Source organism: Eptesicus fuscus, chromosome 2, assembly GCF_027574615.1.
Source record: "Eptesicus fuscus isolate TK198812 chromosome 2, DD_ASM_mEF_20220401, whole genome shotgun sequence".
Lineage (NCBI taxonomy): Eukaryota > Metazoa > Chordata > Mammalia > Chiroptera > Vespertilionidae > Eptesicus > Eptesicus fuscus.
The window spans coordinates 49,634,563-49,706,651 of record NC_072474.1 but is presented as its reverse complement, the minus strand read 5'-3'; the positions used below and the strand labels follow the sequence as shown (position 1 = coordinate 49,706,651).

The 72,089-nt window shown below is 42.7% G+C and overlaps 2 protein-coding genes and 1 pseudogene across 4 annotated transcripts in view; 1 reads left to right on the top strand and 2 right to left on the bottom strand.

Annotated features, from left to right (window-relative positions):
* Positions 1-27,839: 27,839 nt before the first annotated feature.
* Positions 27,840-56,949, top strand: C2H4orf17 (chromosome 2 C4orf17 homolog). Its single transcript, XM_008156659.3, has 9 exons — positions 27,840-28,038; positions 31,470-31,691; positions 33,656-33,871; positions 38,560-38,624; positions 48,552-48,692; positions 51,744-51,825; positions 52,881-53,070; positions 54,678-54,721; positions 56,181-56,949. Exons 2-9 carry the CDS (start codon positions 31,565-31,567, stop codon positions 56,381-56,383), a joined length of 1,068 nt encoding a protein of 355 aa, XP_008154881.1. The 5' UTR covers positions 27,840-28,038; positions 31,470-31,564; the 3' UTR covers positions 56,384-56,949.
* On the bottom strand, positions 44,875-46,504 carry LOC103299802 (U4/U6 small nuclear ribonucleoprotein Prp3-like; annotated as a pseudogene).
* An 8,305-nt stretch (positions 56,950-65,254) lies between the features above and the next one.
* The window catches only part of TRMT10A (tRNA methyltransferase 10A), a 22,025-nt gene continuing 15,190 nt past the window's right edge, over positions 65,255-72,089 (bottom strand). For 2 of the 3 annotated variants that reach the window (XM_008156665.3, XM_054727170.1), the window contains exons 6-8: positions 69,651-69,800; positions 67,705-67,810; positions 65,255-66,517 (exon numbers count right to left, since the gene is read on the bottom strand). In XM_008156665.3, the coding sequence (XP_008154887.3) occupies positions 66,252-66,517; positions 67,705-67,810; positions 69,651-69,800 (522 nt within the window). In that variant the 3' untranslated portion in view covers positions 65,255-66,251. The remainder of the gene's footprint in view (positions 66,518-67,704; positions 67,811-69,650; positions 69,801-72,089) is intronic. The other variant, XM_054727178.1, reaches the window with a different exon arrangement.

Below are 72,089 nucleotides of genomic sequence, written 5' to 3'. Positions count from 1 at the left end.
GTAAATTGGAGGAAGGCTACCATGGCTTAAAGAACATTTGGAAACTATGAATCTAACCTTCTTTTTCGTAATAGTCACAAATCTGGACACCAATTCCCCACATACTCTTAGAAGATTTAAGTGCAAAAATATTTGCCTGGAAGTAAAGTGAATGTTCTACTTTTTTCCAACCCAGTAAATTGTTGGAAGAAGGAATAACAAACACACTGAGAATTTTCCTAAGCAAATATTCCCCGTTTCCCATTTGTTCCTGTATATTACTTCTCATAAAGAATCACTTCTGATTTCGAGGAGAAACCAAGATGGCGCCATAGGTTAAACACCTAACCCGCAGCCGGACACAACAATTTCAAAAATACAACTAGAGGTCAGAACGGTCATCGTCCAGAACCACAGGAAAGCTGGCGGACTGAAATGCCCACAGCTGGGGAGAAGGAGAAGGCCACGGGGACAGTCGGGGGAGCCGCAAAAGCCTGAGGTATGGAGAAAGGGACGGAGACACGAGCACGCGCGCCTGCGGGGAGGATGGCGCCGGAGAGGAAGGGGCGGCTGACGGCCTGGCCGGCGTTCACTGGCAGGAAGGAGATAAAGGCTCCGGATTGCGCTGAGCGCCGGCTCCGACTGCACTGAACCCCGTTCCGGGCGAAACCCTGGGAAGCCAGGCGCAGGCTGGGGGAATGAATCTGGGCTGTGGGGCGCAGGCACAGAGGAGCGGCGGAAGGCAGAGCTCCAGAGGCGCGTGCAGGAAAGGGCGCAAAGGACGGACTGTTGCCTGCGCCACTGAACTGCCCTAGCGGGAAGGAGACAAGGGCTCCGGACCGTGCTGAACCCCAGTTCCGACTGCACTGAACCCCAGTTCCGGGCGAAACCCTGGGAAGCCAGGCACATGCTGGGGGAATGAATTTGGCCTGTGGGGCAGAGGCACAGAGGAGCGGCGGCTCCAGAGGCGCACACGGGAGGACGCGCAGAGGAGGGACTGTTGCCTGCGCCACTGAATGGCCCTGCTGGGAAGGAGACAAAGGCGCCAGACTGCGCTGAGACCCAGTTCCAACTACATTGAAACCCAGTTCCAGGCAGCGGGCGAAACTCCAGGGCGCGTTTCTCTCAGAGGTGTTTGCAAGGAATACAGAGGGACACAGACACAGGAGCCTCATGTCTCCTGCACAGCAACTCTTCCTATATAGACAAAGAGGGTCCTCATGGACAATTGGCCTGGAGGACAATTCCTCCTAGTGACACCAACAACAATCAAGACTTAACTGTAGATACTCACTCAGTTTCGCAACTGCGCCGCCCCCGCAGGCCGCCCGGCCCGGGGCACTGGGGACGCCGCGGCGGCAGCGGCGCCCGGAGCCCGGCGGCCGCCCAGCGCCCATCCCCGCCGCGAGGCCCCCGCGCGCCTGGTTCCGCGGGCCGCGCGCCCCGCACACCGGACGGAGGCCCGGGCGCCCTCTCCGTGCACCTCCCGGCGCCACTAGACCTCAGTAGAGTTGACTGAATTCAAGGGATTAAGAAGAACAAATTGGGGAATTCGAAAAAGATGACGGCGGAGGTGAAGGCTGATGTGTTGCCTCACATGGCAGTTTCGGAAATACAACTGGAACATGGACTAGTGAGGGTGGCGACTGCTGCTCGCGTCTCCCCAGACCGGGCGGCTGCTCCTCTCAGTCAGCACCGCAGCCGGGGCCATGGGCTCGTGGGCGCCGCAGCAGCTGCTGTGGCGGCGGCCGCGGACTCGGCGCAGCGGCTCTCTGTGAAGGAAGAGATCATCTATCTGCAGGAGGGGCGCATCCGCGCCACCGACCTGGCCGAACTGCGCAGTGAGATCCTCGAGGCCCCGGAGGCCGCCAACACCGATTTGGAGGATTCTTAGGAGTTCTCATCTTACATTCAAGCCCTTTAAGCCATTTTGACAGAGGAGAATCAAGAAGGCGGCTAAGTTAAACAAAGGAACTGCGAACTCCACCGCGCACAGCAATTTCAGGGGCACGAATGGAGGACAGAGCCTCTGCCATCCAGAACTACAGGAGAGATGGCTGAATGGTAGATTTATAGCTAAGAGGGAAGAGGAAACCAGCGAAATTGGAGGGGATGAGGTGTGGAGGCGCGTGGGTCTGGTTGGTGGCGGGGGAAAGGGGCTTTTGTTCCAAACCTAGGGGAGATTAGCTCTCCATCACACTGAAATCCAGCTTCTGGGGACCCGTGGGAGACCCAGATGCCTGCGGGGAGAGGCGGGACTCTTGCGGAGGTGCCAAGCGCCCCTGGGTCTGGGGGAGGCCGCGCTCCCCTGGGTCCGAGTGAGGCCAGGGGTCCATAGATCCAGGTGAGGCCTCGCGCATCTAGGCCCGGGTGAGCCCAAGTGGCCCTGGGTCTGGGAGAGGCCAAACATCCCTGGGTCCAGGTGAGACCATGTGTCCCTGGATCGGGTGAGGCCTCGTGAACCTAGGCCCGGGTGAGCCCAAGTGGCCCTGGGTCTGGGAGAGGCCAAGCGTCCCTGGGTCCGGGTGAGACCATGTGTCCCTGGATCCGGGTGAGGCCTCGTGCACCTAGGCCCGGGTGAGCCCAAGTGGCCCTGGGTCTGGGAGAGGCCAAGCATCCCTGTGTCCGGGTGAGACCATGTGTCCCTGGATACGGGTGAGGCCTCGTGCACCTAGGCCCGGGTGAGCCCAAGTGGCCCTGGGTCTGGGAGAGGCCAATCGTCCCTGGGTCCGGGTGAGACCATGTGTCCCTGGATCCAGATGAGGCCTCGTGCACCTAGGCCCGGGTGAGCCCAAGTGGCCCTGGGTCTGGGAGAGGCCAAGCATCCCTGGTTCCGGGTGAGACCATGTGTCCCTGGATCCGGGTGAGGCCTCGAGCACCTAGGCCCGGGTGAGGCCACGTGCCCCTGGGTCTGGAAAAGACCAAGCGCCCCTGGGTCCAGGTGAGACCATGTGTCCCTGGATCCGGGTGAGGCCTCGTGCACCTAGGCCCGGGTGAGCCCAAGTGGCCCTGGGTCTGGGAGAGGCCAAGCGTCCCTGGGTCCGGGTGAGACCATGCGTCCCTGGATCCGGATGAGGCCTCGTGCACCTAGGCCCGGGTGAGCCCAAGTGGCCCTGGATCTGGGAGAGGCCAAACATCCCTGGGTCCAGGTGAGACCATGTGTCCCTGGATCGGGTGAGGCCTCGTGAACCTAGGCCCGGGTGAGCCCAAGTGGCCCTGGGTCTGGGAGAGGCCAAGCGTCCCTGGGTCCGGGTGAGACCATGCGTCCCTGGATCCGGATGAGGCCTCGTGCACCTAGGCCCGGGTGAGCCCAAGTGGCCCTGGGTCTGGGAGAGGCCAAGTGTCCCTGGGTCCGGGTGAGACCATGCGTCCCTGGATCCGGGTGAGGCCTCGTGCACCTAGGCCCGGGTGAGCCCAAGTGGCCCTGGGTCTGGGAGAGGCCAAGCGTCCCTGGGTCCGGGTGAGACCATGCGTCCCTGGATCCGGGTGAGGCCTCGTGCACCTAGGCCCGGGTGAGCCCAAGTGGCCCTGGGTCTGGGAGAGGCCAAGTGTCCCTGGGTCCGGGTGAGACCATGCGTCCCTGGATCCGGGTGAGGCCTCGTGCACCTAGGCCCGGGTGAGCCCAAGTGGCCCTGGGTCTAGGAGAGGCCAAGCGTCCCTGTGTCCTGGTGAGACCATGTGTCCCTGGATCCGGGTGAGGCCTCGTGCACCTAGGCCCGGGTGAGCCCAAGTGGCCCTGGCTCTGGGAGAGGCCAAGCGTCCCTGGGTCCGGGTGAGACCATGTGTCCCTGGATCCAGATGAGGCCTCGTGCACCTCGGCCCGGGTGAGCCCAAGTGGCCCTGGGTCTGGGAGAGGCCAAGCGTCCCTGGGTCCGGGTGCGACCATGTGTCCCTGGATCCGGATGAGGCCTCGTGCACCTAGGTCCGGGTGAGCCCAAGTGGCCCTGGGTCTGGGAGAGGCCAAGCGTCCCTGGGTCCGGGTGCGACCATGTGTCCCTGGATCCAGATGAGGCCTCGTGCACCTAGGTCCGGGTGAGCCCAAGTGGCCCTGGGTCTGGGAGAGGCCAAGCGTCCCTGTGTCCGGGTGAGACCATGTGTCCCTGGATCCAGATGAGGCCTCGTGCACCTAGGTCCGGGTGAGCCCAAGTGGCCCTGGGTCTGGGAGAGGCCAAGCGTCCCTGGGTCCGGGTGCGACCATGTGTACCTGGATCCAGATGAGGCCTCGTGCACCTAGGTCCGAGTGAGCCCAAGTGGCCCTGGGTCTGGGAGAGGCCAAGCGTCCCTGGGTCCGGGTGAGACCATGTGTTCCTGGATCCAGATGAGGCCTCGTGCACCTAGGCCCGGGTGAGCCCAAGTGGCCCTGGGTCTGGGAGAGGCCAAGCGTCCCTGGGTCCGGGTGCGACCATGTGTCCCTAGATCCGGATGAGGCCTCGTGCACCTAGGCCCGGGTGAGCCCAAGTGGCCCTGGGTCTGGGAGAGGCCAAGCGTCCCTGTGTCCGGGTGAGACCATGTGTCCCTGGATCCGGGTGAGGCCTCGTGCACCTAGGCCCGGGTGAGCCCAAGTGGCCCTGGGTCTGGGAGAGGCCAAGCGTCCCTGGGTCCGGGTGCGACCATGTGTCCCTGGATCCGGATGAGGCCTCGTGCACCTAGGTCCGGGTGAGCCCAAGTGGCCCTGGGTCTGGGAGAGGCCAAGCGTCCCTGGGTCCGGGTGCGACCATGTGTCCCTGGATCCAGATGAGGCCTCGTGCACCTAGGTCCGGGTGAGCCCAAGTGGCCCTGGGTCTGGGAGAGGCCAAGCGTCCCTGTGTCCGGGTGAGACCATGTGTCCCTGGATCCAGATGAGGCCTCGTGCACCTAGGTCCGGGTGAGCCCAAGTGGCCCTGGGTCTGGGAGAGGCCAAGCGTCCCTGGGTCCGGGTGCGACCATGTGTACCTGGATCCAGATGAGGCCTCGTGCACCTAGGTCCGGGTGAGCCCAAGTGGCCCTGGGTCTGGGAGAGGCCAAGCGTCCCTGGGTCCGGGTGAGACCATGTGTTCCTGGATCCAGATGAGGCCTCGTGCACCTAGGCCCGGGTGAGCCCAAGTGGCCCTGGGTCTGGGAGAGGCCAAGCGTCCCTGGGTCCGGGTGCGACCATGTGTCCCTGGATCCGGATGAGGCCTCGTGCACCTAGGTCCGGGTGAGCCCAAGTGGCCCTGGGTCTGGGAGAGGCCAAGCGTCCCTGGGTCCGGGTGCGACCATGTGTCCCTGGATCCAGATGAGGCCTCGTGCACCTAGGTCCGGGTGAGCCCAAGTGGCCCTGGGTCTGGGAGAGGCCAAGCGTCCCTGTGTCCGGGTGAGACCATGTGTCCCTGGATCCGGGTGAGGCCTCGTGCACCTAGGCCCGGGTGAGCCCAAGTGGCCCTGGGTCTGGGAGAGGCCAAGCGTCCCTGGGTCCGGGTGCGACCATGTGTCCCTGGATCCGGATGAGGCCTCGTGCACCTAGGTCCGGGTGAGCCCAAGTGGCCCTGGGTCTGGGAGAGGCCAAGCGTCCCTGGGTCCGGGTGCGACCATGTGTCCCTGGATCCAGATGAGGCCTCGTGCACCTAGGTCCGGGTGAGCCCAAGTGGCCCTGGGTCTGGGAGAGGCCAAGCGTCCCTGTGTCCGGGTGAGACCATGTGTCCCTGGATCCAGATGAGGCCTCGTGCACCTAGGTCCGGGTGAGCCCAAGTGGCCCTGGGTCTGGGAGAGGCCAAGCGTCCCTGGGTCCGGGTGCGACCATGTGTACCTGGATCCAGATGAGGCCTCTAGCACCTAGGTCCGGGTGAGCCCAAGTGGCCCTGGGTCTGGGAGAGGCCAAGCGTCCCTGGGTCCGGGTGAGACCATGTGTTCCTGGATCCTGATGAGGCCTCGTGCACCTAGGCCCGGGTGAGCCCAAGTGGCCCTGGGTCTGGGAGAGGCCAAGCGTCCCTGGGTCCGGGTGCGACCATGTGTCCCTAGATCCGGATGAGGCCTTGTGCACCTAGGCCCGGGTGAGCCCAAGTGGCCCTGGGTCTGGGAGAGGCCAAGCGTCCCTGTGTCCGGGTGAGACCATGTGTCCCTGGATCCGGGTGAGGCCTCGTGCACCTAGGCCCGGGTGAGCCCAAGTGGCCCTGGGTCTGGGAGAGGCCAAGCGTCCCTGGGTCCGGGTGCGACCATGTGTCCCTAGATCCGGATGAGGCCTTGTGCACCTAGGCCCGGGTGAGCCCAAGTGGCCCTGGGTCTGGGAGAGGCCAAGCGTCCCTGTGTCCGGGTGAGACCATGTGTCCCTGGATCCGGGTGAGGCCTCGTGCACCTAGGCCCGGGTGAGCCCAAGTGGCCCTGGGTCTGGGAGAGGCCAAGCGTCCCTGGGTCCGGGTGCGACCATGTGTCCCTGGATCCAGATGAGGCCTCGTGCACCTAGGCCCGGGTGAGCCCAAGTGGCCCTGGGTCTGGGAGAGGCCAAGTGTCCCTGGGTCCGGGTGAAGCCAGAGCCTGGGTCCGGGTGAGGCCGTGTGCCCCTGGATCCATCCGGGTGAGGCTGGGTCCCAGGCCCGGGTGAGACCACGCGCCCCTTGGGTATGGGTGAGGCCACGTGCCCCTTAGTCCGGGTGACGCCGTGCCCCTGGGTTCGGCCGAGACCAAACCAGAGGGAGTCGGACCTCCGTTACCGCCATTTGTCCACCATCCAGAGCTGGGGGGTCAGTGCTGACATGTACACATAAGGAACTACTGGACATTGAAATTGAGTCTCAAAAGAACTGTTGGTCCAGGGGGAAGCTCGCTACAGACTGATTCATTTGCCTGTCAGCATAACTATTATTGCTCGTCTCACATTCAGTGCTTATTAGTATATATCTAGTGACATATGATCTCGCTCATCTAGGGGAAATGATGAACAACATAGACTGAGGAACAAGAACAGAACCAGAAGCAAGGAGGCATCGATCGGACTATCGGGCCTCAGAGGGAGGATAGGGGAGGGTAGGGGGAGGGTGGGGGGAGGGGGAGAGTTCAACCAAAGGACCTGTATGCATGCATATAAGCCTATCCAACGGTTAAGTTCAACAGGGGATTGGGGCATGCGTGGGGAGAGGGGTGGGATGGGAATGGGGGGATGAGGACAAATATGTGACACCTTAATCAATAAAGAAATTTAAAAAAAAAAAAAAAAAAGAATCACTTCTTTCAGAGCTGGAAAAATAAAGTGTCAGAGACATGGGAATGTTGGCATGACAGAGAAACAGGAAAGAGGGCAGCCATGGAGTCAAGGACAGTGGATGAGGGAGATGAGGCGCTTCCAGTGACTAGGCTCCGAGAGGTACATGCATTGTTACCAAAAGAAGGAAACCAGTAAATTAGAGCTGTTTGAATGAGCAATCATTCTTCAAGGAGCTGGGACATGAAACGTGATCACTGTCTGATCCTCTTCTCATCCTTTTGCCCTTGTCTGAATACTCTTCACCAGCATCCCTTCATCCCACTCACTCATTCATTCACGTATTCATTCTTTTAACACTGACTCAGCATCAGACTGCATGCAAAATAAAAGACACATTTACAGTGTGGTAAAAACATAAGGTATGGTCACATGAAAGCTTGGTCAGAATATAAGCAGCTAATGTTAAATTAAAGAGCATTGCATTCATCCGGAGGGCGAGGGCACTGGAGTCAGCATGGGCTTGGAGACAAGAAGTGCCACAGATGGCCCTTGCCTGTGCCTAGCTCCGGTATAATCATGTGTATTTAGTCATGGATCTCCTCTGTTTCATCACTCTTTGCTTTGTCTTCCCACTAGATTGACTCATACAGCTCAGGGTCCCAAAAAGTACAGCTTCCTTCTTGAAATGTTTTGCGATCTAGGCCTTTCCTACTTCCACCTCACCAGACTTGTCCCCGTCTTTCTTGTCTGGCTTTGCGCTTTGGGAGGAGAGAGCTCACCAATCTGCCTAACAAGCTAATTTGGGCTCATGGATTAAAATGGCAATGTGCCTAGGAAATGTTCTGGCTCCAGATTTTTTCTACTGCTGGGACTTTCAGAAAGGTATCAAGGCATTTTGGGGTAGCCTGAGGCTCCATGGTCACACTATATTCTGTCTATTCTGTTCCTTTTGGGATCTCGGCTTCAAGAACCCAACCTGAGTTTATGTGCTAAAATACAGCCACTGTGTAAATGCAGATTCGGTTCCTTCCTTCTGTTCATCCACCCTAGTGGAGACGTGAATGTCAACAAAACAAATGAGGAAGAATCTAAAGTTATTCATCAAGATAAGCAAATTATTAATTTTTTCAAGTGCACTATTAGGTTGCAATAATGCCTTTTGAAGAGAAAAAATGAGAGAAGACAACAACAAATGTTTTGTATATTTGAATGATTATGTTATCAAAACTTATTAATAATTCACCTAAAAGCTATTAACCATATTTTTTTCTTCCTATCATTCTAGGTTTGCTCAGTCATTTTCAGTGTTTTATAGTGAAAAAAAAATTTTGCAGTTAAAGAGTCTGCTCCTGGCCAGGTACTTGCCTAAATCTTGAACAAATTCCTACATATTTTAGAGCCTCAGTAAATGAGGCATGTCTTGAAAGGAGTGTTTTAAAGATTAACTAAAATAATGTAATTAAAATACACATTGCAATAAATACTATGTCAGTTTTGTTTATCTGTGATTGCTAATTATTATTTTGGAGTGTAATACTTTTCACTTTTCAACTCAAATGCCTGCAGACATATCTTAAGCTCAAAGTAGTCTTGTTTATGTCACCTCTTTACTCTCCAAGTTCCCCTGTCCAACCTGACATTGAAACAGTGATCTGTCCCCAGGGGAGGCTACCTAGTTAGATTAGTCAATGGGCTCTCTTGCATTCTGGCTGGGTTTTGGCCAAGGTGGGAGGGGTCACAGGCAGGGGATCAGAGGGCAGAAGAATGAGGTCAGGTTGAGTATTTATTTCTAAGGGGCCTCTCTATGGGTCCCCCCACCAAAGGCCACAGCAGATACCATGAGGCTTTCCATGTAGCTCTCTCTTGGTTCTAGTAAATGCTCCCCTCTCCCACCACTTACTAGCTCCAGGGTACTAGACCACTTTTTATTGTCTTTTAAAAATCTCATCCACAACTCTATAAATAACCTATTAAACTCCTCTCAGTAACTCAGCTTGGAGTTAGATGCCATCTATTTCCTGCTACAGCTAGAAATGACACAATAATTATTACACTTTCCAATATTATTGCTTCCAAGTTTAGATTAGGTTTTGTTTCAATGTCAGGTTATATTCATATTTAGTTTAATCAGGTTCTTCCATGAGGCCTTCTATCCTTCTATCATCGTTAATAGAAATGTGTGTTCCTCCTAACGAGAGAATGCAGGAAAGGAGAGGGGACAGGAAAAGAAAAAAGGGTGATTTTATTTTTCATTCCCTAAACAGAAAAGCCAGCAGTCTTGGGACTTGGCAAGATAAAATTGTCAGGTGCTTCTCACAAATTCTGGGAAAGCTACAGAAAGTAAAATGGGGACCTTGAAAATTAATCTATACCAAGATATTCGGCAGAGGAATTTAAAAAATCTATAGACAAAAGGTATATAAGGTAGAAAACCCCCACCCACTGGTTCTTCAGATTAGTTGAGAGTCCATCTGCACTTCATAAACCAGATGATAGATTTGCTTGCTTTGCTTTTTTTTTTAATGAATCTTTATTGCTCAGATTATTACAGGTGTTCCTCTTTTTCCCCCCATATCTCCCCTCCACCTGATTCCCCACCCCACTCCATGCCCTTACCCCCCACCATTGTCTTCATCCATAGGTCAAAGATTTTTGTCCAATCTCTTCCCGCACCCCTCACCCCCCCTAACCCCTGAGAATTGTCAGTCCACTCCCTTTCTATGTCCCTCATTCTATTATATTCATCAGTCCATTCTGTTCATCAGATTTTTTATTTACTTGATTTCTAGATTCACTTGTTGGTAGGTATGTATTTGTTGTCATTTTGTTGTTCATAATTTTTATATTTACCTTTTTCTTCTTCTTCCTCTTCTTAAAGAATACCCATCAGCATTTCATATAATCCTGGTTTGGTGGTGATGAACTCCTTTAGCTTTTTCTTGTCTGTGAAGCTCTTTATCTGACCTTCAATTCTGAATGATAGCTTTGCTGGGTAGAGTAATCTTGGTTGTAGGTTCTTGCTATTCATCACTTTGAATATTTCTTGCCACTCCCTTCTGGCCTGCATAGTTTCTGTTGAGAAATCAGCTGACAGTCGTATCGGTACTCCCTTGTAGGTAACTAACTGTTTTTCTCTTGCTGTTTTCAAGATTCTCTCTTTGTCTTTTGTCCTTGGCATTTTAATTATGATGTGTCTTGGTGTGGTCCTCTTTGGATTCCTCTTGTTTGGGGTTCTGTGTGCTTCCTGGACTTGTAAGTCTATTTCTTTCATCAGGTAGGGAAAGTTTTCTGTCATTATTTCTTCTAATAGGTTTCAATATTTTGCTCTCTCTCTTCTTCTGGCACCCCAATAATTCTGATTTTGGTACGCTTAAAGTTGTCCCATAGGCTCCTTACACTATCTTCATACTTTGGATTCTTTTTTTGTTTGTTTGTTTTTCTGGTTGGGTGTTTTTTGTTTCCTCATATTTCAAATCTTTGGTTTGATTCTTAGGGTCCTTTGATCTACACTTGAATTTCTGTATATTCTTTGTTTCAGACAGTGTATGCTTAATTTCTGACTGGTCCTTTTCCATTTTTTTTGGCATTCTCATTAAGGTCCTTGAAGGTCTCACTAAGCTCCTCAGAGGTCTCATCAAGTTTCTTGGCGGTTTTTAAAAGATTCTTGAGTAACCTTATAAGTGTGGTTTTGAACTCTATGTCCAGTAGTTTGCTTTCCTCCATTTCTTTCATTTGTGACATGTTTCTTTGTTTCCGCATTTTGGCTGCTTCCCTGTGTTGATAGAGTGGCTTTGTGAGGTAGGTGTCCTATAGGGGCCAGTGGCTCAGCCTCCCTAATCACCCGAGGTGGATGCTCTTGGTGCACCCCTTTGTGGGCTGAGTGCAAAGTCTTGGTGTAGTTAAGCCTTCATTGCTGTTGGTACACTGGGAGGAATTAACCTTCAGGCCAATTGGCTGTGGGGACCCTCTGTGTCTATAATGGAAGAACTGCTGCTCTGGAGACATGCTTATGGAGCAGGACTTGCTTCAGAGGGGCTTTGGTGCTCACTGAGTCTACATCTTGAATGTGTCACTTATGGATGTGAGAAGTTGAAATCTAGTGTCGTCTCACACTGACCACTAGGTACACTGGCTTCTGGATCTCCAATGGGTTACAGGTCAGCTACTGCCTGAGGCCACGCAGCAGGAGCTACAGTGAGAACTACAGTTTTCTCCTCTTTACTTGGGGTTTGGAGGTTTTGGAGCTGTCTAACCAGAGCTGCAGTTTGTTAGGTTAAGCTGCGATAGGAGAGGCCATTGATATGCAAAAGCTGCTACGTGGAGCTTGGGTGGGTTTGTAGATTGTGTGGGGCGGGGTCTCAGGGAGTCACTAGGCTAGGGCATGGCAAATAGCAATGGCTGCCAGTCAGCTGTCTCTGCGCCTCCGAGTTTCCACGTCCCTGCGTGTCGTGCCGCAGGTCAGTAAACAATGATTCCTGTGCGCAGCTCTGCAAGCAAGCCACCCTCACTTTCTGACCTGATGGCAGACAGTCCAGCTTCTCCCCGTAGGAGTCTGGGTCCCCAGCGTCTCCCCAGAAACTGGAGTTCAGAGTAATCGGGAGCTTGTCTCCCTTCAGGTTGAAAAAAGCATCGCCCGCCACCAGCCTGATTTGCACGCCTCTGTACCTCAGCTTTTCAGCGCTTGTGCATGTCTCAATGCTCTTTTCTCTTTCCTTCTAGTTGTAGAACTTCCACTCAGCCAGCTTTCCCGTGGTTCTGGGTGATAGACGTTTTGTCTTTTAGTTGTAGTTTTGAAATTGTTGTGCGAGGCAGCAGTTTAGATGTTTACCTATGCTGCCATCTTGGTTCCATCTCCTTGCCTTGCTTCTTTAACAAATTGGAATGTTTTGCTTTTTAAATAAATTACTTACTTAATAAATTCACTTTAACACAATGCAATAACCTGGAGTCACTCATTAGAATTCATTCTTATCAGCATGACAAGAATCGAGGTGGGGACAGTCCTCTGACTCAGGGGACTACCTGCTAATATCTCTCCGGTGTCTGTGAGAGGTACCTGTAACAGAACCACCTGAAATCTAGCTGAACAGAATTTCTATAATTAAGGATATGAAAGAGAAGCCATGTTGAGACTGGTAGAAAGGATGAAGATACTGAATGAGCGTATGGTGTGACAATGAAAAAGTGGAAGGAATATCTTGGCTACATAGGACACCATGAAGAGTGAGGCATCCCAGCCCCACATTGGGCTCCCAAACCTGGGTCATTATTGCCAAAAAGAGGAGTCCCCAAAATATGTGGTTGTGAAAACCAGTGGGGATTGCATCTGAGAAAGATGAAGGGCTGCTAAAAACCAAGGTGCTTGTCTTAAAGGGACCATCACTGATAAGGCTCAAATACATAGAAGGGCACGTACAACCCACACAGGCTCAGATGAGGTTCTACTGGGCCCCACATACATCTTCTACATGGCCACTCTGCCAAGACTAAAAGACATAGGCAAAAAAGAGAGAGAGAGAGAGAGAGAGAGAGAGAGAGAGAAAGAAACTAGACCAATTTCTTTCACCATACACAAAAAGCAACTCAAAATGGATTAAATGTTAAATTGTAAGACCCCAAAATCATATAACTCTTAGAAGAAAACATAAGCAGTAAAGTCTTTGACATCACTCTTATCAATAGTTTTTGATATGTTTCCCTAGGCAAGAGAAACAAAAGAAAAAATAAGCAAATGGAACTATATAAAACTAAAAGTTTTTGCCCAGCAAAGGGTACCATCAACAAAACAAAAAGACAACCTACTAAATGGAAGAATATATTTGCCAATGATATATCAGTTAAGGGGTTCATATAAAAAGTATATAAGGAACCTGTACAACTTAACACCAAACCCCCCCCTCCAAAAAAAACCCCCATTCCATACAATCTGATTAAACACAGCTCCTGCGTTGAGTGTCTTCCCCCTGGTGGTCAGTGTGTGACATAGCAACTGGTCATTCTGCTGTTCAGTCAATTTGCATATTATCCTTTGATTATATAGGATAGCCAAGATAGGGAAGCAACCTAAGTGTCCACCTGTAGACGGATGGATAAAGAAGATGTGGCACATATATACAATGGAATATTACTTGGCTACAAAAAGAATGAAGTCTTACCATTTGCAACAACATGCAGGGACCTAGAGGGTATTATAATCAGTGATATGGCAGACAGAGAAAGAGAAACACCATATGATTTTACTTATGTGTGGAATCTGAAAAACAAAATAAATGAACGAAGAAAACAGAAACAGACTCATAGGTACAGAAAGCAAACTGATGGTTGCCAGATGGGAGGGGGTTGAGGAGATGGGTTAAAAGGGTAAACAGAGGATTAAGCAGTACAAATTGTCAGTTATAAACATAGTCATGTGGATTTAAAGTACAGCATAGAGGATACAGTCAATAATATTGTAAAAACTGTGTATGGTTCTGAGGTCTCAAGGGGGTGGGGCCACATGGTCAGGGCTAAGAGGGAATTTGTACAAAGAGGTGGGGCCACTCGCTCAGCCAGCTGTGGGCATCTGATCAAGGGGCGGGGCCAAGAGTTCCACTGGAATTGGGCTTCTGATGAAGGGGGTGGGGCCACATGATTGGCTAGAAGTGATTAAGTGATCAAGGGGGTGGGGCCATGTGAACAGCCGAAGTGGGCACATGAATAAAGGGTTGGGGCCACGTGAACGGCTGGCAGAGGGCACGTGAACAGGGGGCGGAGCCACATGATGGGCCCTGGATGTGAGCACCTGATCAAGGGGGCAGGGCCATGTGTCAACCCAGAGGGGCGCAGGTGGACAAGGGTGGGACTCCTGATGGTCCAGAGGTGAGCATGTGAATGGGGGGCGGGGAGAGCAGGGCCAAGAGATGAACCTGAGGCTGGCTGGTTTGAAGACCCCAAATCAATTTCTTTTCCAGGAAAAACAAAATCTGCCAAGGAGGCAGGCAGTGGAAGCCAAAAGAATAATAACTGTACTTTGCAATCTGAATCACAGAGGGTGAGGGGACGCTAAGTGTTCTCCACACATGGCCCTGGCCCCAATGCCGGGGGACTCCCCCAAGGTTACCAGGTGGGAGGGACCTTGGGACAAAGAGAGCAGCCGCCCAGAGGCCCTGGGGCAGTGATGGGACTCCTGTCTTGTGGGGCTGGAGGAGGGGTGTGGGTGGAAGGGTCAAGCCCATCAGAGTAAATGGCCACAAAGTGAAGGGCCGCCTACCCAGAGGTCATAGGTGAAAGAGGCACAGTCTGTGGGCAACCCAGGTTTCTATTTTTAGCTCTGCCCATTAACTGCCGTGTGCCCCCCAGGAAGGCGCTCGCCCTTTCTGTGCTGCAGTAGCCTCACCTGTACAATGGGCCACAGTGTCCCCTCCCAGGAGTGTAGGGTGATTGTGTGTGTGCAGCACTTGTCCTGAAGGCATTCCGCTTCCTAGTCATCACCCCTGCCTCACCACCCTTCCCTCCCCCAGCCTTCCACGGACTGCACAGTCCCTTCTGGGCCTCTTGCATGGACTCCAAACAGGCCTCTGCTGTCCTGTCTCCTTTTCAATCCCAGCTGTCACAGTCCCAGCAGGAAAGAGAGAGCACACACACATCATTTTCTGGAAGACCAGGGCCAGACAGCCAACCAGGGAGGTGGCACCCCAGAAACAGACCAACTGAGGTCTCAAGGGGGTGGGGCCACATGGGCAGGGCTAAGAGGGCACTTGTACAAGGGGGTGGGGCCACTCACTCAGCCAGCTGTGGGCATCTGATCAAGGGGGCGGGGCCAGGAGTTCCACTGGAATGGGCTTCTGATGAAGGGGGTGGGGCTGCGTGATTGGCCAGAAGTGGGCAAGTGATCAAGGGGGTGGGGCCATGTGAACAGCCGGAAGTGGACACTTGAAGGGCTGGAAGTGGGGTCGTGTGAACTGCTGGAAGTGGGCAGGTGAACAGGGGGCGGGGCCACATGATGGGCCTGGACGTGGGCACCTGATCAAGGGGGCAGGGCCATGTGTCAATCCAGAGGTGGACAAAGGTAGGGACTCCTGTTGGTCCGGAGGTGGGCATGTGAACAGGGGGACAGGGCCAGGAGATTAACCTGCGGCCAGCTGGTTTGAAGACCCCAAATCAATTTCTTTACCAGGAAAAACAAAATCTGCCAAGGAGGCTGGTAGCGGAAGCCAAAATAGACTTATTGGGGGTGATTCCTTCATAAAGTATATAAATATCTAATCACTGTTGCGTATCTAAAACTAAAATAATATTGTATGCATACTTCAGTTTGTAAGGTCTATTTGTAGGAATTGTTTTACATGTTAATTCTGCTTATACTCAGATGTAATATTATAAGTATATTACAACTGTAATGAAAGGAAAACTGAAGATCATTGTTAGTAAATGGCCATGTCAAGTTGTAGAAAGTCAATCCCACTAGTGAAAGCAGCCTATTGAAGCAATGCTAAAATTTATCAAGAGAATCTAATTGAAAGGGCTCTACATACACTTACATTGATTTTCACCTTCTAAGGGGTTTATGTGTTTAAGAAACTGAAGGGCCACAGGGGTTCATCCAAAGGCTCCTCCTTGCCTTGGCTGAGCTGGGCACAGCAAGTTTGTGTATAGCATGCTGTTGCCACCTAGTGGTAAAGATGACACATAAACCTTGTGACTGGAATAAAAATCTGAGAACAGAAGTGGATTAGCAACATCAATTTGGGGCGGGGGGCAAGAGGAGAGGATAAAGACACATACGTAATACCTTAATAAAGAAAAAAAAATAAAAACAACCTTGCATCCTCGCTCACCTTACACACACACACACACACACACACACACACACACACACACATCCTTTTGACAAGATTAGATATTATATTATGAGCTATTTTTAACATGGGCATACCAAGGCTCCTTTCCCTACGTTTCTCTATTCATATCCTATGATATGTTTTTCTTAACATTTTTTTAAAAAGGAACAGAAACAAACTATCATCCTAACCCCTCAATAACGGAAATATCTAATGTGGATATTCAAATACAGAGAACAATCTTTCAAGTTTTTTTATGAACACTTAAGCATCAAACATATAGCACTTCTCCCAGTGGGCAAAATATCTCTTCTCAGAGCCAAGAGAACAATTCGGAAGCACCCACTTTGAGTTCTAACAGAGATGAATCTCCCTGTTAGAGAGATCACATAGTAGGAATGGAAGGGATTGGTTCCACAAGCTGGGAAAAGGAAACGTGTCCTCTCCCCCTTTCTCTTTGCTGGTTGGTGATCTTGCACATCAAACCAGCTATGGAAATTTTCAAAACAAGTGTCCTCAAGTTTGAATGTGGTTTTGAAATCCTTGTCATTAAGCAAAATAAGCCAATGAGAGAAAGACAAATTCTACTAGTATATGACTTCACTTATATGTGGAATCTAATGAACAAAATAAACAAACAAAATAGAAACAGATTCATAAATGCAGAAAACAGACTGACAGCTGTCAGAGGGGAGGAAAGTTGGGGGGCTGGGTGAAAAAGGTGAAGGGATTAAGCAAAGAAAATAAAAAAACCTCACAAACACAGACAACAGTATAATGATTACCAGAGGGAAAAGGAAAAGGGGGGATAAATGGTGACGGAGAGAGACTTGACTTTGGGTGGTGAACACACACAATACAATATACAGATGATGGATTATAGAATTATACACTTCAAACCTATATAATTTTATTAACCAATGTCACCCCAGTAAGTTCAATAGAATTTTTAAAAATTAAAACTATATCCTGGAGCTATGGTTCAGGAAGATTTACCTGGAAATGAAGACTTTTCTACATTCCAGATTTAATTACCCTCCTTTTTGTTTCTTAGGTGATAAGATAAAGGGAGCAGCTCAAGGTACTAAAGAAGTGAGTGGTTAGAAGAGTACCTAAACATTGTTTATGTAATTTTATGGTGCATGTGGATAATACAAATATATTCACATGAAGAGTTATTAGGATTGGATCCTTGAATTTGAACATTCTGTATTAGAATATTAGGAAATAGGAAAAAAAAAACTTTATTCAGTTATAAAATGGGAAAGAAACAAAAACAAAACACCACCACTCAGTCAACCCACAGAATCATGTAAAATCACACCACACAAACCTGTTGTTGTTTGAAGCCACTAAGTTTTAGGGCTATTTGTTAAACAGCAGTGAATAACCGAAACATGCTATCACACCTGATATTAAGTGCAGGAAGCAGAGTGCATCATATTGATAATATGATTTCCATTTATGGGAAAAGGGCACATTTTTATGTTTCCAGGAGCCAAATGCATAGGAGAAATAGAGAATACAACTATACCACTGAGAGTCATGACATCTGGGTGGAGAGGGCCAGGGTAGCCGGAAGAGTACTGTCTATACCAGTGAGAATCTAATTGAAAGGGCTCTACATACACTTACATTGATTTTCACCTTCTAAGGGGTTTATGTGTTTAAGAAACTGAAGGGCCACAGGGGTTCATCCAAAGGCTCCTCCTTGCCTTGGCTGAGCTGGGCACAGCAAGCTTGTGTATAGCATGCTGTCGCCACCAGCACCACCCAGCAAAAATATCTGAGCCACAAATGCAGCACAAATGGAATCTTTCATTTCCTAGCAGCTGTAAGAAGAAAAGTAAAAAGGAACCGGTGAAATTAATTTTAATAATATGTTTGATCAAATAAGGTATATTCAAAAATATTATTTCAACATATGATTGATATAAAGAACACTATTAATCGGGTATTTTACATTATACTGACAGCTCATCGTATTATAGACTGTTTCAAGTGTTCAATAGCCCCATGGGACTAGTTGCTACCACAGTGGACAGTATGCCTCTCTAAGTTTCTATATTCTCAATAGACATTTTTGGATTTTTTTACAACAAAAGTGCATTCTTATATTACCATTACAAATAAACATGAATAAAAACAGTATATATTGGGGGGGAGTGGTTTATGCTGTTCAATATGAAAATGAATTTTTTAAAAACTACAATATACTCACTGAGGAAAGTTTAGAAAATAAAGACTAGAAGAAAAACAGTCAAGATTGCTTGTCATTTCTATATCCAGAAAAACAAAACAAAACACTTTTAACATTTTGGAGACTTTTCTTACAGAACTTTTCCCATAAGTTATAGATTATATGTAATATCACCTTCATTTTTAAAAATATATTTGTATTGATTTCAGAGAGGAAGGGAGAGGGGGAGAGAAAGATAGAAACATCAATGATGAGAAAGAATCATTGATCGGTTGCCTCCTGCATGCCTCACACTGGGGATTGAGCCCACAACCCGGGCATGTGCCCTTGACTGGCATCGAACCCTTCAGTCTGCAGGCTGACGCTCTATCCACTGAGCCAAATCTGCTAGGGCCGTGGTCGGCAAACTGCAGCTTGTGAGCCACATGCAGCTCTTTGGCCCCTTGAGTGTGGCTCTTCCACAAAATACCACGGCCTGGGTGAGTCTATTCTGAAGAAGTGGCATTAGAAGAAGTTTAAGTTTAAAAAATTTGGCTCTCAAAAGAAATTTCAATCGTTGTACTGTTCATATTTGGCTCTGTTGACTAATGAGTTTGCCGACCACTGGGCTAGGGCAATATCACCTTCATTTTGAGGAGTTTTTATTACTTCCATTTGTAGGGAAGTGCAATATTTGCCTGTGTTAGGTGTCCTTTGTGGCCCTGCCTTTCAAAAATTGGTTACAAAACTGAAGGTTGAAAGAAAATGATGAACTCCAGTCCCTCTGACTAGAAGAGATTTAGAAAGTATGTGTGAAAATTACCCTTTTTTGCTTTTCTCTCTGATTTTTAAGATATCCGAAATTGATTTTTTGTTCCTTTTTGGACTGCTGATTGGTTATTTCCCTCCATAGAATTCTTAGGAGTGTGCTGTTTAATTTTTAGGAGGGTTGTTTAAACCACTGTATTGACAAGTCATGGAGATGGGAGTTGATCAGGAATTCTCTGAACTCTGAGTGCAGCCTGGGGTGAAGGAGTGTGGGACTCAGCCACTGAAACCTCTTCTTCACGTTTCACGGGGTTCTGTGTTTGTATGTTTTGTACTTTTTGTGAGGTAGAACTACAATCTGCTGGAGAGACATTAATTAGGTAGGGCTGGGTTTACATTTATACTGAACATTATTGTCTCCTTACGTTTTTACCCTCCGACCAAAAGGCCTTCCCATTTTTGTCCATAAAGAGCAGCATTGGATGCAAGGAAACACATATTCCAAAGGAACTGCTCTCAGCACCACACATTTGCCATAACTTCTCTTGCAGGATTCAGGGGCAGAGAAGTTACAGGCAGAGAAGGAGAGAGACCTTTTCCTATAAAGACAGAGCATTAAAGGTGCTCAGATTTGCTCCTTCATAGCGAGCTCTGGTAACATCCATCCCCTTTTAAAATGATCTCTTGTCATCGTAATTTCTCCATTAAAGTGATCATTTTCATTAGGAAATTACTTACAAATAGAATAAATGCTCTCTATACCTCTAAAAGATTCCCACAAAATTTCAGTGATTGGGTTCAAGTGTAGAGAAAAGGTACTTTTGTGGTTCCATATAATTTTAAGACTCTTTTTCATGAACATTATTTTCTTTATCCTCATAAAAATCTTATCCAGTAGGTTTTATTATCCTTCTTTATGCAATGAAGATCTAATCAAAAGAGTATTACATAATTTATAAGGTCAAACCTTGAGTACAAGTCAGAGCCAGGATTCAAATTCAAGTTTGTCTGTCTACAAAATCCATGCTCTTAACCACTAAACATGCTTCTCCAACAGCACTTACTCCAGGCTGTAGCTAAGTATGTTGAATTGTATCATCTGCAGCCTTTAATCAAATTCAGCACAACGTATTAACACCTGAATTTGCATATTGCTTTACTATTTGAACAGTCACATCCTTCATGGATTTTGGATGATTCTCTGAACCAATCTTTAGAAATCTGAGCAACATTTAACCCCCACATGGGCCAGAGTCTGAGAATATGGCTGCTAGCTCAATAAGCCTGAATTAGAATGCCAACTTGGACAAGTTCTGTGTGACCTCGTATAATTCCCTGAATCTTTCCGGGTCACAAAGGTCTTGTATATTGTTAGTATATTAAATAATGTATGCATGTTAGGTACTTAGGTCAATTGTTGGCAGTAGTGAGTACTCAGGAAATATTTAAGTGCCCAGATACACTTCTTTTGTCATTTATATTCCAAAGGGCAGGTAAAATATAACTCGATCATGACCATTTTATTATTAGTTATCTACCCAGAGGAATGAAAACATACTGCTACACAAAGACTGGTACACAAATGTTCTTAGCATTTTTGTTCATAATAACAAAATATTGGAAACAGTAATCAGCTGGTGAATGGATAAACAAATTGTGGTACATCCCAACAATAAAATACCTCTCATCAATAAAAAGGAGAGAACTACAATACAAATAGCAACATAGACAAATCTCCAAAATATTGCGCTAAGAAAAAGAAGCAGATCCAAAAGCTACATGCCATTTGTGTAACATTCTCAATGAGGTAAAATCATATAGGGACGGAAAATAGATTAGTGTTTGCAAAGCTATTGGGAGGAGGAGGGAGCCTTCTATGAAGGTTCATGACGAGGGAATTTTTGTGGTGTTTGGCATATTCTATGTCTTGATTGTAGTGTTCACATTTGTCAAAACTCATTGAACTGTATTCTTTTAAAAATATGAATTTTATTGTTCACAAATTCTACCTCAAATAAATAAACAAACAAACAAATAAAATTTAAAGTCACAATTAGATACCACTAATCACCATCCAAAATCTAAAAATGTAAAAAGACATAATATCAAGTGTTTATAAGGATACAGAGCAACCAAAATTCTTATACATCACTGGAAGGAGCACAAATTGACACTATGACATTAAGAAACTTTTGACTTTATCTAGTAAAGATATACAACCTATGACTCAGCATTCTTCATATGTGTTCAATAGAAATTCATGCACAAAAATGTTCATAGAAGCGTTATTCAAAACAGCCAAATGTATATACAACCCAAATGGTCATCAGCTTAAGAATAAGTAAATTATTGCATTTTCGATAATAGGGTACCATACAGAAATGAAATTCAATTGCAATTACTCCAAACAATATGAATGAATTTTGTAAACATAATGCTGAGCTAAAGAAGTCAGATTCAATACAATGACAAGAAGAAGAGAAACATGTAGGGCTAAGAGACCACCCACCATGTCATGCTTGGCCAAAATGTAATTGCAAGAGACACCTCTTTCATACATTAGTTTGCCTTCTTATATGTTAATTAGACTCCAGCGGCACTTTTACAGTAAATACAAAATGAAGATAAGAATGAATAGACCTAATAAGTTTACAGTTCCAAGATCTGGCCACACTGCTTATACATGGGGAAAATGGACCTAACAGTGTCCTGTGTATTTACCCTGGTATTAACCTGCTTGGGCTGCCAAAACAGAATGCCACAGACTGGGTAGCTTAAAATACACACACAAAAAATTGTCACAATTCTGGAGGCTGGAAGTTCAAGATCAGGATGCTGGCAGGGTTGGTTCCTGGCTAGTAGAGGATGCCTCCTTGCTATGTCCTCACAGGACCTTCCTTTTATATTTTAATTTAAAAAAATTTAAATTAGAGTTTACATTCAATATTATTTTTATTCGTTTAAATTGTACAGCATAGTGGTTAGCCAATCATATACTTTACACCAAGCATGTCAAACTTGAGTGCATCATTTAAATAAACAAGGCAGCCCTAGCTGGTTTGGCTCAGTGGATAGAGCGTCAGCCTGTGGACTGAAGGGTCCCGGGTTCGATTCTGGTCAAGGGCACATGCCCGGGTTGCGGGCTCCATCCGCAGTAGGGGGCAGGCAGGATGCAGCCGGTCAATGATTCTCTCTCATCATTGATGTTTCCATTTCTCTCTCCCTCGCCCTTCCTCTCTGAAATCAATAAAAAAATATTTTTTAAATAAATAAATAAATACATAAATACATAAACAAACAAACAAGGCATGTGTCCCGCCGGCACGAGTTTGACATGCTTGCTTTACACAGTGTTCCCGTGATATTCCCTCACCCAATGGGCACCATATATAGTTATTACAATATTAAAGACTATATTCCCTATGCTGTACTTTACATCCCCATGACTATTTTGTAACTTCCAATCTGTACTTCTCAATCTCTTCACCTTTTTCATTCAGCCCCCCCAACCCCCTCCCCTCTGGCAACCATCAGTCTGTTTCTGTTTTGTTTGTTCATTTATGTTGTTCTTTAGAGTCCACATACAAGTGAAATCATGTGGTGTTTGTCTTTCTCTGCCTGACTTATTTCACTGAGCATAATACCCTCTAGGTTCACAGGGCCTTTCTTCTGTGTGTGCATGGAGGGAGAGCGAGCTCTGGTGTCTCTTTCTCTTCTTATAAGGACACCAGTCCTAGCAGATTAGGACCTGTCCTTATGACCTATCACCTGAACTACCTCCTTAGAGGTACTATCTCCAAACACAGTGACATTGGGGGTTATCACTTTAATATATGATTTTTGGAGGACACAGTTCAGTCCATACAATACTCAAAGTGTCTGTGGATGATGAACAACCTGTGGAGTGTCTGCTTATAACTACCACAGTGTTTTAAAAATTGCTAATCACCATTCATGAATTTCTGCACATATTCTAAGAAATTTTTCCATCTATTTTTTATCTTTGATGAAAATAGTAGTGTCTTGGGCTGGTCATCTGTTTGTTACCATGGCAACAAGGATATATGTGCTGCCCTGAGCAGTGTGGCAGTACCTCTGTACCTTGGTTCTGACAGAATGACTGCAAACTCTGCCCAGACAAACCAGTTGTATCATTTTCTTTTTTAGTAACAAGGTGAGAAAGATCCCCATAGGTCTTCATACAGTAAATGTAACAGCCTGGTTACATAGCCAGTAGTGACTCCCTGTAATGGCTTCAGCCCTCTCTAAGTAAAGGTACAACCACATGGAGTGAAGATCATTCTTACCCAGGGGATAGGTACGAACGTCAGGTTCTACAGTAGGGATTTATAACCCAATATATGTTTTCTCCCCCTTTGGTTAGAAACTACCCCTACCCTGTGACCCTGTGAGAAGCTACATTTTCTATCTTTCCCTGCTACTAGAAGTGACTAATGCATTTAGATTATTGTCTGGGACTCCTGGAAATGATATGAAGGGAGCACATAGCCAGCAAGTGTCCTTGTCTGCCTTACCCCTCTTTCCTTTTCCTTTCTGCTTGGATTATGGATTTGATGTCTGGAAATACAGCAGCCATTTGGATGACTAGAACTTTAAGAACCATTGTAGGCAAGCGATAACTTCAAGAAGGGAAGCCATGGGGGGATAACCAAAATGACGACATAGGTAAACACCTATACTTGCTGTCTCTCACAACCACATCAAAATTACAACTAAAAGGCAGAACAACTACCACCCAGAACTGAGGGAAAGCTGGCTGAGTGGAAGTTCCACAACTAGAGAGGTGAAGAAGGTGCACTGAGACTGGTAGGAGGTGTGGAGGCGCGGAAAGTGCTGGCACCTGGATGTGCTGCTCTTTTAATTGGGAGATACAAGCTCCTGCTTGCTGTGAACTCCAGTTCCGGGTGAGACTCCAGGGGACCCAGACACATACAGGGAGAAACTGGACCATCTGGCATCAGGACAGGAACACGAGGGTGGCTTTCTCTCAGAGGTGCTCGCAGTGATCATTGTTCCTGCACAGGGGCACAGGATGTGGAGACCCAGGGACCTCTCTGGTGCAGGGCTGACTGGCAGCCATTGCTGTTTGCTCCTCCCTGGTGATTCCCAGAGACCCCCCCCCACCCAATTTACAACCCACACAAGTTGTGTGCATAGGATTTTGCATATGAATGGCCTGTCCTTTCTCCACCTAAAAACTTGTCAAACTGCAGCTGGGTCAGAGAGCCCCAGAGCTTCCAAAATAAGGCCCAAGGCCTGGCAGCAGCAGCTTGCCTTGCTTCACAGCTGGGCCTCATCTGGGCACTTCCAAACCCCATACAAAGAGAAGGAATCTGCAGATGTCTCTGTAGCTCCTGCTGGGCAGCCCCAGACAGTGGCTGACCTTGCACCTCCTTGGAGATCCAAGAGCCAGTGTACCCAGTGGTCAGAGTGATACCATACCAGATTACAACTCTTCACATCTATAAGAGACACACTCAAGGGGCAGGCTCAGTGAGCACCAAAGCCCCACTGAAGCAATTCCTGCCCCATAAGGGTGTCTCCTGAGCAACAGATCTTCCAGTGTAGACACAGCTGGTCACCACAGCCAATTGGCCTGGAGGTCAATTCCTCCCAGTGATACCAATAGCAATCAAAGGTTAACTACAACAAGACTGTGCAAACATCCCACAAAGGGGTGCACCAAGAGCGTCCACCTCAGGTAACTGGGGAGGCTGAGCCACTGGGCCCTATAAGACACCAACCACACAAGGCCACTCTATCAACTCAAGGATACTTAGCAGCTACCCAGTACATAGAAACAAACACAGGGAAGCAGCCAAAATGCAGAGACAAAGAAACAAGTTACAAATGAAAGAAATGGTTGAAAGCAAAATATTGGATATAGAGTTCAAATCCATGGTTATAAGGTTACTCAAGAATCTTCTAGAAACCTCCAAGAAATTTAGTGAGATCCTCAAGGATATGAAAAAGGAACAATCAGAAATTAAGCACACGCTGACTGAAATAAAGAATAATATATAGAGATTCAACAGCAGACTAGAGGATCACAAGAATCAAGTCAAAGATTTGAAATATGAAGAAGCAAAAAAAGCATCCAAAAATATGAAGATAATGTAAGAAGCCTCTGGGACAACTTCAAGTGTATCAACATCTGAATTATGGGGGTGCCAGAAGAAGAGAGAGAGCAAGATATTGAAAACCTACTTGAAGAAATAATGACAGAAAATTTCCCCTACCTGCTGAAAGAAATAGACTTACAAGTCCAGGAAGCACAGAAAACCCCAAACAAGAGAAATCCAAAGAGGACCACACCAAGACACATCATAATTAAAATGCCAAGGGCAAAAGACAAAGAGAGAATCTTGAAAACAGCAAGAGAAAAACAGTTAGTTACCTAAAAGGGAGTACCCATACGACTATCAGCTGATTTCTCAACAGAAACTATGCAGGCCAGAAGGGAGTGACAAGAAATATACAAAGTGATGAATAGCAAGAACCTACAACCAGGATTACTCTACCAAGCAAAGCTATCATTTAGAATTGAAGGTCAGATAAAGAGCTTCACAGACAAGAAAAAGCTAAAGCAGTTCATCACCAACAAACCATCCTACCTAATAATAGACAAATATGCAAATTGACCGTACCTTCGCTATGCCCGTGATTGGCCAGGAGGCGCAGGGGGGCAGGACTCGGGGTGGCCGGGGTGGCCGATTGGGCCAGCGGGACACTGAGCTCGCGTTGCCAGAGGCGGCTCGAGCTCAGCGTCTGTGCCATGGCTGTGCTGCGGCACAGAAGGGGCCTCTGGGGCAGCGAGCTCATGTCCCACTGCAGACCATCAAGAGCGGGGGAGCTGGGTGCCTGTCAGCTCAGGCACCAGCGGACAGGCACCCAGCTCCCCTGTGATCGAAAGCAAAAGCGTGGGAGCTGGGTGCCTGTCCACTCAGGCACCAGGCCTTTCAGAAGCCTCCACCACGCTGGAGGCTTCTGAAATTTTCGGCCTGGTGCACCAGCGATCAAAAACAAAAGTGTGGGAGCGGACAGGCACCCAGCTCCCCCGTGATCGAAAGTGAAAGCGTGTAGGGGACCCTACACGTGCATGATTCAATCATGCACTGGGCCTCTTGTCTATATAATAAAAGCTTAAGTGACCTTTGTGGTGGAATCACCGGAATGGCCGGTCGCTATGATGAGCACTGACCAACAGGGGACAGACACTTAATGAAGGAGCTGCTCCCTGGTGGCTAGTGCATTCCCACAGGGGGAGCACTGCTCATTCAGAAGCTGGGCTCATTGCTGGCAAGCTCAGTGGCAGTGGTGGGAGCCTCTCCTGCCTCCTCGGCAGCACTAAGGAGCAGCAAGCCTAGAGGTAAGGAGCAGCAAGCAGGCAGGCAGACATCCCCTGAGGGATCCCGGACTGTGAGAGGGTGCAGGCCAGGCTGAGGGACTCCCCCACCCCAGTGCATGAATTTCATGCACCAGGCTTCTAGATATTATAGGAAATGAAGGGTATTCTCTAAGAAGAGGAGGAAGAAGAAAAAGGTAAAAAAAATTATGAACAACAAAGTGACAACAAATACATATCTATCAACAAGTGAACCTAAAAATCAAATGAATAAAAAAACCTGATAAACAGAACAGACTGGTGAATGTAATAGAATCAGAGGCATGGAAAGGGAGCAGACTGATAATTCTCAGGGGGAAAGGGTTGTGGAGGGTTCAGGAAGAGATTGGACAAAGAGCTTACACCTATGGATGAGGTCAGTGGCCGGGGGGAGGCCTAGAGTGGGGTGGGAACCTGGTGGAGGGGAGCTATGGGGGGAAAAAAGAGGAACATCTGTAATAATCTGAACAATGAAGTTTAAAAGAAAAAAAAGAAGAAGGGAAGCCACATATTAAAGAAGATGGACCTAAAACATGGAACAAATCTAGGTCCATAATGACCCCATAGAGTTTCCATACCAACCCTGGATTGTTGAACTCTTTCATATGAGGGAGAAATAAGTCTCTTACTAGCTGTGTAAAGCGAATTCCCACTGATACAGAGTGTAGAACAAAAATCTCAAAATGCCAAAATTCCCTTAGACAATCCCTTAAATCCCCCATAAAATACAGTAAAGTAACTTAGGTCCTGAATAGATTATAGGTATGCAGAGATCTTGAGCCTTTTAATTCTTGGGGACAGTCAAGAAAATAGACGAAGTGAGAGTCTATCCTTACATTGTTGTAAATTAGTATTTGCCCTTCAGAAATGATCTACATTGCTTTCAGAGACTATAATTCAGAAATTAAAAATCATATGTGGTATGAAAAGAAAAACGTTGGGAAGCACCATATAAATAATCCTGAGAGCTGATGGCAACATACGCATACATACTAGATGTGTGTGTATGTGCATATATGGAATTACAATGTATGATTCAATCTTCACTTTTCACAGGCAATGCTATTACTTCAACTGCATTACTTAATGTTTATGACTTTTAATTAAGAGTTCAACTTTTTTCAAGCCTGTTGAACAGCAGCATGGTCATCCTGGCTACTAGAGCAAGATGGCTGGGATATCTTTAAAATCCTTCATACTTTCTTGCCATAGGTTTTAGGTGGCTAAGCTTGAATACATCTGCATGTATGTGTTCTTTAAGCAGAATTGGGGGGAGAATTATCAATACGATTAAAATTGCTTTCTTTTCTTTCTTTTTTTCTTGCATTTGATTCAGTCTATCACACATCTAAAACTAAAGTCATGCTGCCATGTGGTTCTGTCAAGCTGTGGGTAAATGGAGCTCTGAAGAGAATGGCAAATGCAGAAGTTCTGGAACTCAGAGATCTCTAAGGAATGTCACCACGGTGCTAAGCTGTGTAATGTATCTTAACAACCAGGGAGCCACATAGGCTCCTTGGAGCAGGAGTGGGAGGAACTGGAGAGAGATAGCTATAATCTTTTGGAAACATTAGACATTAGACGGTCTCTGCCAATTAAAAACTCCCTGCTCAAGTGCAAACATTTAAGAAAATTAAGGACAATTCAGTATAGACCTATTTTGAGGCTTGAAGGGTATCAACAGCCTTGAGTTCCTGTCGACCAGACTGCCTTCTTTTAAAACTGTCCTCAGGTACAACTTTAAATACACCATTTAAAGATAATCTTTAAAACTTTCAAGTTCATCTTCTCAAGACTGTAAAAGCCAAATAAGTCTGTGTTGAGGAAGTGAAGTATCTTTTAGAGTAGCCACCTATTTTGAGGAGATCATACAAATTAATATGCTAAGTCTGTGAGATAAAGACATTTATTCTGTGGGGAATATTTGAGTTCATTTAATAAATACTTATTGAGCATATACTATGTGATAGGTACTGGGAATACAGAGGTGGAAAATTGGACTAGAGAGAAGCATAAAATAAAGAAATGTAAAAAAAAAATGTCAGGGAGTGAATACTATGAAGACAGCCTAAGGAGGGTCAGAGTAGGGAGTGACTGAGGCTGGGATGGTGGTGGGAACTACTTTAGAGAAGAGTAAGGAAGCCTTGTGGAGAAAGTCTCATTAGAGCAACAGCTACAGGAAGCCATGGGGAGATCTCAGTGTCCTGCACTCTAGGCTAGTGGGCCTGAAAATGTAAAATGGTTCAGCCTTCATCACCTAATTAATAATCTTTGCATCCCTAGGGATTCAGAGTAACTTTCAGCTGTTCATTGAGCAGATATAATATTCTCCTTTAGTAAGCATAAATTTTACATATGTGCTATTTTGGACCTAGAATATTAATATTTAATGCAGATGTGTGGTATTTTTCTAAGTAACAATGGCTAGAGTTAGGACTAGAAGGATTACTAATGCTTTGAAAACCACCTATTTTGAGGATTTTGTAGTTTAAATGAAATTCAATAATTTACTAATAAAAGGGTAATATATAAATTGGTCAGGACGCCCTCACAGTAACAACCAAACAGCAGGCTGCGTGGGGTGACCAGGCCAGCAGGGGGGTTAGTGAGGGACGACCAAACAACCGAACAGCAGGCTGCATGGGGCAACCAGGTCAGCAGTGGGGGAAGAAGTGAGAAGCGAGTAGGCCGGCAGAGGGGAGCAGTTGGGGGCAACCAGGCAGGCCAGCAGGGGGGTTAGTGAGGGCCAACCAAATTACTGAACAGCAGGCTGTATGGGGCAACCAGGCTGGCAGGGGGGTTAGTGAGGGATGATCAAATGTGTGAACAGCAGGCTGCGTGGGGTCACCAGGCCGGCAGGGGGACAGTTGGGGGGCAACCAGGCAGGCCGGCAGGGGGGAAAGATAGGGGGTGGCCAGGCTGGCAGGGAGCACTTTGGGGGCAGCCAGGATGGCAGGGGGGCAGTTGAGGGGCGACCAGGCCAGCAGGGGTGTTAGTGAGGGACAAACAAGCGACTGAACAGCAGGCTGTGTGAGGCTACCAGGCCAGCAGAGTGATAGTTTGGGGGGAGACCAGGCAGGCCGGCGGGGGGAGGGGCAGTTGGGGAGCAACCAGGCCAGCAGGGGATTAGTGAGGGATGACCAAATGACTGAAAAGCAGGCTGCATGGGGCGACCAGGCTGGCAGGGGGGCAGTTGGGACAACCAGGCCAGCAGTGAAGGGTAGTTGGGGGTAAACAGGCTGGTGGGGGGGGGGGACAGTTGGGGGCAACCAGGCCAGCAGAGGGGGGCAGTTGGGAGTGACCAGGCGGACAGGCAGAGGCAGTTAGAGGTGATCAGGCTGGCAGAGGGGGCAGTTAGGGGAGATCAGGCAAGCAGGCAGGTGAGCGGTTAGGAGCCAGCTGTCCCAGATTGTGAAAGGGATATCCGAGGGGTCCCGGATTGGAGAGGATGCAGGCTGGATGAACCCTCCCCATGCATGAATTTCATGCACTGGGCCTCTAGTTATAGTATAGAACAGTCTAGTATAGGTTAGTTTCATGGCCCTAAAAATCCCTGTGCTCCACCAATTCATTGCTCCCCCATTTCCCATGGGGAATCCTGGTATCCAGTGGTCTTTTTACTCACTGCATTGTTTTGTTTTTTCCAAAATGTCACATAATTGAAATCATATAATATGTAGCCTTTTCAAATTGGCTTCTTTCATTTAGCAATAAGCATTTAAGTTTCCTCCATGTCTTTTCATGGCTTGATAGCTCATTTCTTTCTAGCACTGAATAGTACTCCATTGTATGGATGTACCACAGTTTATCCATTCACTGTTGAAGGACACGTTGGTCACTTTCAATTTTGGCAATCCTATATAATAAAAGCCTAGGTGGTGTCATGCCCTCACATGACATCATCACAAGATGGCTGCCATAAGATGGCCACCACAAGATGGCCACCCTCATGTCGTTACAAGATGGCCACCACAAGATGGCTGGCAGGGGAGGGCAGTTATGGGCAATCAGGCTGGCAGGGGAGGGCAGGTGGGGATGACCAGGTCAGCAGGGAAGGGCAGTTCGGGGGGGACCCAGGCCTGCAGGGGAGGGCAGTTGGGGGGACCAGACTGGCAGGGATTTATGAAAATCAGATGTTTTATGGCAACAGGGCTAGTAATTACTATACCATACACTCTGAATATATACCATGAAAAGCTTGAATACAGATTGCTCTAGCCTAGAAAGATAGTCAATGAACTAACAAATTCTTAAAATCAATTTCTAGAATATGGAAATATTTTGACACCACAAATTATTCTGACCAGAATAACTCCCTGCCTTGGTTAAAAATAAAATGTATATTTCCTAATAATGCTGTGATAAATAAGATTTTTATGTAAGATAGAAAACATACAATAAACACACAAAAAACTCCTTCTTAAATTTCAAGACCAGTATACCATCTTTAAGAAAATTTAAATAACTCTTTCTTAGGTTCCTAATCCAGAAATTTTCTTTCCCAAATGATTGTGAATTCCCCAAGAGCCTTAACATTATCTTTTATCCCTTAGGACTATGATACTGTATGTGCCTAATAAATTATTGCTGCGTGATTGAGAGATCATTAAATAGTACTGAATACTGCAAAGAACGACATGCCAAAGGTTCTTCAGTTTGTAACTGTCATATCATTCTTTTGCTATTGGATTTTTTTTCTTCTTCAGATTTTACCATCTTCTCAGAAGATGACACAAATTTAAGATGCAGATTTTATTAAAGTACAATAGGAAAGGTCCTTATTTAAAGTTAATTTAATGTAAAGCACATTCATGGGTATGGTATTTTAAAACTATTATTTTAATTTATTATATTAAAATTGATAACCATGTTATCTATTTTTATGTTGGAAAGTCAACAAAGTGACCTTAAATACAATTAAATATAGAATATACTCTAAGTTTCTCTCAAATGTTTTGATTTTTCCAGGAGGAAATTTTTCTGTTCCACCCATGCCTATATTGATTTCAAAGTTTACAAAAAATGTGGTCCGAAAGTGAATAGCTTCATATTGCTTTAAAACGAGGAATAATTTAGTGCAAACAAAGTAGGTGGGGAAATAATTGCTGTGTAAGAAAATGTCAAGAACCCCTTATCAGAGCAATTGTCATTCTGTGATTTCAGGGTATGAGCACCTTTGGAAGTGGAAGCCAGGCTAAGGTAGACCCCAAGGCATTTTGTGGCAACAGTGGAGAGGGAGAAACCAGCACTCCATCAGCATGAGCCTCAAATCCTCAGCGTCTGCTCCTCAGTTTGAGAGCAAAAGCAGCCATAGTATGACTAGAAATGGAAGTTGTTTTCTAGTCAGGCACACCCCTCATCCCAGAAGGGTCTGCCACATCAAAGGTAAGGTGACTCAGGTCCTAGAATGTGTCTCTCTTCTCTACACGGGCTCCTTGGCGGTTCAGGTGGGTAAACCCAGAGGTGCTGTTCAAAGTATCTAACCCCTGCTGAGGCACAGGCACTGACTATGGCGACCAGATGCCAGGACTGGAGCTAAAGCAGAGGCTGGCGCACGCTCTGTGCCAGGCCTTCATGCTTGGATTACTCCATTGTTAGGAAAGGGGCCACTCAGGGAGTTCAGGGTAGCAATGGCCAAATGATATAAGAGTATTTCAATATTTTAACAACTTACACAGCTGTGCTAGCATCTGAATGCTAAATACCATCCCTGAAGAAGCACATATTTTACCCATCCCCCTTCTCTCTCTCTTCTTCCCTCCCTCCCTTCTTCCTTCCTTCTTTCCTTCCTCCCTTCCTTTCTTCCTCCCTCCCTCCATTCCTTCATCTCTTTCTCCCATCTTTCCCTCTCCTTATATCACATTTTAAGATTTAGTTTCTGTAATACCATTTATTTATTTATTTTAATTCTTTATTGATTAAAGTATTACATACATGTCCTTTTCCCCCCATTGACCTCTCCCCAGCCACTCCCACTCCCCAGCACATGCCCTCACCCCCCCCCCCCACCATCCCCCACACACACCCTAGTGTCTGTGTCCATTGGTTAGGCTTATATGCATGCATACAAGTCCTTTGGTTGATCTCCTACCCTCCCCCCCGCCCCGCCCCTCCCCTCCCCTGCCTTCCCTCTGAGGTTTGAAGGTCTGTTCGATGCTTCTCTGTCTCTGGATCTGTTTTTGTTCATCAGTTTATGTGGTTCATTATATTCCACAAGTGAGTGAGATCATGTGATATTTATCTTTCTCTGACTGGCTTATTTCGCTTAGCATAATGCTCTCCAGTTCCATCCATGCTCTTGCAAATGGTAAGAATTCCTTCCATTTTACCACAGCATTGTATTCCATTGTGTAGATGTACCACAGTTTTTTAATCCACTCATCTGCTGATGGGCACTTAGGCTGTTTCCAAATCTTAGCTATGGTAAATTGTGCTGCTATGAACATAGGGTTGCATATGTCCCTTCTGATTGTTGTTTCTGATTTCTTGGGACACCCTGTATTTTGTCACAAGCTTCCACGGTTACTGTAGTACATGCTATAGTGAACCAACCACCTACCTAGGTCATGGCTTCAGGACCAAGGCACCCAGCTACCCACCTGCCAGGTGTGTCAGCAACTGATGGCTACACTGAGCCCCTCTCTGGGAATTGCTCACAGCTGAAGGGACCTCTCATGCACAATGGGAGTTTGACCAATGAGAGGTTGATGGGGGTTAGAAAGGCCTGACCCCCTTGCCTTGAGTTGAGGCACCTCCCCAGAGCCAACCATTGCTCCTTGTGGAACTGACTGAGGCCTCTATGGTATCTGTATTGTAGTTCAACATTTGCCCAATCCTGCTTCTCTGGCCTCCTTATACATGTTGTTCCCAAGAACACTCCCCAATAAATTTTCTTCACACAAATCTCCATCCCAGCTTCTATTTCCAGGGAACGTGATCCAAGGCAATGTCTCTAAAAGAAAATAGGGTGGTACAAAAACTTGACTCTCTCGAGGGGCAGCTGGTCTTTCTTGGGCCCAAGACTCCACTACCTAATTCTCCTGTATATTCAAGGAAGTAAATGAAACTCCCACCAAAATTGTTGGAATAAAGGCAGACCTACCCCACTTGACTCTCAGACCAAGAGCAAAGATGTGGATCTGGTTTTCAGGCTAACAAGATGGCAGACTATTTTAAGGAAGCATGTATTGCAAATATAATTTGCTACACTGACTTTAAAGACTCGCAGTGGTTCATACAACTTATGCACATTTAAGAACATCTAATTGGGTGGGATATTACTAATCACTCAAAGAAAACCTGCCCCAAACCTAATCTGGTGGCTTGGTCTTCTTGTCCTTACTACCTAGGCTTGAATAACATTCCTATCTGTACTGTGAAGGATGATGAGAACTCCCTGAGATCATTGTGGGATGTTGACCAGTTCAACCACTTAGAGACGACGGACAACATACCATTTGCCCAATGCAGTCACCCACCCAGCACTGCAGCCCTGGAGAGCCCAGTCAGAGGAGTCTCACCAGCCCCGAAAAGTGCCAACGTGCATCCCCCACGGCCTCATTCTGGTGAGTCCCACTCAACTGATGAAATCTTTCCTGAGGCCTCCTGCAAACTATCAGGGAATGGTGGGGGTGAGTGGATGGAAATCTACATGATTGCTAATATAGCTGCAGTGATTTTTAAACAGCCATAAAATCTTCTCACCATGAAATAGGTTATTCATTATAAGAATGTTTCACCCCTCTAATTTCAATTCAGTAGTTCAAAAATGTTAATAAGTATTATAATAATTATTCATTGTACCCAAGACATATTTGTGTGGTTCTAATCTCTAGTTCCTCGAAATTAGTTAAGAGATACCAAAAATGAATCTTTAGCCAGCATAGATGGGAAACTACTTCAGACAAAAAGTGAGCTGGGGAAATGCAATAGGCATGGAATTTCATGTTTACATATTCCCCACTGAATGGCAAAGTCTGTGTTCTTGCCATTGATATCTCCCCAGCTTCCAGCACAGTGCCTGGTCTTTTGTAAACAATTCAATGAATTAATTAATGTTTATTGAATTGAAATGAAGCAAGATCAATAAAAAATATAGCATAATATTCTACCAGTGTGGTTCAGTGGTTGAGCATTGACCCATGAACCAGGAGGTCATGGTTAGATTCCCAATCAGGGCACATGCCCAGGTTGCGAACTCCATACCCAGTAGGGAGCATGTGAGAGGCAGCCATTTAATAATTCTCTCCCATCATGGATGTTGCTATCTCTCCCTCTCCCTTCCTTTCTGAAATAAACAAAAATATATTTTAAAAAGTACAGCATTGCCCCAATCGGTTTGGCTCAGTGGATAGAGCGTCTGCCTGCGGACTCAAGGGTCCCAGGTTCAATTCCGGTCAAGGGCATGTACCTTGGTTGCAGGCGCATCCCCAGTAGGGAGTGTGCAAGAGGCAGCTGATCGATGTTTCTCTCTCATCAATGATTCTAACTCTCTATCCTTCTCCCTTCCTCTCTGTAAAAAATCAATAAAATATATTTAAAAATAAAAAGTACAGCATAATGATTATAGTTAACAATACTGTATTGTATATTTGAAAGTTAAAAGTTAGCTCTTTAAATTTCTCATCAAAAGAAAAAATTGTAACTATGTGAAGTGATGTATATTAACTAAATGTATTATGATAATCATTTTGCTATGAGATCATTATGTTGTACACCTTAAACTAATAAAAAAAAAAGGCACAGTATGGCAAAATCTAAAGATCAAGGTAAAATAAAAGGAATTCTGGATAGTAGAAATTATATCCTGTTCTCTTTCTCCTGCCCTGTACAATTACATGCTATACTAAAATTTTGGGGCACATGAAAATTATCTATATACTAGGGGCCCGGTGCACGAAATTCATGCAATGGGGTTGGGGGTCCCTCAGCCCAACCTGCCCCCTCTCACATTCTGGGTGCCCTCAGGGGATGTCCTACTGATGGCTTAGGCCCGCTCCCCACGCTCCTTTGTGGGAGGCAACCGGGCTGATCAGGGGAAGGCACCAGCCCCATCACCCTGCTGCTGCAGCCACTACCAGTCACCACAGCCACCAAGGTGTTTTCATCAACACGGACTCCAGTCCCTTCACCAAGAAAAAATGACAACTTTCTTTAGGCATTTTCAAGATGTGTCTTTCATAGGATATGCATTTTTTTTTAAATCCTCACCTGAGGGTATGTTCCCATTGATTTTTAGAGTGTGGAAGAGAGAGGGAGAGACAGAGAGAAACATCAATGTGAGAGGGACACTTTGATTGGTTGCCTCCTTTATGAGCCCTGACCATGGGCGCCAGGCTGGGGGGCATGCAGGGACCCCTGGGCCGCACGTAGCGGTGGCCGCCAAGGGTCTCCACACACCCCAGAGGCCAGCATCCAGCCCCCCATCATGTGTGCCAGGCTGGGGGCGTGGACCCAAACTGCCTCTTGGTGCTGGAGCATTCCCAAGCTGCTGGGGGCACTATGGTGACAGGGGATGTTTCTGCCCCGCCCCGCCCCCAGCCCCTTGGCTCCTGCACCTATAAGCTCAAAGTGGCCAGGGGGCGTTCTGGGACCCCTGCCACTCAGGACCTAAGCAAGGGGCCTACAGGCTCGGACTGGCCTGGGTCCTGAGGATGTTTGCAGGACCCAGCCCCTTGGCGCCTGCACCCTTAGGCTCCCAGTGGCCAGAAGGTGTTCTGGGCCCCTGCCTGCTCAGGACCTAAGTGCGGGCCTACAGGCTCTGATCGGCCTGGGTACAGAGGATGTTTATGGGACCCAGGCCGCTCAGGACCTAAGCGCAGGCCTACAGGATCTGAGAGGCTTGGGTCTGAAGGATGTTTCCCAGAACCCAGACTGCTGCAAGTGTTTGGGGGGCAGGAATGTTCCCGCCCCGCCAAGGCTCCCAGTGGCCAGGGGGTGTTCTGGGCCCCTGCCGCTCAGGACCTAAGCACGGGCCTACAGGCTCTGAGCGGCCTGGGTCCGGAGGATGTTTACGGGACCCAGGCTGCTCAGCACCTGCATATGCAAATTAACCACCATCTTGTTCGCTCTGATTGGCTGTGGGCGTAGCGAAGGTGCGGTCAATTTGCATGTTTGTCTATTATTAGGTTAGATATAAAAAGCCAGTACTGGAATGACCAGTCGCTATGACGCCCACTGTGGCTAGAGAACTGACCCAATCAGGGGGTGCGGCCAGCAGGCCAACCTCCCCCAGAATCTCCCCCCTGCCGGCCCACCCCTGATGGGACTCTCCCACCCCAATCAAGTGTGGGGCTGGCCAGCCAAACACCCCACTTTGCCCACCCTTCCCCCCAGCCAGCCTCGTCCCACCATGATAGGCCAGCAGCCCTTCCCTCCAGCTGGCCCAGCCCCTGATCGCACCCCACACCCCAATAGGGGACGGGGCCGGCTAGCCAACCTCCTGCAGTCCCTCCCTCAGCCAACCCTGGACCCATGGGCCCCCATTACCCTGATCGGCCTGCAGCCGCTCCCCCTGCCCGGCCCCACCCAAGATCGCCCCCCCCCCACCCCAATCAGGGGCAGGGCTGGCCAGCCAACCACCCATGGCCCCTCCCCCAAGCTGCTGGCCTCCAATCAGCCCTTCAATCCCAACTGGGGGTGGGGCCCACTGGCCAATCACCCTCTGCCCCTCCCCACAACCAGCCTGGACCTGATCGGGCCGATTGGGGCAGTCCAGCAGCCAACCTCCCACCATCTCCTCCTCCTGACAGGCCCAGCCCCAATCTGCCCTGATTGGGGCCAGACTGGCTGGACCCCACCATGCATGAATTCGTGCACTGGGCCTCTAGTTTTGGTATAATATGGTAAAATATATACCTTTAAAAAGATATTAAGAGGGATCACTAACAGAGTACTTACTATGTGATTCCATTCTAAGGTCTACATGCTTGTAAACTCATTTTATCTTTTATTTAGGAGTTCCTTGTCCCACCTTTCCACCAGCAATGAAGAATCAAAGCCCAATTATTCCACCTTCCTATAGTGTCCCTTTTTATACTGTAAAGTGTAGGAATTTAAAAATTACATTGTAGGAGTCCTATGATGGGAATTGGGTATTGCAATCTGGCAAAATTTATATCAAAATTTACATCAGATGTCGGGCCAATGTCATCTTTTTGGTTTATGTCTGCTATCAAGTATGACTGGAGTCAAAGATTTTTTTGTTTTTTGCTACAACATCTCAGTGTTCAGATTCTGGATTTATAGGCATCAAAAGGCAAAGTCAGCCAATAAGATGGCTTTTGGATTGAAGCAGTGATCCAGTGCCTAATCTTTAGCCTCATGGATGTTGTGATAGCCACTGAAGTGGCCATGACCTCCTGACTTCCCTCCTTTCTACTTGTGATAAAGGCTGTGCCTCCGTGGTAGGCTGGGTGCACGATGTTGTTCTTGAAATGATTTATGAAGAGTCAAGACCAGAGTTCACTGATCCATCCCTTCCAATGATATTAGAAACAACCAACTCCCTGTATTATTTTTGCTTAGAATAACTGGAGTGGTTTCTGTTTCCCACAAGAGTTCTCATAATAGATTCACACCCATGACTTTGTTTTCCATACTGAATTCAGTTACTATTGGGTATATACACAAAATTATTTCCACCTTTAAAAGAATTGCTGTGTTTACTATGGCTTCAGTAAAAAAGATAGCATCACATAAACAGGATATATCTTTAAATTAATTCATGGGAAAATTAATCAAATGTTTAAGTAGTTTTAGGGGAATTTAGCTAGATGACTGTATGAAATGGGTAGGGTTGAGAGACTGATGAAACAAGAAATCAAATAAAGAATCTAATTTGAACTGAGCATACATCTTTACTTTCTGTCTACAGAGCAAACAGCACACATACAATCTCTGTAATTAGAGAAAGTGACAATTACATGAACAGGAACCAGAGAAAAAATTATTTTACACTGAAATATGTACTTTCAAAAACAGTTTACCCAGATCAAGAAAGCTCTTGCAGTGTTTCTTTATATCATCTTCCTGGACATAGAATTCATTTTATAATATAGATATGCTTTTATTATGTTATTGTAGTATAATTCTACCTGTGAATTTTTTAATATTTATAAACAGATCCAGGGGTTGATCTTAACTGAAATTCAGAGATACTTCCATCTATTTCAGCAACTGACATATATGGCATGCGATAGGACAGTTTTTTTTCAGTTTGATCTAAGTATATTTTTCCTCAATATCATTTCAGAGCCCTGTAGAAAAATCAAGGAGTGCTTCAAAACTTCCAATGATAATCCCTTAGTAATTAAAAAGGTAAAGAAACAACTATTTACAGTACCTATTTAGTTTTACTTTTATCATTCCCTCTCCTCTTTCTTCTTCATGTACTTTTCTGAAAAGATACCATGTTTCACAGTATTTTTTACAGCTTTATTTAATCATAATTAAGATGATATAAAGTGTACATACAGAGTGAGGCAGAAGTAGGTTTAAAGTTTTACATATGGAAAACAATACAATAAATAATGTTATTAATAAATAATAATACAAGAATGAACTGTGTACTCACAGTTGTAAACCTACTTTTGCCTCATCTTGTACTTAAAGTACACAATTTGATGAGCTTTGGTAAATATACATCGACACCATGGAAGCCACTATGGCAATCAAAGTTTTCTCATGACCCTGGTCCTCCCATGGGCAAACACTAAAGCTTTAGCATGCAATTTTTAGGATTTTATATAAATTAAATTATATAGTGAGGTTTCTTTTTTTAAAATCTGGTTTCTTTAACTCAACATAATTATTTTAAGATTCATCCTAGTTGTTATTCTATATAATAAAAGCCTAATATGCTAAGTGTGCAGTCATCCAGTTGTCTGTTCAACCAATCAAAGCGTAATATGCTAATGATATGCTAAGGTTGCTCAACTGCTCACTATAACGTGCACTAACCACCAGGTGGCAGACAATCGACTGGTCGGCCAGTCACTATGACATGCACTGACCACCAGGGGGCAGAGCAGATGCTCTGACTGGTAGGTTAGCTTGCTACTAGGGTCCGGACTATTGGGACTGAGCAAGACGGTCCAGGCCGTACATGCCCTGGAGCCCTCCCACAGTCCCTCTCCAGCTGGCCACCCCTATTATTCATATGTTGCTTTGTTTAATGTTGTCCCAAATCTCCCTTAGGCTCTCCTCCTGTCTTTTATTTTTTTCTCCAACTGCAGTTCAGTATGTGTGTGTTTTGCTTCCCTGTCTTCTAATTTGCTAATTTGGTCCTCCGCTTCTAGTCTACTGTTGAAACTTTCTATGGTGTTTTTTATTGCAGCTATATCACTCTTTATTTCTTCTGGATTGTTACATAAATTGTTGATTTTTTCATCCATCTGGTTTATGAACTGTATGACCCTTATTCTGAATTCTTTTTCTGACATATTGCATGCCTCTTTTTCACTTAGCTGCTTTTCTGGCTATTCCTCCTTTTCTTTCCTTTGGGGGTTTCTTTGTCTCCCCATTTTTGCTCTCACCGAAGGATCTAGGTGTTGAGTCATGCAGCAGCTGCTCCTCAGTTGGCGGCAGCTCCTCTGGTGGGTGCTGCTCACAGCAGTGGTAGCTCCTCTGGCTGGCAGGGTTAGGCTGCTCACACAGTTGCTTCTCCTCGGACGGGGGCAGGCTGCTCACGAAGCTACTACTCCTTGGATGGGGGCAGGCTGTGCAGGGCTGCAGCTCCTCAGACATGGGAGGGCCACTCACAGGGCTGCTGCTCCTTGGTCAGGGCAGGCAACATGAGGCTGTTGCTCCTCAGACTGGGGCAGGCTGCTCGAGGGGCTACTGCTCCTCAGACAGGGGCATGTTGCATGATGCTGCTGCTCCTCAGATGGGGGCAGGCTGCTCACGTGGCTGCTGCTAGTGAGATCATGGTGCCCTGGGCTAAAGCGTTGGGCTTGCCAGAGAGGAGTGCGCTTTGGAACTCACAGGAGCCCACACCCGGGGTGGCTGGAGTTTCAGTGACCGTGGGACTGCAGCTGAGGCCTCAGGTCCCTGGTGGGGATGGCTGTTGAGTCCCAGGTGTTATCTGAGGGCATCCTGGGTGGAGGTGAGGCTGGGCTTCCAGTCACAGCAGCTCTCCCTTCCAAAAGGCGAGGCCTCCATGGAAGAGCCGACCACTCTGGGACTGTTTGCAACGGTAACAGAGGCTACCTGGTTAGGTGAGCCTGGTCAGCCTGCCCCCGAAGGTCCTGCGGGATCTAACTGCGACACACACACACACACACACACCACATGTCCACACACTCCCCTTTTGCTCCCTCCCTCACTCACACTCTCTCCCTCATTGCCACCTTCTTCTTGCCTCTGTAGTTGGGTCTGGAGTGTTATTGACCCATTTGTGGATGGAGTCTCCTCTCCGAGTGTCTGGTTATGTGGCTTGCTCTCTACCACATTGGCCAAACAGGATAAAACTCACCTCGACAAGACACAACACAAAGGGAACAAAACACAAATGTACTAATGACATTGATAACCCCAATATAAGTGACCACCAGAAAAAAGAGAATTAGGGGAGAGAGAAGAGAGCACAAATGATATTGAAGAGAGAAAAAATGGTATGAGAGAAAAGGAAAAGAAGAAAAAGGAAGAAAAAAGGGGAAAAATGTATATATGGGGAGAAAACACCAGAGAACAAACATATAAATCAAAACATACAAACACCAAATACCCAGTAAAGAGGGTGGGGGCAGAATCTTATAGACAGAAAGTAAGGTTATGGAATTGGATGAATATGGGGAGGACCTCAGTTCAGTATAGAGGAAGTAGAAAGAGGATGAGTGGATAAGAAGAAAAAGAAAGAGAAGAAAAAAAGTAATAAAAATTTTAAATTTTAATTTAAAAATAGGACAAAATAAAAAAATTAGAATGATGAAATATAATGCAAAAAGAAGTAGAAAATAAAGAAACAAATGATAAAAGGAAAGTAAAGGGGAAAAAAAGAGAGATAACAAAATAATAATAAAAAATAAAATGATGGCTGATTTAAGATCCCACTGTTCTGTACTGTCTGCCGCTTCTCAGTTTCCTGTTGCTGGGACTGAAGGCCCCTCATTAGGCCAGTCCCTGTGGGCTCTCAGGGACTATTCAGGTTTTGTTTTGCTTTGTTTTTTGTATCCTTTGTACCACTCTGGGTGTAGTCTGGGGTGGCTGTATTGGTTGCCTGGAGACTGCAGGAAGGGGCTATCTCTTCAGGAGAAAACGGCTGCCTAGGTCCAGCACATCAGGTATGACTCAGCACCAGACTCTTGGCCACCTCTTCCTGACCCTCTCCTCTTCCCAGCTCTCCAAGTCCGCACCTCCACCTGCACCTCAGCCATGGGTGAGTGTCTGTATTTGAAAGGTCCTATGAACTAGGTTCAGAGAACAAAAGCAAAGACCAAAAAGAGGGGAAAGAGCTGCACCACTGCGAGCCCCTCTACCCCCGGCACGAGTGGATGTTATTCGATTTAGTTGCTCATTCTATCTGCTCCGGGACAAGGCTCGGGACACAACCACCTATTCCACTTCCATTTTGTTCATTCCTTTTTATTGCTGAGGAGTATTCCCACAATTGATCTACCATTCACCTGTTGGTAGACATTTAGCTTGTTTCCAATTTTTGACAAAGATGCAATGAACATTTGTGTATAAGTCTTTGTATGGAAATGCATTTTTTTTCTTGTGTAAATAGCTAGCAGTAGAATGACTGTGTCTTATAGTAGGTATATGTTAAATTTTTTAAGAAATTGCCAAACTGTTTTTCAAAGAGGTTGTACCATTTTATATTCCTGCCAGACTTTTCTCTCCTCTACATCCTTAGTATGGTCAGTATTTTTATTTTAGATATAAATCTTTTGTCACAAATATATTTTGAAAATATTTTCTTTCAGTATGAGGTTTCCTTATTTTTGTAACTATCTTTTGAAGAAGCAAAATTTATTTTGATAAAGCCCAAATTTGAAATTATTCTATTATAGTTTCAAATGCACTTGGTGTTTCTTTCTCTATGCTGCAATGACTAGAACCTCTAGTACAATGTTGAATGGATTTGATGAGATCAGACATCCTTGACCTACCTAAATCACTGGGGGCAAGCATTCAGACTTTCACCACTAAGTATGATGTTAGTTTACTTTATTCATAAATGTCCTTTATATGGCTGAGGATATTCCTTTTCATTCTTACTGTTCTGAGAGTTTTTCTTTTAAATCAGAAACAAGGGGTTGTATTTTGCCAAATGCTTTTTCTGCATCTATTTGAGATGATCCTGTTATTTTTCCTTTTTAGTCTGGTCATAGGGTCATTGGTCATTGGTCAACTTTCAAATGTTAAACTACATAATATCCAAGGTAAAACTAACCTTGCATTCCTGGGGGAAAACCCAAGTTAGTCATGATGTGTTATCCTTTTTATATAATTTTATAATATATTGTTTAGAATTCTTATGTCCATGTTTATAAGGAATATTTGTTTGCAGTTTACTTATAATGTCTTTTCTACTTTTGGTATCAGCATGATACTGCCTTCATAGAATAAGTTGGGAACTCTTTAATATTCTGGGAGATTTTTATGTAGAATTGGTATTCTTTTTTTCCTTAAAAGTTTATAAGAATTCTTCAGTGATGCCATCAGGGCTGGAGTTTTATTTGAGGAAAGATTTTTTAACTACAAATTTAATTTCTTATTTTCATAAATATAGGCTATCCAGGTCATCTATTTTTTCTTTAGTGAGTTTTGATAGATTACATTTTTCAAAAAAATTGTACATTTTCATCTAAGTTGTTGTATTTATTGATATAAAGTCATTCATATAATATCCTTTTAATGATTATATGATATTTTTCTTCTTGATGCCTATAGCCAGAGGTTTATGAGTTTTATTGATCTTAAAGACTCAGCTTTTCATTTCATTGATTATCTCTATTGCTATATTTTTCTGTTTCCATTTAATTGATTTTGGCTTGTATCTATATAAGATGAAAGTTTAGGTCATTGATTTGAGACTTTTTTCTTTCTAATATAATCATGTATTATTACAATTTTTCTATAAATACTGCCTTGGCGGTATCCCCAAAACTTTATTATTTTGAAATTTCCTTTTCATTCTGTTTAAGATACTTCCTTGAAAATTTCCCTTTTCACTTCTTCTTTTACCCATGAGTTACTTAAAATTGTTATTTAATTTCCAAATATTCGGTTAAGATACCTTTATGTCCTTGATTTCCAGTTTAATTCCATTGTGGCCAGAGAATATACTTTTTTTGAAACCTTAAATTCCACAACCATTTCTTATTATAAAGATGAAGCCTGATCCCCATGATAGGCTTATCAGAAAGAATTCTGGCAGTGAGCACCAGGGCTCCCGAGCTTTTCAAATTCACAGTGATGGGGATCAGCTAATAGCAGGGTCTAGTCATATTGTGTTAGGATGTCTTTGATCTCCTTCTTGTAAGCCTCATTCACATATTTCTGGTATGTGAATGAAATCCCACCAGTGGACTTTAGAGAAGAACTGACAGATTGCATAAATATAGGCAATGTGACCAACACCCTTTACAGGGATATGAATGTCTATACCAGCTAATTGCTCTTTGCCCAGAATACTTGGAAAGTTTTGAAATTAATTAAGATTTGTTATATGGCCCAGAATATGGTTGACCTTGATAAATGTTCCAGGTGTCCATGAAAAGGAATGTTCACTCTTCTGCTGTTGTTGGGTAGAATGTAACATAAATATCAATTAGGTCAAATTGGTTGATATTCTCATTCAAGTCTTCAATGGCCTTATTGATTTGCTGTCTACTTTTTCTATTAATTATTGAGAGAGGTGTTGAAATATCTGACTATAATTGTGGATTTCCTTTTTTTCACTTCTATCATTTTTTAAACATGTCATATGAACCTTTTTTTTTTATTAGGAGTATTATTATTTAGATTTGTTATGTCCTCTTGATGAAATAAACCTTTAATCATTACAAAATTACTGTCTTCAACCCTGATAACATTATTTTATTTGAAATTTATTTTGTTATAGAATTGCTCAGGTTTCCTATTTCTTCTTGAATTGATTTTGGTAACATATTCTTTTTCTAAAAATTATTAATTTCATATAAATGTTCAAATTTATCAACAATGTTATACATGATATCCTCATATTCTTTTTAAAATATCTGCAGGATCTGTTATATGTACTCTTTTACATATCAGTTTTGTTAATTTGTGTCTTTTTCTTGATAAGTTTCAATAGTTTATCAACTTTATTACTATATCATAAAATAAATATTTGTGTTTTTATCCTTTATATTATACACTTCTTTTCTATTTTTTAAAAATAATTCTTTAATCATATATACATAAGGGTAGTAAAGGGTAGCACCAGGCTTGCAGGGGAAGAGAGCAATGTATTCTCCCTCTGTCCCAATGTCGGCTTGGCACAGTTCTGAGATCACACACACAAGTGGGCCGGGTTGGAAAGTACAATAAGGGAGAGGACTGAAGAGAGATAGGCGAGAGGGTGGAGGCAAGGGCTTGCAGTAGTCTCAGTCAGTAGACTCCAACACAGATTCACTTAGCGCAAGGTCCCAGTAGTGTTCAGCCCCATGCTTTTTGAAATGCTCCCGAGCCATATTCTCTGTAGGGCACTGTTTGAACTTCATATTCCCAAAGCTCCGGTCTTTGGCTGTACCCTCCCAGACTAGTACAACATTTGTTGGTTTTCTTCACAGCTTCCTCATCGGATTCCTCGTCATCATCTCCCTTTGTGTCTGTTCATCCTATTTTATCCGATGCAGCATATGACGCTTAAATTTATTCTGGGACTTGGGGCCCCCTTCCACTACTACCACGTTAATATCCTTGTGCAGTACCACCGCCCCTGTCAGGTACAGTTGCCCAGCATTGGCCTCAATCTTGAACTTCTTGGCTGGGTTGCTCAAATTTCTAACTCTATATACAGATATGTGTACCCCCTGTGAAATGTCTTCTTTAAGCTTTTTAATTTTCTTAACCTTTCTCTGTTCTGCTGTAAGTTTTCAGGCAGCGTTAGCCTCTTCATGCATTTTTTGTCTTTTTGCCATCTGAGCTCTGACATGGGCTTCTACCTTCATGGGGTCTTGAACAGCTTCTGTTCCTAATACTTGCATCAAATTAGAAATTCTCACTTTGGGTTCTGGAGGAGACATCTGGAGGAGTAACTGGTGTGTCATTGTCGACTGGAGGGTTGAGCTGGGTTGGATGTTCAACAAGATTTGTGATTCCAAAATAATCTTCTCTCTTGGGATTTTGCTGTGTAAGGTCAAAGCCATTGGGGATGATATAAGAATCCCAACACTCAATTTCAGGAATATCTCCTTCCTTTAAGTCCTTCTTAGGAGCAATGAGAGCTAGCCTAGATGAAGTATGGATGCCTGTTTTTCGAGCTGCTTGTGAGATCATCTCTGTCTGCAGCTTTTCCAGTTGAGCCTTTGTCCGTAATCGCTGGGCAACCTTCTCAAATTTGCCCTTGTCATGGAATTTAAAAGTGCGTCTCTGCCGCTGGGAAGGGGCAATTGAAACTCAGGGGTCAAAAAGGGTGTTGGATATCATGTCTTCTGATGGCTTTTCTTTAAGCTGTTGCTTGAATTGTTCCTTCTTCACCACACGAATATTGGCCTTCAGAGTAGGCATTCGGTGTATCAGCTCAATCTCCTTGCCTGTTGCATCTACAGTGCGACCTTGCTCATCGAGAATCAGTGGTGTAGGTTTAGTTTGATCTTTTAATTCAGCCTTTGGGGGAGCACTGCCCATGGCATGAAGATTGGCCAGGCCCACCATATTGGCATTGCCAATGAGCCCTGGCTTCAGTGCCAGCTGGGCTTGGGATGTGGGTTTGTAGTTCAGCTGCTTTCCTTGCCTTCTCAATGGCATCATTCATGAAAGCGGCGGCCTGGGCAAGCTGAATAGTATTGCCAATTGGAAGTCACTTTAGTTGGGTGGAAGAAGGAGTGTTTGGCTGAGGTGTAGGGGGCGCTGATGAAACTCAGTTGTTTTTTCCTCTCCTTGATTTGTCATGTTGCTGCCTCCATCATCTGTTTGATCTGGAGCTTAGTCAGCATGCTAGGGTTCTCTGAAGGAGGCCCAGGGATCACTTCTGGCTCCTCTTCTACCTCCTCAAAACGGGGTATCCATCACTTCTTTACGCCTGATGATTCCTTGGAGATCTCAGAGTCATCACCAAACACTGCCTTTAGCTCTCATTTTCTGCTGCTATCACCGCTAGACCTGGAATGTCTAGAGCTTCAGCCTTCCTCTATAGCCTCAGTTTGTCCACAAATCAGAGAGTAGAATCATCAAGAAAAGGTTTCAGATGGTCAGCTGCCTTTTTCTTGTCCATGCCCTTCCCCACACAGTTCAGTGCTGCTGTGACCACTGTGGGATCTGAGAAACCCAGTACCCTCTTCATTGTCTTCTCTATTCATGGTTTTAGCTCATCCAGCTTCCTCTTAGTGCCATTCTTCAGGAAAAAGAGGATAGCTCAAATGGAGTTCTATACTGCACCTCACAAACTTCAGCCCCTGAGACAGACCCCGAATGTTACCGGAACTGGAAACCCTCTGACTGCCCGACATTCTGCCATCACTACAGCCACAGGGGCCTCCACCCTGCGGTCCTCCAACACGTGTCAGGGGAGGGCTGGGCTGTATTTTGTTGATTACTATTACATTTTTTCTCTTTCCATTCACATACTTATTTTATTGTTCTTTGTCTAGCTTCTTTTATCTTTCTAATGTATATATTTTAAAGCTATGAATTTCCCTCTGAGGATTGCTTTAGCTGCTTTCATAATTTTTGCTATGTAACATTTTCAGTAGTTAAGTTAAATTTTTTTCTAATTTGCATTATATTTCTTCTTGAGTCACAGCTCAATTGCTGGATATTATGTATGAAAAATTATGTGTAGGAATCTGAAGCCCATGGTAAATGAATTTCCTTTGGGAGAGAATTTGTGCTTGCTTCTATAGGAACCCCAAGACCCTATAAGTCTAAATAAATTTAAACCAAGTTTAAACCTTGATCTCAGGCTATATTTCTTTAAGGACTGTTACATTTATAGGTCACCTTCACCTTAAGAGTATAGCCCTTGGGTGGCTCCTGTCTGGGTCCTGAACTTTAAGTCCTATTTTTCAGGACTTTTAGATCAAAAGGAAAGTTCTCATTCTCCAAAATCAATGATTTAAGGGCCAAAATGGCTACTGCACTGGTTAGCTTCACGTTTCTCACTTCCCTTTCACTTTTGACCTATTAATCTCTATTTAATTCACTCCTTGACATTGATTTTGTTGTTGTTTTGTTGTTGTTTTATTTTAGTCTGCCTTTAGTATACTTAGTGGGAGGGTTACTATTCCCCAAAACTAGAAGTCTACATAATAAATTTAAACAAAAGAATGCATCTAAAAACAATACAGATTTATTTTCACTAAACATCAACAGTTAAACATTGTTCAGTCTAGCCCAGTCATCATAGTCCCCAGTTGTTGACACATTCAGCCACTAGTTTCTGTGTGTCTTTGTATATCACTTGCTTCTGAAAGTTAAAAAGCCTTTATTGGAATAGGCACACATATCTATACCTGCTTGGACTTTATGCTCTTACAACCTTTTTTTTTTTTTAATGGCAAACAGAATATTTTACCTCCCAAGTCAAGAAAATAGACTTTCTACTTCCTTTTACAACTAATCAAGGGAAACAATTAAGTTTTCTTCTCTAATCCTCCAGCTTTTAGCTGACATTTAGCAGAGTAAGGAGGCAGCAGTTCACGCTATCTAGTCCCTTCACAGACACACCACAAAACCTCTTGACTATCTTTTTCGATCATAAAAGAGAAATACTCCCAACTCAGCAGAAAATCTTACTATGTGTCATGAGTTTGTTCTTATCTGAAACAGCAATATAAATAAAATTTACACATTAAACGTTTAAAAATTACTATGTTGATGTTCAATCAAGGATTTTAAATGGTTTCACAAAAAGTAAATAATGTATTACTATTTGTTCTGTCTCCAAATGCAAATATTTGAAAATTAGATATTTAAGGGAAGGTTAAAACTAACCCCTTTTTGCTTTTATGTATGTTTCTCATTTAGCTACAATATTTCTGATTCATTTTACATTTAATCTTTAAACAAAATATAAATGGATGAAAATGCATATTTATTATATCTTTGATTTAGGAAAGTAAGGTAAAAAATCCACCCTCACCTCCAAAGGCATGCTCTACTACAGGCTCTTGTTCTTCAGAGGTGATGAATACCAAGACTAACGCCAAGGAGAGTACCATATGCATACCAAACTATCTGGACCAGGAAATCAAAGTAAGGGGCAAGTTTATTTAATCTCTTACTTGGGTACAGCATGAGCAAACAAAAATAATTCACATCACTTAACATCTTTAACACTCTTGGGTTCCCCTTTGACAACTGAATTGATTTAAAACAACTAAGCCTGAAATCCAAGACCTAATGCTATCTTATAATCTCCTTGGAATCCTATCACTCTTAAGAAAACAGTGTTTGACAGCTGTGAGTTTGTTTTCTGTATCTGTGAGTCTGTTCCTACTTTGTTTGTTTAAGGTGAAGGGATTTTAAAAACTTCATAGACATGGACAATAGTATGGATATTACCAGAGGAAAAGGATTAGAAGAGGGTAAAGGGGTGATAATTGGTGATGAGAGGAGACTTGACTTTGGGGGGTGAACACACAATACAATATACAATGATGTATTATAGAATTTTACACCTGAAACCTATATAGTTTTATTAATGAATGGCACTCCAATAAATCCAATAAAAATTAAAAACAAAACAAAACAAACAAAAAACCCCACAGCATTTGGTTTAGACATACTGAAAAGCTTGGCATTTGCTAAACAACCTTGGTCCTACGTTTCCCATGTTTGCCTTCTTTAGATCCTTTTGGTAACTTCCACCTTACCTCACTGTAAGACTCACTATAATGAATTAAGGGTCAAAATATTGTAATAACTCTGACAGAATTTTAAAATAGTATCAGTAGTAGCAATTGCAAATTAACAGGGCATGTTGGAAGGCAAGCATATTAAACTCAAAGGCTAACTCGGGCTAAATAAACAAGGTTTAAGTTTATGTGGGCTGCAAAAAAAAAACAAACACACACACACAAAAGCTTCAATTTTCATAGAAACATAGGTTTATTTCTAAAAGTATAGTATAGAAAAAAAGAACAAGAGCCATGATAAAATTAGTGTTTTCTTTCTGACACTTGGCATTTCTTCTCTGCTACTATCTCTCCTACTTTGGGAGAAATCTTATTCACAGTGATTACTTTCAAAATTGACCCAAGGTGTGTGTCAGAAATTCTGGATCTGACAGGAGACTTATTTCCTTTCATAATTGTAAATAACTGCTCACACCGGTATATTGGCTGGGCTGCAAAAATATTCATTGTGGGCCGTATGCGCTGGGCTGTGAGTTTGACATGCTTGTTCTAAGGGTTGTTATTGAATAATCCTGATAAGGACCTATGTTAACAGTAAAGGATAATGATGTCAGGTTTGGGGGATGCTGAAATAGCTGGAAATTAAGATTCTGAAGAAAAGGGGTCTGTGGAGAGAATGAGCTCCAAAAATCTGCCCAGGGTTGCACGAGTCTTTAGTCTAGTATAAGCTGCGCCTGCAGAGGAGGAGATTCTGAGACCTGGCGGAAGGAGGCTGATGGGAGGCAGCACGTTGCTTAGAGAAGCTGGACTTCTGACCTGCCAGATTGAAGAGACCTTGTTGAACACACCAGAAATTCAGTTGAGACCCCAGAAAGGTCAAACCTCATAAAAACCAATAGAGTATTCTAGCCCCACAGTAGGGGCTACTATGGACCTACACTCCAAGTCCTAAAATCAAATGTCAACAGATGAAACTCACCTGCCAATATATTTACTACCTTCTGGAACAAAATTGAATGAAAAGAAGAGAGGGCATATTCTACTTCCTCTCACTAAAAGGATGCTTATAATTCTCTCAAAGTTGATCAATGGGTAATCTATGAGTTAAAGAAGCTGGGAGTAATACACAATCACCATATTGATGAAAATACCTTTAGAGGCAGAGTGGCCCGGAGGGTACAAAGGGTTCTTCTTCCTATTTTTGCCATAGCTATTGATTTATTGTAAAATTAGGAGCAAATTTAATTTACTGTCTTCAGGATGTGACATTACTGAGGACAAGAATCTTAATAATATAACAAAGCTCAATATAAGGCAATGTATTTTTCTGTCCTTTAATTTCAACTCTGTATCTCCAGTATCTAGATCAATGACAGACACTAATATTAGTTGAATTAATAGCATTTTAAGAAAATATTTCAGGCAGAGAGACTAGGAAAAAAGATGCTGCAGTAGCTCCAGGAAGAATTGATGATGGTTTAGATTGAGAAAAGGCTGTGCTGATAGAGAGAAATGGAGATACCTGAGAATTATTTAGAAGGAAGAATTTACTGAACTTGTTTGGCATTGTTCAGGATGAATCCCAGACTGTGGCTTGGACATACATTCATATATGCTGGTGCTGTGCACTGAGACAGGGGAACCAGGAGGAATAGCGGGTTCAGTGCATGTTTTAGGAAGAGAAAAATGGAGATTTAGTTTTAGATATTTTGTGCAAAGTAACTATAGTACAGCTAAATGGATACACCTAGTAGACTGATGGTTAAATAGGACTGAAGTTAAGGAGAGAGGCATGAATTTCAGATATGTCTAAATTCTAACAGCAGATGGAGTTTAGGGTCAAACTGGAAATATCATGAGTTTAATACTTTGCACTTTAATACTTATTGTAGTTCATTTTATTAGAATTCATTATTTCATATATTAATCTCCTCTATCATACACACTTCAGCTCCTGATAAAAACTGTCAAAGAAGGATTCTGATTTACAAATGGGAATTAGATTCCTATCCCATTGGGCCAATCACTATGTTCAGGGAACTGAAGAACAATGATGAATCCAGCTAGCTTCACCCCTGTAGAGAGGAGCAAGCAGTACAGAGGAGACAGTGCTGTGACTGGAAAGTCCCCATTAGAATCCCATGGTGCAAAGGGAAAGGATCAATTCCCCAAAAGAAGAAAAATAAATGTCTCCTCCAGATAATGGTTGTAATTAACAGACAAAACAAGGGAAACCACATCCTGTAACCTAAACTATTACTACTGGTATTGGAGGTGTTGTTTCTTTAAAGATTCTGCTGGCTCCCAAGCTAAAAATCCCAATTGATTTAATTGAACACTGTGTACATAGTGACATCTGGGAAGATGAGACTGTGGAGAAAGTAAAGGGAACTTTATAAGCCTTGTACCATTTATTTGCTCACGATGTAATTCTAATATTCTGTATCAGATTCTGGCAAAGCTCTGTAACATTTTACATACTGATTCTCTGGCCGAAGTTCTACAGTGGCTGCTTCACGCAAGTTCAAAAGGTGAGATTAACACAGAGCCTGTTTCTTCCTTTGGTATGGATGGCCGTAGCATAGCCTTCCAGGTTCCAGATTCTAACAGCTCTGCCAATTCCCACCCAAACCATCAACTCAGTCATCTCCTAGCCTCCGTTGGGCCCTTCTTGGCCTATTCCATGAAAACACAGGCCAGTCTTAATGGGATAACCATAAATAGCATAGAGCAGCTATCCTCACACTTAGCTGGTCATCAGACTGATGGAGGCCAAACATCTGAGGTCGGTGAAACCTGGGAATTTGCATTTCTAACAAGTACCCCCAGATGATGTCAATAATGCTGGTCTGGGACAACTATTTGAGAACCATTGCACTAATCAAAGTTCAGAAATACCAATGTGCCAAGAACAGAGTCATATTTTAAGTGGGAGCATTTTGAAAATAGTTCCTTACCTCAGGAATTCAAGACTACTTGGCAGGCAATTGAGAAGTATTTTGGGGTAAGAAGTCTTTAGTTATTCTCTATTATATTTCCTTTTTAAGAATATAACAAAAAATTACACAAGAAATAAGTGCTTATTGTTAGGGATCAGGGAGGAACCAGAAAAAATAAAAGAAGACCAATAATAATAAATAAAACTATCACAGACATCATTTCAGTGAATAGTGTATTTCTTTCTAGATATGCATGTAATTATGATTTAACTATCCATCTGTAAGATCATAGTACTTATTATTTTTAGAGGTATACTTTTTTTTATCTTTTCTTTTTTCATGTGGCAGTGGCCTGTAAGGCTGAGTGTTGTACTCAATATTTGAAAACCACCCCACTGCCATTCAAGGACAATCCCTCAGTGAGTTAACCACTCTGGGCACTACAGTACCACAGGCCATCAGAAACTAGGTTGTTGTAAACCAACTTTTCTGCAGAAACATTGATTCACACGTACTAGTCGGTGCCTACCCAGAAAACAGATTAGCAGCCTTTAACACTGGCGTGCTGGATAGGAAAAGTAGTTCAGTGTTTCCAGACAGAGATCATTACAACCTTCATGCCCCTCTCACCCCTTTTGTTAAATCAGAGAAAGAGTGGGTCTCAGCTTTGATTCATGCTGAGCTGTCTGAGATAAACGTGTTGGCTCGCCCTCTGAGAAGAAGCGTCTCCGCAGAACCAGCAGCAGTGTCTGGGAAGCTAACCAAAGTTAAATCTTCAAATTCACCTGTGAAATCAAAAGTGCTGACCAGACCTAGAGAAGAACATCAACTGACCAGGTAAGTAGACACCCTGGCCACGTAGAGGGCATATGTACATAAAGACTTTGAATTCTCTTTTCATTATATTTAGAAACATGCTGAGTTTTTAAGACTCTTCTTTATTCAGTAAATGATATTAATGTGTGTTTAGTTTTGTAGGGTATTTTCATTTTCATAAGTGTAATGAAAACCACTCTAAATACCATATATATATATAATTTATTTTAGAGAGGAAGGGAGAGGGAAAGAGAGATAGAAACATCAATGATGAGAATCATTGATCGGCTGCCTCCTGCACATCCCCTACTGGGGATCGAGCCTGCAACCCAGGCATGTGCCCTGATCAAACCTGGGACCCTTCAGTCTGCAGGCCAACGCTCTATCCATTAAGCCAAACCAGCTAGGGCTAATTACTATTTTTCAGAGCATTTTTGCAGAGGCTAGGTCTTCCTTACCCAATAATCTTTCTTTTTGAGCAAACTTTTCTTTCCTCTAATGCAAGCATGTCAAACTCAAAGGCTAACACGGACCAAATAAAAGAGGCATGCGGCCCACAGGCTGTGAGTTTGACATACTTGCTCTAAGGGCAAGAGTAGCCACCCAGAAACCCAAGAAAACATAGTTTGCTTGTTTTTTAGTTTACTTAAAAATAAAAGCTATAAAGAAAATCTAAATTGTATTGTTATTGTATATCTTGTTGAATGTGTATCATAGAGGCATCACTTTTTTGTATAAACAATGCAAGTTTAAGGTACATTGCTTCACTTGATTATCTTGGACATACTCCTGGGGGTTGTCAAAGGGAAAAAAATAACTATTAAGGGGATTGGGAAATATTTCAATTGAAATTCTTCCTAAATCTTATAATTTCAATGACAAAAGAAAATGCATATTTGTGTATAACATCATGATGAAAGAATGTGGTAAGATGTTATTTAAGCTGGCAGAGAAAATCTTATTGTTTTAAAATTAAAAGTTGAGTAAAACTTAAATTCAGAAACAGTAAATATTCAAAACACATAATAGATCATTTTAAAAAGCATTAAGACAGAGGAGAATTCTGTAGCATTGCAATTTGTCTCCACCTTTACGTTCCCATAAAATTAGAAATTGGAATGCCCTGACCGGTTTTGCTAAATAGTTAGAGCATTGTCCCGGACACTGAAGGCTGGTGGGTTCAACTCCTGGTCAGGGTGTGTACCAGGTTGCGTGTTCACATATAGGAGGCAACTGATTAATAGATGTTTCTCTCTCTCTCTCTCTCTCTCTCTCTCTCTCTCTCTCTCTCTCTCTATCTCTCTCTCTCTCCCTCTCTCTCTCTCTCTCTCTCTCTTTCTCTCTCATCAATGAAAAAAAAGTGAGGACTAAAAGAAAAAAATTAGAAACTGGGAGGTTGTCAGGGTCACTCTCTCTACCTTAGTATGATGTACTAGTTTAGATATTTACTTCAAGTCAGAAGAATTTTTCATTGGAAAATATATTTACTACTATCTACTTTGAAACACAAAGAATTGGAATAGGCTATTTAAGACAACATTATTTAGCTTATATGATGATAATGCAGCCTATAGAAAATACCTATTTGTATCTGTGAATTTCATTTTCTTTTTCTCCAATTGATTTAGAGTGTCAAGTCAAGGATCTGAAGAAAATAAGGTGGTACCAAAAGGTTAAGTACTATAGTTTGTGATAATTACTGAATTGTTGTAAGGAGACCAAGTAAGTATCTAGCTAGTTAGGAAAACAGATATTAAGGATCTATGGTTTTAAATGCAGTAAACTACAATAGTGACTTCCAGCTACTCTAAGGGGCAGCATCTGTTGAATTTCTCATAGAGATAACATTTGACAGATTTGTATTGAAAGGTTAAGTGCCTCAGGGATAGACACTCTTTGAGAAGCAAGACAGAAGGACACAGGGAACTCAGGGTGACAGGAGGAGCCCTGGACTGACTTAACAAAAAGACAATAATCTCAGAGCTTTGGTTCTTCGCAGCTTAACTGTCATTGAGCCAAATGATTTTCACTAGACACAAAGTCAACCAGAGAAAACAGTAAAATGGCAATCAGCCAGCAGATGCCCCAGGAGATAGCTGATATATGAAAGAGAGGAGCAGTTTTGTGTCCTTACCAGAAGCCCAGCCCCAGCCTATGATGTGGACCATGAAAATCAAGAATTGTGGAAAGACCTACATTGATCCAGAATAGCCCAACTGAAATATCCCTGTGGGATTGGTATCTCCCAGCCTTAAAACAAGCACAGTCACAATGACTATAGAGCAATGGCTATACACTATGTCTACTAGACTCAAACAAAAGTCTGCCTTATTATTTCTACAAGTTCCTCTTATACCAGGAATGACATGGTAATTAATTAGAATTCCTGGAGGTCACTCTAGATGCTAGCAGGTTCTGTTGGAGTTAACCAACCCAAAAGGGGCTCTATCTGCTAATAGGTAATGATAAGTGTAATTTAGAAATTAGAAAATATCCCCTTATTCTGACACTCCAAGGATTGTCTATTGTATCTGTCTTCTTCTATAAAACTCTTCACCGCAGGACTACAAAAACCTGATAGTGGTGTTTCTATTATTCAATATTATGTTTTACCTGTTGGTCCCAAGTATATTTTACCCTGTCTAGATATTTGGAAAACTTTTGTATAAGAATCCCTAAAATCATACACCTTTGTGTCCAGTATTGATATTTAGCATCTCCCAAAATCCTTATTCTTCCTCGGATGTAACCATGTAGGCCTGGTGAAGGTCTCACGAGTGCAAGTAACTTGTTTTAACAAACTTGTCTATTTTTTGTCTATCAGGACAATAGATCCTTCTCCTTTTTCTCATTAGCCCCATAATGCCCATCAAAAGCCCTAGTTTATTTTTACCAAAATAATGTTTAATTCTAAGAGCAGAGAACATACCTATGTGCAAAAGAACAAATAACTCATTCAAGATGAGCAGATGATATGAAAGATGAGAATAGATTATTTTATGAATTTGGGGTGTATTTCGTTCACCTAAACTTCATATAGATTTTTTTGTATGCTATTTGCTACTAAAACATGGCAGAAGCTGTGTTCCACATCTCAATTATGATCTTATTTTGATTTTTTTCTATTTCAGAGGCTGAGCACAAACCTGCAATGTTTATAAGAAGAAATAAGATGACAATACCAGTTACAGAATACTTCAGCAAGTCAAACTCTCCTCCCAGGCCTAAAACTCAGGAGAGCATATCAACAAAACCAATGTCAGCACGAAGTATACACCAAGAATACAATCTCTCTCCCCAGAGAACATTTTCTCCTTTAACATACCAAAGGTAGAAAATCTAGACTGGGCTAATTCTCTCATACACATGAGCTTCACTTTGTTACAACATAAAATTATTATTTTTTAAATATTTTGGTCTCAAGGAATCAATAGCTCCTCTAAACTGGTGGCACATGTAAATCTCAAAGCACCAGCAGATAATGCTACTAAACAAATATTACTGGAGACAATATTTCTATTTGTAGTTAATTTTAACACCATATGTAAAAAAATGTTTATTTACATACTATATTTCCAATCTGGCCCTGATATTAGAAAAATCATCCATAATCAAATTTAAATAGTTATAATTCCACACCTGCTGAAAACTCTGACAGAGAGACAAACAGAATTTTAACATCTGAGCTTATTTCCACAACCTACAGTGTTAAAATGTTGTTGGGTTGTTATGAAAAAAATGCTTACCGCCTTCCAAAAAGGAAAAGCTATAAAAATTATCCCTAATTTATGAGCCAGAAAGAAACTAGTTCCCACTCATTTCTAGTTGTGAATATTAACAAATTTCCTAATATTGAGCATTTGTATTATTCCTTAAAATAAAACCACTCTTGGACCATGATTATTATTCTATCAGTGTACTGCTGGATTATATCTACAATTAGCCACTTTATCATTTAGAATGTTTGCTTGATATTTAAAAGAGATACTATAAATTGTGTGTGTTTGTACATATGTTCATTTGTGTTTGTAATCTTAATATTTATATTGCACTTACTGTATGTCAGGAATCATCCCAAATACTTTAAATAGAATAACTTTTAAAATATATACTTTTATTAATTTCAGAGAGGAATGGAGAGAGAGAGATTGAAACATCAATGATGAGAGAGAATCACTGATCGGCTGCTTCCTGCACACCCCACACTGGAAATTGAGCCTATAACCCAGGCATATGCCCTTATCAGGAATCGAACCAAGACCTCCTGGTTCATAGGTTGATGTTCAACCACTGAGCCATGCCAGATGGGCTAGATATATTAACTTTTAATTGTCACAATAACTATTTGAGGTAGCTACTATTGTTATTCTCTTTTAAAAAAATAAGAAAATTGAGGAATAAAGAGTTCTGCTCTTTGGGATGGGATATACATTGGTAACAAGTGTCATCTTTCAAATACAATAGAAGTTTATACATCACCTAAGAGTTCGAAGTGTGTGTTTCAAGTCAGCAGATGACTTTGCTTTATTGGTGATCCAGAGGGCTGGGATCCTTCCATCTTGTGACTCAACCATCACCTACTGTTTCACCAACTGCATCCTGCTGGCAAAAGAAAAGGAGAGTGGAAGAAAGTATTAATTTCCTATAGCTGCTGTAATTCCTTTTGGAGGCCACGGGGGAAAATATGTTTTCTTTGCTTTTTCCAACTTCTAGAGGTTACCCACACTCGTTGGCTCACGGCTCCCTTCTATCTTTAATGCCAACAACAGCCGGTGGATTCTTTCTCAGAACACAGTACTCTGACACTGACTCCTCTGCCCACCTCTTCCTGTGATTACATTGGGCCTGGATGTTTTCTAGGTTATCCAAGATAGTCTTATCTTAAGGTCAGATAATTAGCAATTTAATACTCTCTTATTATATAACATCACAGGGATTAGAATCTTTGGGAGCACCTTCTGCTTTCACAATGAGAGTACCTCTGCTGAAAGTCTTGGCTTCCAAATGGCAAGCATCAATTCCAATCATATTCCATGATTAAGAAATAGTCTAACTGAAAGGGGCTGATAAAATTCTTAAGTAGAAATCATATTTCAGTACTACACTATAGTCTATGGAAAGGAAAATTGAATTTTGGTGGACAGCAACTTTGTAGCTTGAGTGGAGGCTTAGGCCTGCAACGGCTGGCAGAAAGCTTGGCTTCCTCTGTTACCTAAGAAACCTTGCTCTCTGTGGCTGTAGCCATCTTGGTTTGGGTTAATTTGCATACTCGCTCTGATTGGATGGTGGACGTGGCTTGTGGGTGTGTCGGAGGTATGGTCAATTTGCATATTTGTCTATTATTAGATAGGATTGCTGAGTAACTTTATTTAAAAACAGCATATGTTTAGGCTTTGGGTATTTAAAATCCAATTTTAGTGATTTTAGAACATTTGTACTTGCTGATAGGAGAGATTTGGCCTTGTGCAGTCATTGTGTTTTATGTTAGCACTAGAGGCCCGATGCACAAAAGTCATGCAAGGAGCTCAGCCCTTCCAGCCCTGGCTGCCTCAGCCCATCACAGCCCCAGCTGCCTCATGGCCCTGACCACTGGTCATTCTGGAAGGTCATTCCACCATCTGGTCTAATTAGCATATTAACTCTTTATGATATAGGATTGTTTGTATTGCTTTTAAAAATGTTTCACTAAATGATCTATGATTTTCATATTTTATTTTATGAATATTCATTCTGGTAATTTAGAAAGTGTGTATTTTAAAAATCTCACCTCATGGGTCTTCAAAAAGCAGAGCCTGAAACAAAGCATTTTACTGTTAGTTTGTTATTCAGTCAGGCTATGTCAAAAACAAAGAATGAGAAACAAGGGAAATGAGGCAAGTGGAGGGAATGTCAATACAAAACTAGTACCAAGTTAGCTGCTTGTTTTCAAACCAATTGATTGCTCAATTCTAAAGGTCAAATGGGAAAACATTCCCATTTTACAAATGAGGACACTGAGACACACAAAAGTTGAAGTAGCCCAAAGTCACATGACTAACAAATGGCAGTGCTGAGATTTAACCTACTCTCTTCACTAACATTATTATCTTTTCATTCTGTCACGAGTTACTTTCTTCAGCTTTCCTAAGTGCCTACTCTCTGTGCCTGACAGGATGCTAGGAAAACAGATAAACATCTCTATGCTAATTGAGATCAGTTTAATGAATACTGTCATTAATTGTAATCCCTGTCATTAATTCTAATCACTGCCATTCTTTTTTCTTTTTTACAACTGCTGTCTGTACATGTTCTCAGTGCTCTATGGACAACTCTTGCCTTTTACCTACACTGAGTAGCCAGATTACTATGATCTCTGAACGCATAATAATCTGGCCACTCAGTGTGTGTGTGTGTGTGTGTGTGTGTGTGTGTGTGTGTGTATACTAGAGGCCCAGTGCATGAAATTCGTGCATGGAGGGGGTGTGTCCCTCAGCAGAGCCTGCACCCTCTCCAATCTGGGACATCCCTCTCACAATCCAGGACTGCTGGCTCCTAACCGCTTGCCTGCCTCTGCCTGATTGCCCCTAACTGCTTCTGCCTGCCAGCCTGATCACCCCCTAACCACTCCACTGCCAGCCTGATTGATGCCTAACTGCTCCCCTGCCAGCCTGTTTGCCCCTAACTGCCATCCCCTGCAGGCCTGGTCACCCCTAACTGCCCTCCCATGCAGGCCTGGTCCCCCTCCCCCCCCCCCCCCGCCCACTGCTCTCCACTGCAGGCCTGGGTCATCCCCAACTGCCCTTCCCTGCAGGCCTGGTCACCCCCAACTTTCCTCCTCTGCCAGCCTGGTCACCCCTAACTGCCCTTTCCTACTGTCATGATCGCCCCCAACTGCCCTCCCTTGCAGGCCTGGTCCCTCCCAACTGCCCTCCCCTGCTGGCCATCTTGTGGTGGCCAACTTGTGTCCACATGGGGGCAGGATCTTTGACCACATGGGGGCAGCCATCTTGTGTGTTGGAGTTATGGTCAATCTGTATATTACTCTTTCATTGGATAGGATAGAGGACTGGTGCATGAATGGGGGTCAGCTGGTTTGCCCTGAAGGGTGTCCCGGATCAGGGTGGGGGTTCCCTTAGGGTGTGGGGTGGCCTGGGCGAGGGGCCTGTGGTGGTTTGCAGGCTGGCCATGCCCCCCCGGTGATACCAGGAGGCCCTGGTATCTGGGATTTATTTATCTTCTACAATTGAAAGTTTGTAGTCTGGAGCAGAGCCAAGACTCCTGCTTGCTCCGTGGTGGCAGCCATTTCTGTTGGGACTTATGTATCTTCTATAATTGAAACTTTGTAGCCTGGAGTGGAGGACAAGGCAAGCCAGGGCTTCAGAAGCTTGGCTTCCTCCATCGCCGGAGGCAACCCTAGCCTTCTGCTCTTTCCAGCTCCGTGGCTGCCGCCATTTCTGTTTGGATTTATTTATCTTCTATAATTAAAACTTTGTTGCCTTGAGTGGAGGCCTAGGCCGGCAAGAGCAGGCGGAAAGCTTGGCTTCCTCCATTGTCGGGGAAAACCAAGCCTCCCTCCTGCTCTCTGTGGCTGCAGCCATCTTGGTTGGGTTTATTTGCATCTTCACTCCTGATTGGCTGGTGGGCGTGGCTTGTGGGTGTAGTGGAGGTATGGTCAATTTGCATATTAATCTTTTATTATATAGGATATATATATATATTTTAGAGGCCCAGTGCATGAATTTGTGCATGGGTGGGGTCCAGCCACCCTGGCCAGGGAGAGGGGACATGGGCGGTTGGCTGGCCTGCCTGCTGGTTAAACTCCTGGTTGAGGGAACAATTTGCATATTAGCCTTTTATTATATAGGATATACACTGAGTGGCTAGATTATCATGCGTTCAGAGATCATAATAATCTGGCCACTCAGTGTATATCTCCTCAGTGGCCCTTTCCATATATAAAGTGAAATGACACATCACTTTACTTTGTAATTGTCAGTATTTTATGGGTTTCATAATTGTTCATTGAGCTCCTAAAATATATTCCTTCAGAATTACTTTCTATTTTCCTTTTTCAGTTTCCAGTATTTTCAAATTCTCCAAAGTGGCAACGCAGTGAACTCTGGGGAATCAGTCAAAAGCAGCGATTTTCAACTAGCATGCCACAAAATTTTTTTTTAATCTATAATACCTATTAGGGATCCTGACCTCTTTTCCTTTAGTTAAAAAAAAAAAAAAGACAACTGCAAGCATTAGAAAAGCTGCTCAGTGTGAGTGAATAAAAAATATGGCTTTTTTTAATCACATATATGTATATTTTGGCAAAATATGTACATTTTGGTGTGTCACAGAATTTTAGTAATTAGTTTGTGTGCCAGGAGATAGAAAAGGTTGAAAATAGTTGGTCTAAAGAATTCTCCTTCCATAAGAATGGCCTTGCTTTATGAAGACCATAGATTTTTAAGAAATGATATGAAAGAAAATCCTATTATTTCACCAGACATATCTCTTTTGGCATATTTATTTAAATACTAACTGAATTTCCCACCTTTATTATGTTCCAATACAAGTGACTTTAACCCTTTGCACTCGCTTGCTTTTTCTTGATTCCTTTATTCTAACGCTAACCGTGTTGAGTCACACTCGACATCCAAGTGCAAAAGGTTAATATTACTGGTTTTAAATAGTAAGGTACCTCATCAAACCAAGAGTGTTGAGGGAAAAGAATATATTAAGAAAAAAGATTACTGAGAGAAACCAAGATGGCGACATAGGTAAACACTTAAACTTCTGCCTCGTACAACAATTTCAAAACTAAAACAAAAAGACAAAATGGACATCATCCATAACCACAGGAAGGCTGGCTGAGTGGAATTTCTACAACTAGAAGGAAAGAGAAAAGCACATTGAGACTCAGAGGAGCTGCAGGAGGCAGAGGTACTGAGATGCGTATGTGGAGAGGACTGGCAACTGAGTATGCGGCTAGCTTTCTCAAGCGGGAGGGAGACCAAAGCTCCCGACTGCGCTGAACTCCAGTTCCGGGCGAGACTCTGGGGACCCAGACTCATACGGGGTGAAACTGGACTGTCAGGAAAGAGAAAAGCACACTGAGACTTGGAGGAACTGTGGAAGGCAGAGGTACTGAGGCGCACGTGTGAAGCGGGCGGACAACTGAGTACGCGGCTGGCTTTCTCAAGCAGGAGGGAGACAAAAGCTCCTGACTGCGCTAAACTCCAGTTCCAGGCGAGACTCTGGAGACCCAGACTAATTTGGGGAGAAACTGGACTGTCTGGCAGTGGACGGAACTCAAGGGCGGCTTTCTCTCAGAGGTGCTTGCAACAATTACCGAGGGACACTGAGACCCAGGGGCCTCATAGGGCAGGGCTGACGGGAAACTAATGCTGTCTGCTCCACCCTGAGACTCTGCCCCATCCAAGCTGAGCACAGAGGCTTCTGCAAGTCTTGTCTCATAAGGGTGTCTCCAGCACAGAAGTTTCCCAGCGTAGACACAGCTGATCCTCACAGCCAATTGGCCTGGAGGTCAATTCCTCCCAGTAATACCAACAACAATCAAGGCTTAACTACAACAAGACTGTGCACACAGCCCACAAAGGGTTGCACCAAGAGTGTCCACCTCAGGTAACTGGGGAGGCTGAGCCACTGTGCTCTATAGGACACCTAGCACACAAAGCCACTCTATCAACTCAGGGAAGCAGCCAAAATGCAGAGACAAAGAAACAGATCACAAATGAAAGAAATGGAGGAAAGCAAACAACTGGATATAGAGTTCAAAACCATGGTTATAAGGTTTTTCATGAATTTTCTAGAAAAGGCCAATAAATTTAGCAAGACCCTCGAGGATATGAAAAAGGACCAACTAGAAATTAAGCATATACGGACTGAAATAAAAAATATTATACAGAGACCTAACAGCAGACTAGGGGATCACAAGAATCAAGTCAGATTGTAAGGAGCCTCTAGGACAACTTCAAGCGTACCAACATCAGAATTAAGGGGGTGCCAGACGAAGAGAGAGAGCAAGATACTGAAAACCTATTTGAAGAAATAATGACCAAAAACTTCCCTCACCTGGTGAAAGAAATAGACTTACAAGTCCAGGAAGTGCACAGAGAACCCCAAACAAAAGGAATCCAAAGAGGACCACACCAAGACACATCATAATTAAAATGCCAAGAGCAAAAGACAGAGAATATTAAAAGCAGCAAAAGAAAAACAGTTACCTACAAGGGAGCACCCATACGACTGTCAGCTGATTTCTCAACAGAAACTATGCAGGCCAATCGGGAGTGGCAAGAAATATTCAAAGTGATGAATAGCAAGAACCTACAGCCAAGATTACCCAGCAAAGCTACCATTTAGAATTGAAGGGCAGATAAAGAGCTTCACAGATAAAAAAAAAAGCTAAAGGAGTTCATCACCGCCAAACCAATATTATATGAAATGCTGAAAGGTATTCTTTAAGAGAAAGAAGAAGAAAAAGGTAAAGATAAAAATTATGAACAAATACATATCTATCAACAAGTGAAACTAAAAATCAAGTGAATAAAAAAAAATGATGAACAGAATAAACTGGTGAATATAATAGAATCAGGGGCATAGAAATGGAGTGGACTGACAATCCTTGGGGGGAAAGGGGTGTGGGGGTGCGGGAAGAGACTGGACAAAAATCATACACCTATGGATGAGGACAGTGGGAGTGGGGTAAGGGCAGAGGGTGTGGTGGGAACTGGGTGGAGGGGAGCTATGGGGGAAAAAAGAGGAACAATTGTAATAATCTGAACAATAAAGATTTATTAAATTTTTAAAAAAGAAAAAAGATTACTATTACTTAAAAAAAAGTTTAAATACCTCAGAAATTATTTCTAATTGTAATCTTCATCTTCTTGTCATCAGCAGCCTAAATAAGATATGGACTTGTAGTAGATAGAATTGTGTCCACCTGAAAGATGTGTTCAAATCATACTATCTAGTACTTGTGGATGAAACCTTAGGGGCTTTGTAGATGTAATCAAGTTAGGATGAGGTCATACTGGATTAGGGTGAAACCAAATCCAATGATAGGTATTCTTGTAAGAAGAGGGACACAGACACAGGCACAGGAGACAGGAGACAAGTGAAAGGTCATGTGATGACAAAGCAGAAATTGGAGTGACACAGCTGCAAGCCAAGAACACCAGAGATTGCTGACAACCACCAAAGCTAGGAAGGACTAGAAATAATTCTTCACTATAGCTTTGGAAGGAACAAGATGCTACCAACACCTTGATTTTGGACTATTAGCCTCCACTGTAAGATAATAAATTTCTTTTGTTTTAAGCCACCCAACTTGTATTAATTTGTTACGGTAGTCCTAAGAAATATAGAACTGTTTTAGTTAGAAAAAATAAGCTATGTACATAGTGCCTGTAATGATTTTCCCCACCTTTCAAAATTAAACTGTGCCTATTCCTTATGGAACAATTTAAGTAAAAGGTATAGTATTTCATGCTACTAAACCCTATTTACTCAGAAAAACCTAAACCTTTGAAAAATACAACTTAAGACATAAGTTTGTTCTTCTAGAATTGTAGGGACTTGGTATTTATGTACCTTGCTCACAGACCTTAGTTTAAATGGGTAACTATAATAGATTACTAAGAATAAAGCATGCCCTAACCAGTTTGGCTCAGTGGATACAGCATCAGCCTGCGGACTCAGGTTTGATTCCGGTCAAGGGCATGTACCTTGGTTGCGGGCACATCCCCAGTAGGGAGTGTGCAGGAGGCAGCTGATCGATGTTTCTCTCTCATCTATGTTTCTAACTCTCTATCCTTCTCCCTTCCTCTCTGTAAACAATCAATAAAATATATTTAATAAAAAAAAAGAATAAAGCAACAAAAAACAAGAGACAGAGAACATCTATACTAAACCCAATAAACTTTCTATCAAATGTGTATATAATTTAAGATGCTGGTATGTAAAAAGAACAGAAACTTAATTTATCCTCAATAAAGGCGTCTGAAATCTTACTATAGCTGTGACAAAGAACAATTGCTTACTTTAAACATAACTGCTTTACAGTTCCTGGTAGGAAACTAAAACATCTCATTTAGCCCCTTATTCCCTTGCCAATGTCCTTATACAAATGTTTAGTTATAGATTTTGCACTTTATGAAATTCAAATTCCTTAGTATTGTTGAACACAACCATTCACACAAATACACATATATGGCAACTCAATCTTGTTTATCGTTAAATGAGAATCATACATGATGTGGACAAACATGTACATACAGTATATGAATATTTTCATACATGCTTATATTAGTTACAGAAATATATATTTACATTAGCTTGCTTATATGATAGTATACAGATGCACATATAAATTTATTTACTTTAAAAACCAACTAATTTTTTAAAATAAAAGTTTATATGAAATGAAAAGATAGTTGCTGAGAGCTATTTCTTTTTAAGATAAAATTGATCCTTCAACAGCCTTTTAATATAGTCTAGCCTGAAAAATTAAGTTTGTAATCAAAATAATTTATCACCATTGTTTGAATTTTAAAAATATATTAAAAAATAAAATAAAAATAAAAATATATTAGATTAACTCTTCAGTGACTACATTAGAACCACCAAAAGGCAGAAATAGAGACAAGTCCATAGTACAAAAGAAATAAATTGTTGAGTTTATCAATCGGATACTTTTTCCTAAAATCACTATATTCCCTTGAAGTAATTAAATTAAATATAAAAGTTGCAAATACAAGGTAACCTCCCATACTAAAAATGGTGCACTTACAGGAGATCTGTGAATATCTGCCTCCACAAATAGGCAATAAATCAGAAAGACATTGATATAAACATAAAATAATAAAACTAAAGTGTCAGAAGGCACATTCTGAATAATACAACTCAGTATACAACTTACTTTTATTAAAGTAAAAATCCTCAAAAAAACTTATTTGAGGCTTAGAAAACTATTTTTTAAAATTATATCTTTTTTAAATCTTATGCAAAAACAAAAAGTACTTTCTTACAAGGACTTTTTATCCACTCTATAAGTTTATCCACGCTATAACATTCACAACAAAAATAAGAAAAAATAAAATTTTCTTCCAATTTGAATATTCTATGAAGCACTTCACTTTCTCCTAGTTTTTCCTTAACCAAAAAAATAAAAAAAAACGCACACACACAAAAAAACCCAGATGACATTTTTATGGTGTAGAGTGCACTGTAGATTCAGTGCTATTTTCTTTATCCTGCTTTTCTTCTTCATGTGGTGAATCTAGTTCATTTCTGCTAGTTTCTTCCTCACTGGAATCACTGTCCAATCCACCTTCAACCCTGGCAGATGTCTTGTCATGCAAAGAACTTTCACAGGTTTTGTCTGTGGGAACAGCTCCTTTCCTTTGAGGTAAGACAGTAAAAAATGCTTCTTGCCAGTCTCTTGTTTCCAGGTATTCCAGAATAATCTCAAACACTGAAACAAAGACAAACTCTATATATTTCTTAGCCAAGTTCATCACAATGTTGCATACTATATTTTAAAATGCATTGCCTTTGTGTTAAGAGTGCTACAATGTCCTAATAATTTCTACTTTGTTCTTATCACTTTCTTTCCCTATTGGCTCTCAGAACCAATTTGCCCCAAAGCTCTCAAGCCTGTTCTTTAGCTTTTCCTCAATTCTATTCTTAAGCACTTAGAAGTTTACCATTATTCCTTGTCAGTAATAATCAAGAGAATCTTTTTGCTTCCTTCCTATTCTTTGTCCTTTATGTGCTTACTTCTTTATCCTTTATGTGCTAACATAAAACTAGAAAAAAAAAGGTTAGGATTAATCTAAATTTCTTCTATTGTCCTATATAGCACCACCCACTCTAGGGAACATCTTGCCTGCTTTTTGTTTCACATTTAATAAAATTTAATACTGTCTCCAAATTACTCTCACATTAATACATTGTTGAAGGGTCAATTTGGATTACTTCATGGAAAAGTAATTTCCACAACCTATCAAAGGTCTTAGAAGCTCAGTCCTGGAATCAGTAAATTCATTTATATAACTACCTAGAGTCTACTATAAAGTTCTTAGCACATAAAAAGAGCCCAATAAACAGTTGTGTATCAACAAAGATCTCTACTAAACAAAACTCCAGACAAATGTCTAAGAATGTCCTTTACATTGTTATTTACAATAGTAACCAAAAAAATCATTAACAGAAGAATGGTTTATTATTATATATTCAGATGATGAAATATTATATAGCCATTAACAATAATTTAATGACACAGAAAAATATAATTATAAATGAGGGAAACACCCAGATTTATAATATTTCATGTAATAGAGTAAGAATCCAATTATATTATAAATAATATTATATATGCATAGGAAAGGAACTGCAAAAGGAAACACACCAAAAAGTTAATACCAAGTATCTCCGGGTAGTGAAATTATAGCTTATTTATTTTTATGTTTTTCTATATCTTCAAAATTTTATAAAATATGCATGTGTTATTTCTATATTCAAACAAATTATAAATCATTACATTTTATAATTTTGTTTCCAGCAAGGTATATATTTTATATTTTTCCAAAACATAAATGTAATGTTATTTTTCATAATGTTCACTCAGGTACATTTTCAGTTTATCTCCTTATAGCTTACCATGATTAATTGCCAAAACTTTTCTACTATTCATCTTCACAAAATTTCCAAGGGGTAGCTGTGCATGATCAATTCCATGATCTGATGCTTGTTTATATGTGAGTCCCTAAAACAAAGACACTATAACTTGGACTAGAACATTAAATTACTTTAACTTAAAGTCTATGACAGATAAATAATTTTTAAGAAAGACTTCAGTTCAGAGAACATTATCTGAAGTGTGTGTGTTTGTGTGTGTCTGTGTTTGACTGCTAATTTGGAAATATTATCTTGACAATAAAGATAGTCAGAATGTTTACAAGTGAGGAAACCAAAGACATGTTCCCTGCTCTGCCACAAAGCTCCTCAGGGGCAGAACCATAGGAAAAACTTGGTCCATGCCTCCTGATTCAAATACCTTTTCACCTTTCTCTTAAAGTTTAAAATACTCAATCAGAACTCTTAGAGAAGCACCATCACTCTTTCCATGAATACAAAAGACATACAGATAAAATTATGTTTCATTTACATAACACTAGGAGGCACAAATAACCAAAACAAATTCTATAAAAAACTGAATTGAAAAAAAATTTTAATTGCCTATAAATTTAATTTTTCCCTTCTGTCAATTAAAAGAATATTGAATATGAATTTTCTTTCTTTTCAAAATTAAAATCCTTAAAGCCTGGGTCTAACCAGAACTGAAATAACCAAAAGACAGTACAGAGAAGGAAAAACTAAATTTCTCAACCAGTAGTTTGCATATTTTAGGGACAAATAATAATGACTGAGGCAGATGCTTTTGAAAACAAAAGTGTTTTAGTTCAAGAACACATACAACATGAAAGATAAAAATTTGGTTTTATATAAGTAAGAAAATAGAATATTTCCACTAAGAAAATAATAAAAAGGCTAAAGGTCATTCTGATAAAATTCCCTCTGATGCTATAGAGATGCACTGTCCAATTAGAGCCACAAGTGACTATTTAAGTTTAAACTGATTTTCAATTTTTAAAAAATTCTGTTCTCAATTATACTATAGACATTTCATGTGTTCTATAGCCACAGGACTACCACAATGGATAGAATGATAAAAGTATTTCCAACATTAGAAAAAGTTCTACTGCACAGTGGTGCTACATAAGAACACTGAATTTGCATTCTTCTGCTGACAATATTTCCTCAGACACTTAGTAAACATGCTTTTTCTTTAGTTGGGTTGAATTTAGCATGTTAAGAGGCTGGCAAAGTACAAAATGATATATTCTGTTAGAAAGTCTACTTCTGTAATTTTTCATTCAAATGAGGATGAGGAGGTAGAGACAAAAGTAGAAATATAAGAGAATAAAAGTAGAAATATAAGAGAATAGAAAGAGTCATGAAAATCACATATTTAAAATATAAATGATCAGTTTTGTTATAAATTTTACCAGTGGCCTAGAAATTGATTACCAGCAGCATCTTCTATCAATACAGCATATTGTTGAAGGCATCTGGGCTCCAGAACAATTTGCCGGATTTCAAATATCTGCTTTACTACCTACTTCTATTGATTTTAGACTTATTTTCTTTAGGCTTCCATGTCCTCAGCTTTAAAATGCAGAAAATATCAGCACTGACCTCACTGGTTTATAGTGAGGATTAAACATAGTAATATATGGGGTGGGGGGTGCAAAAGTAGGTTTACAGTTGTGAGTATGTGAAACACAGTTTATTCTTATATTATTATTTATTAATTATTGTATTACTTTCCATTTGAATAACTGTAAACCTACATTTGCCCCATCTTGTATGTGAAATATTTTGCTTAGCCAGAAAGGTGATTGAAATATAGCTGGCACTCAGTAGAGATCAGCTATCACCAGTATTATTGCTACTATCAAAATGTGTTATTGTTACTTTTAAGAAAATTGACATATCAATTTTAAGTACAGGCAAAAGCAAAAAAAAAACACAAAACTTAGTACCTTTTGATGGTTGTGATCTACTAATCCTCCAATCACATAAGCCTTTGATTCATCTAATTCCTTCAGTATATTAGGTGAATCTGATGTAAGATAAATCAGATCTTCTTTCTTTATGAATTCAATATAGTGTTCTGGTTTAATGTGGATATCCTTTAAGACACATGGGGACAGATGTGATTAATTAATAGGATTTTGTGAAAATTGGCTAATCAATTTGAAAGGAAGTAAATCATATGAAAAGAAGTCTGAAAGAAGTTGCAATGCATTATTTATAACCTACTATTTAAACTTCTCACCTCACACCTCAATTATTTAAGTGGCCTCCTGATGCTATTTCCCTGTCTTTAGCCTCAGATCCCTCCAATTTACTTCCACACACTAATGGTAGACTCATTTTCTAAAAACACTACTTTCCATGTTTTATTTTCATCTGGAGGATAAAAATGAAATTCCTTAACTTTGTAACTCTTTCCTGAATGTGGCACTAACCAACCCTTTCTAAGTTTATCTCTGCTCCAACAAAACAAAAGCATTTTGTCATATATTTGCTCACATTATTTCCTGGCTTTCTCCAATTATTTCTTCTCTGTCTATATGAAATCATCAAAAGAAAGTGGCTTGTAGATTTAATAAAGTCCATGCATCCATTTCTACAAAGATACACATATAAAATCATCTCCATCAAAACTGTTAGGTCAGAGGTACAAAACTGAACAACAGTTGGCAGTCAGAATTTTGCAAACTACATTGATAGAATGAAAGAAAATACATCAGCCCTAACCGGTTTGGCTCAATGGATAGAGCGTCAGCCTGTGGACTCAAGGGTCCCAGGTTCGATTCTGGTCAAGGGCATGTACCTTGGTTGTGGGCACATCCCCAGTAGGGGGTGGGCAGGAGGCAGCTGATTCATGTTTCTCTCTCATCGATGTTTCTAGCTCTCTATCCCTCTCCCTTCCTCTCTGTAAAAAAAAAAATCAAGAAAATGTATTAAAAAAAAAAAAAAGAAAATACATCATCAGATTCAGATGACATTCAACCAGTGACATTCAACCTTTATTTTAAGGAAATAAAAAATAAAGCAGGACTTGTCTCACCTAAAATGTATAACCTAGCCCAGTGGTCGGCAAACTCATTAGTCAACAGAGCCAAATATCAACAGTACAATGATTGAAATTTCTTTTGAGAGCCAAATTTTTTAAACTTAAACTTCTTCTAATGCCACTTCTTCAAAATAGACTTGCCCAGGCCGTGGTATTTTGTGGAAGAGCCACACTCAAAGGGCCAAAGAACCGCATGTGGCTCGCGAGCCACAGTTTGCCAACCACGGACCTAGCCTATATAATAAAAGCCTAATATGCTAAGTGTCCATCTGGTCATCCATTCAACTAATCAAAGCGTAATATGCTAATGATATGCTAAGGCCACTCAACTGCTCTCTATGACATGCACTGACCATTGGGGGCAGAGAGTCAACCGGTCAACCAGTCGCTATAACGTGCACTGACCAACAGGGGGCAGATGCTCCAAATGGTAGGTTAGCTTGCTACTGGGGTCCAGCTGATGGGGACTGAGCGAGATGGGCCGGACACACCCTGGAGCCCTCCTGCCTCCCTGGCAGTGTTAAGGATGTCCGACTGCTGGCATAGGCCCACGGGGAATGGGCCTAAGCCATCAGTCGGACAACCCCCTGAGGGCTCCTGGACTGCGAGAAGGTGCAGGCCGGCTGAGGGACCCCCCCCCCCTGAGTGCACGAATTTCGTGTATAACCACCTTTCTGAAAATGTTATATTATAAATTTGTGTCCTGTACTTAATAAGGGCCCCAAGAGGGACTTGAAATTAAAGACCAGTGAACTTACGTTTTTCTGGAAAGCTGGTAGGTATAAATAATAAATTTAACAAGCCACAAAATAACTGAAAGTATGCCTTCTCTAACTGATTACATTATTTCTCAGGAAAATAGGACAGATCATAAAACTTGGTAAATATATTATACTTAAAACTTAAAAAGCCTTTAAAAATGTTTTACACTATAGGCTATTAATAAAATAAATGCAGTCATTACGGGATTAGAGAGTGTAAGAGGAAAAGTTTGTCACGGTGAGAACTGGCTTTGAGAAAGAAAAAATACAAGAATAACCCAGTACTTCTCTGAATAGAATAGGATTCCTCATGAATTGGTACTAAAGCCAATCTATTAGTCAATTTTGCAAATAACTGAGAATGGCTTAGTCCTATAAAAGATGTGCGCCACATATGTAATTTTAAATCTTCCTGTGGCCACATTAAAAAAAAAGTGAAAAGAAGTGAAATTAATTTTACTAATACATTGCATTCAATACAATATACCCAAAATGTTATCATTTCAACATATAATCTTTTTTAAAATTTCAAGGAAATATTTTACAGTCTTTTTGGGGGGATAGGTACTAAATCTTTG

What these genes read in the sequence shown, in the direction of transcription:
- C2H4orf17 (XM_008156659.3), top strand. Translation starts at nt 31,565, where the DNA reads ATGAGCCTCAAATCCTCAGCGTCTGCTCCTCAGTTTGAGAGCAAAAGC. An exon ending in ATCCCTTAGTAATTAAAAAG is followed by an intron (nt 38,625 to 48,551) that starts GTAAAGAAACAA and finishes TCTTTGATTTAG; the next exon opens with GAAAGTAAGGTAAAAAATCC. An exon ending in AAATAAGGTGGTACCAAAAG is followed by an intron (nt 54,722 to 56,180) that starts GTTAAGTACTAT and finishes TTTCTATTTCAG; the next exon opens with AGGCTGAGCACAAACCTGCA.